General features: G+C 37.7%; 1 protein-coding gene across 1 annotated transcript; it reads left to right on the top strand.

Annotated features, from left to right (window-relative positions):
- Window positions 1–16,130: 16,130 nt before the first annotated feature.
- Window positions 16,131–49,536, top strand: ERAP2 (endoplasmic reticulum aminopeptidase 2). Its single transcript, XM_036925805.2, is given in 18 exon segments — window positions 16,131–16,813; window positions 20,802–20,940; window positions 24,387–24,521; window positions 26,231–26,347; window positions 28,426–28,584; window positions 31,355–31,468; window positions 32,762–32,893; window positions 33,107–33,238; window positions 34,457–34,525; window positions 35,479–35,654; window positions 37,832–37,911; window positions 38,757–38,940; window positions 42,649–42,805; window positions 43,261–43,445; window positions 46,024–46,185; window positions 46,676–46,816; window positions 48,587–48,668; window positions 49,393–49,536. Coding segments are annotated over 18 exon segments (2,856 nt in total). The 5' UTR covers window positions 16,131–16,265.
- The last annotated feature ends 1,040 nt before the right edge of the window (window positions 49,537–50,576 follow it).

Genomic DNA, 50,576 nt, shown 5'->3' with positions numbered 1-50,576 from the left:
CAGCTCTCCTAGCAATTCTTTGAACTGTCAAAAACCCTTTCACAAATTCCCACAAATAACACATCTAGTCATTTCTCAGCAAAGGAGGTATGAGAGAGGGCCTGTGACCATGAGCTCCGCAGGCCCTACTGCCTCCTGCAGCACCCAGAAGCAGCTGGCATCTGTGTGAGTTTTCTCTGCAAACTTCTTGATCTCACAGAGATAATGAATACTTCAGCAAGGAGGTCTGCAACTAATAGGCAAAATGAATAGCTCTCTTAGGGGGAGCTTCCAAAGAGCAACATTCCCAGTGGATCTGAGTGCCACTAGGTAACAATCTAAGTGGCTTTGGAGTGGTACTTGCTGAATCTCATTTAAAGATCTCATAGAGCTAGTCTCCAAGTTCGCAAGCAGCTCTAAAGACACCGGAAGATATTTCAGGTTCAGCAATGTTTCCTCCAATGTTGCTGTAAATGTTAGTCGCCATCACTAATATATATTGAGCACTTAGTAAATGTCAGGCCCCGTCACATTTGATCCTGGCTACAACCTTTCAAGGTTGGTATTTTAAATGTCCCCATTTTTAAAATGAGGAAACTAAAGCAATGGAACTTAAACAACTACTGATGTGACTGCATGACCCAGTACTTTAACCCAGGCCCTTTAACTCCAGAGCCCATGTGCTCAACACTCTACTAGGACAGTAAGGGAGAGGCAATCCCCTGTGGAGATCTATAGCATTTACCCAGCAATAATTTTCCCTAGTATTCTTATGATCAAAATACACTTGCAATTTAATGCATCCCCAAACCTCTCTTGTTCTAAAATAACTTGTGTAATTTTGAACCAAGGTATATTGTAATTACTGGTTTGAACCAAAAAATTATTCCTTTACATGGGAACTAAATCCTTACAAAAGGTAATCACTATTATTAAGTTCTGTAGTGGACAAGACATGATCACACAAATGTTGTGTCTCAATAAAAATTCAACTCTTAAAACAAATATATGCATACATAAACTATTAGGGAAATTGAGGCTGCCAATCAGGGTAAAGGTACCCTGGGAATCAGGCTAACTGAAGCAGCCACAGACAATCAGAAGGCAGCTATGAGCAAGAATCTCAGTGTGTGACAGGTAGCCATGAAATCTGGAAGTTTTAATGGGAACTCTCTGAAATTTGAGTGGTTATGAACAAAGGACATTAAAAGATTCCATCTTTATCTGGTGAAATGGATGGCTTTTTAGTAGCTAATAAGTTCTAAAGACTTCATTTTAAGCTGTTCTTTATCTGATGGCAGCAGGGTGGCCTTCTCTGGAGCTACCATGGATTGGCTATATATTATTCCTTACGCCCTGCCTCATTCCAAAAAAGATGTGAAGCAGATGAGGGACTAAATAGGAAGAGGAATTCTCCCCCCTGCCATTCTCCAGGCCCCAGGCCCACCCCAGGAGAGAGCATCAGTTTGACCCTTCACACATCCCTGCCATTTCGTGGCTCCCCCTTTCCGTAGCTGCCTGAGGCCCTTCAGGGCTACCTATCTCGCCCTCTTCTGTGTCTTGGCCAAACAGGATGTAAATGGCTCATTTGCTGTATTAGCTAATGCTTTTTGGAAACTTAGGATTCACTTAAATTTTTTAACATAAACATTTCTTCTTTCAAGACCCACCTGCACTACCCCTCAAGTCTCTCTTCCCTGAATCCACCATTTTGCCTTGTCTCGGCCCACCACCTTCCCGTTCCCTGCATGCCCTCCTCCGGCTCTGCTTCTCTCTGAGTCCCCAAAGCTCCCCCCAGCTCCCCCAGTCTCACCCTCCACACCCCTCACCCTCTGTCGGTGGCACAGCCTCTGTACCACAGCCTCTACAGATTCCCAGCCCCAGCTCTGCTCCCTCCAGCCCCCACCTGCCCTGTCTCACAGCTCTTTCCCTGGTGCTGACAGATACCTGGGGCCCCACTGCCCCTCACCTCTGGGCCTATCTGCCTGCTGTTATCTTCCTCTTGTTGGCACCTGTCACACCAGCCCCAGAACTACTTATCTCTGTCTGGATCTCATACTAACTAGAATCTTCTCTATCTGCTAGCCTTTCTCTTTGGAATCATGGAATTCTCTACTTTGTGCACTTTTTTTGTTTGTTTCATGTTAAATTTTAAAAAGTGAGACACTATGAAAAAATGTTAAGCAAAAAATAGTTCAGGTAGTCAAAGAAGGTAGAATAATATTCTAAAAAAAATAAAGAAACAATAGAGTCTTATATGACTGTTGTTGAGATACTGAGTATATTTCATTAGTACTCATAAAGATGTAATAAGATGAGCAGTTTTTATATACAGTTTCTGAAAAAAGGAATTTGAGGCTCAGAGAGGTAATTCAGATTACAGTTTGCACAGGCCAGAAGCAAGGATTGTACCCAAAGCTGTCTGATGTCCGAGTCCACTCTATTAGGTACCACTCTCTATCTGCATTTATATACAGTACTCTGGAATTTAAGAAATGTGGAGTGGGATGCTTGAGCTTCAGTGGTCAAATTATGTCCCCACCACCCATTTGCCACCCTGGAATGCACGGAAAGGTTCACTGATCATAGTTCCAGAACCAGTACTGGGCATGTATATTAAAGATAAATGTCAAGTCTCGTCCTGCCCCAGTCCATCCTCCACAAAGCAATCTGAGTGGTATTCTCTAACTGTGAATTGGATTATGTCTCTTCCTTGCTCCATACCCTCCAGTGGCTTTCCAATGCACTTAGGAAAAAACCTGCAAGGCATAGTTGGTGGCTTTATCCCCGAAACTGCACTTCCACCCCATTTCCTCACCCCTCCTTCAGAAGCTCTCCCCTCTGTCATTCTTCTTCTCTGAACTTTTCCTTTGTTCAGCAATATGTTCAAGTATCTCCACTGTCATAAAAGCTTTTATTCAACCTCTGTCTACCCTCCCCAATAGCTGTCCTGTTTCTTTTCTTCCTTTTAACAGCATGTTTCTGGAAACATTAGTCTATATTCTCCATGAACTATATTCCTAGCTATTGGCAGGAATCTTAGCTTCTCCTGAAGCTAAGCCATCTCTTAAAGATGTGGTCTGAGTGACCCACTCCAAAGGGTTTTTCTCAATCATCACCCACATTCTTGTTCCATTTGCTGACCCTGATCACCCTTCTTTTACAGAGATCTCCTGCCTGGGCTCCTGTGTCATGTTCTCAGGATCCTCCCCCTGTCCCTTACCTCCTAGCTCTCCTTTCCTTTCCTTTCCTTTTCCCTCTAAGTGTCCCTTCCTCTTCTTGGCCTGCATTTTCTCTCAGCAGACTCATTTATCATCTTTTTATTTGATTTCCAAGCCTGAATTTTTCAAGAATTTCTGTTCACATTCCCAGCCACCCACTGATTTCTATATGGAAATTTTTAAGCCACACCTGCTCAGGCTCCAGTCACACCTGCCACTCCTTTCTAGTGCAAGCCTCTAGTTATAAGCAGTGACTTAGAAATCTTCTTTCTTAAAAAAAAAATCCCACCTCTATCGCTGCTCATTGAGTGTCACTTCCTTATGCACCTTCTCCCCTTTTTGATTCCTCCTCATTCTTTAAGGCCATATACAGGGTTGTTATAAGGATTAAATAATATAACCCATGTAAAACACTTAGAACAGTGTCTGGCACATAGTAAATATTCAGTAAATTTCAGTTACCATTACCTTACATATTTGAGCATGAAGAGATACTATCTAAAGTTCATGGTATCAGGAACCAAGGTTTATATGTACTGTATGAGATATAAAGGTAAAAGAAGAATGAAAATACAAGTAATAAAAAATCTTGGAGGGGAAACTGAGGAAGGTATAAATGAAGTAAATCTTCATATTTCAAACCAGGGGGTCTATAGACCCTACTTTAAAATACAGTTGTTCAAAACAGTACTTAGGATTAGGGAAATAACCATCAGAAAACAAAATGAAGCAGAAATGCCTGCAAATGATTGCCTCTGGGAAGTGTGACTGGAAGTAGGAAGTAGGAAGAAATTCTGTTGCTTTTCATTGTAACTTTTTCACTATTTGATTTTTAACCCTGTGCATACATTATTGTGCTTTCTGAAAGGGGAAAACATTCATACACATGCATGTTCACATTTACATGCACATAAGATGCTTCAAACAGCAGCAAGAGTTGTTTCACTTCCTGGCAGTATGTAACGTAGCACTCGGCCAAAATGTATACACAATAAACATCTGTTGAATTAATAATGTTGCCACCATCATCTGCATTTAAGTAAAGTTGGGTGGTTATTTGACACTGTTGCCTTCCAAAGCAGTAAGATTGCCTTATTGTTAATAGAGTAGCTGAGCTGAAAGTTATTTAACTTATGCCAAATACGTCAAACCCATGTGTTTTCCCTTAGGTTAGCAAACAAGTGCTTCCTTCTTCCCTAAAAGTAACACTCCTTGTTCTGAGCACTTCAAGGAAAATGAGTGTACATTGAAAATAACATGTTTCTAAGTACAGAAGAGATCATAGTGGAAAAGTCTCAGGTTAAGTTCATTACCTTTTGTATGCATGTTTGGTACAAATTGCACAGAAATATTTTATCAAGTGATGAACAGAAATTATATTTCAACTGTGAAAGAAAGGTTTAAGGTCATTTTTCACAAAATATAATTGTAAAGCAAAACATTAAGATTCAAATAATTATAAAAGAGACTTATATACACTCTTGGAGGGATGCAATGCTTTGAAAAGGAATTCTGCTTTTCAGTCAAATGTATTGTATCTGGTAGTTTGAATATAAGTCTCTTGAAGATGCAAGTTCCATCATAATTTCCTTAGAATATTGGAAAGATTTGATAGGTTGAACAAGGAAACAATACCATTTTTTTCAAAGTAACTTACGTAGGTGTAAGCTAAAACTATAAAAATTTTCTTTTCAGAGGTCCAATTTACAGAACTATGTGTGTGTTCAGTGGGAATCTTATTGACAGATGCAAATCAAAGCTAGTAAACTTGAAAGACATTAGGAAATTGAGCAGAGAACTAAAAACATTAAGAACAAATCCACAAGAGGAAACATATATACGTGTGTCACCCACGGAAAGCACCAAGGACCAGGAGAGAGCTGGATGAGTAATACCCATACAAACAAAAAGGTTTTACCCCTTTTCTTCTCTTTGCCTACTTCCCCAGTGATCCTAGAAAAGACACCCCCCGCAAAAAAAACAGGAGGTAGAAAAATGAGGAGCCAGAGCATAACATTATTAAAGGCAATGGAAGGGGATGTGGACACAGGGAACTACTCCTATCTCAGCTCTCAGTGACTTGGGTCCGTTTAGTAAACCTACCTGCACAATAAAAGTACATATAAATAAATAAATATTTTAAAAGAAGGAGGAGAAAAAGGAGGCAAAATTTTCTGGGGCAAACATTTTTTAATGTTAAGAAAATATTTTGGAGCTAAAAATTTATAAAACATATTTCCCTCTGGGGTGAAAAAAAACAAATCCTGGATTAAAGCTAATATTTTATCTTCATTTTTTTTACCTTTTGTGCTTTTTCTTGAACTCTTTCTATGGTCTTTTAGGCAATCATTAATAGGTACAAATGACATAATGAGGTTCTGCTCCCTGACAGAATGCTGGGTTCTTTCCCCTTGAACTTGTATGTGACCTCCTTGACCCTTCTGTATCTTCTAAACAAGTGACATTCTTATCCAAATAATGGGAAAGATCTCTAAATATTCTTACAGAAGCAGGAAAATCACTCAAGATTTACATCTTGTAGAAAATTTTATATTTAAAAATATGACTAACTTTAAAGCACCCAAGCAGGACAGCTTTGGAGGGAGGTCCAATTCTTCCATTTCCCACTGTTCCACTGTTTCCTGTTCCTCCATGTTCCCACTGATATACTGAAGGCTGTACTTCAAAAGCATACTCATTCAAGTATCCAAATTGAATTTAGTAGTGGAATGTTGTGAGTTCTGACCCCTGATCCTATAAATCTGACTATCTCAGGTCTGGGTTGTATATTGCATAAACATGTGTAATTACTTTTTGGACTGTGTGATTTGGGATGTATGTTTGTATAAAGCATTAGGGCTATGACAAATGATTCTCTGCAGTTACACTTGTCACCACTAGATGAAGCTACCACTGCTTTTGCTCTCCCCTCAGAGAATCTGTCTACTGGATGACATTGATGTGGAATTTAAAAATCCTTAGCAAGGATTACTCAAAGCCGCTTTGCTCTGAGGGTAAAGCGAATTTCAATAAAATTCTGAGAGCTAAGTGTTCAAGTGAACAGAAATGCCTTAAAGCTGTAATCATGACTTCTCTACAGACAACTATTTGAAAAATATACCCATCATCTCCTACTGTATGCTGATGAGTTGTATACCAATTACTGGCTTCAGGGAGGTACAAACAAGGGACATGGGTGGGAAGAGGAAAGCTTCTATTTCTTCTTAGATAAAAATTGGGAATTAGTTTACTCAACATATTTTCAGAAGTATAACCATGAGCTCACCTACTTATACTTAGTCTACAGACTTATTAGAGGGTAACAGGTGGATCCAGAATTTCCATAGACGAGGGCAACAGGAGGCCCAATCTAGCTGGAAGAGGAGCTGGGGGCAGGGCTTGTTTCTTTATATGCTCTTGCATATAAAGAACATGGTCAGATGATTCTCTACATAGTTTAGAGACAGAGCTGAAGGAGATGATGAGTGTTGAGTCAGGGAAGACTAAACAAGAGTGGGGTGAAACTTACTCAGTCATTTGACCATCACCTCTGTGGAGTTATTGTAAGGGGATCAAACATCTAGCCTGACTGCACAGTTCTAGTAAGTGAGGATAGTGCAGAAGGTCTCCTAAGAGCCTTCCTGAGGTTTAGGGAGGATTATAGGGAGGACCAGGGCAAAAGGGAGGGTGCTTCCACTTGCAATAATGGCACACTATGCAATTGGACCAGCCCTCCCACTGAAGACAACTATAAACACTAACAAAACATGGAAACATCCTTAAAGCATTAAAGACTAAGAACCACAGAGCCAAGATTCTAGAGAAGATGGAAATCCAAGAAGCATTTAAGGGTGCTTTTGTACCATGGACATTTGTGGGTTTGGAAAAAAGAAATTTTGACAGCCACACAAGACCAAGGGAGAAAAAACTGAGACCAAATCTTACGTAATGAGCATAATGAGAAAGAGAGGAGTCGCTGACATGCAAGAGCTGATCTGGCACTCACAGCCAGACCACAGTGGTCCCCTGCTGACATAAACAATCTCACCAAATATCACCATCAGACAAGACCACTCTGTGACTATGATGGATGAAGGCAAAAACAAGCTGACTCCATAACCATGCCTGGACACAGGCAAAACATGAACAGTGTCACAGCCACAAAAATGGCCAAACACCTCCAGAGGATCCACAGAAGTGACGGCTTTTTATTTACTAATTATAGCCTTAGCCTTAGTCTAATCTTCCCTCCTTATTAATAATCACCCCACTTCCTGAAAACATCTAAAGCAAAACTAAGCCCTGCTTCATTCAGCCCTCCCCAATCACCTAACACATCCTTTAATACTTTATTTAAATATTTTATTTCTAACGTCTTCTTTCTGGGATACCCATGTTCCCCATAGTGTGCATTCACTCTCGTTGCAGTAAGTAAAAACTCCCAACTTACTAAAAAAAAAATCACTACTCACCTTTTTTACCTAGTCGGGTGGTGGAGATGTTTTTCGTCACTGCAGTATTCTTGAGGTCTATGCTGGGACACAGTTAAGTTACTTGAAACAGTTTGATTCTTTGGGATCATGTTTTTAAGATTTGTTAGATGGGCCTGAAGCAGTGCTTCCCCCCTTGGTTGCTCCCCGCCCTGGGTACTCACCTGTTGGACTGTTCACCTTGAGGTTTTCCAGTCTGACTGGTGGACACAGCACTATTTCTGCTTCTGTGTGGGCCCGAGGCACCATTACTTATAATCCTTGGCAACTGGTCAGCTTGGATGTGGTATTTTCTGCACATGCATGTGCTGATCACTGATTAACCAAATATTCAAGGGAAACCCTCAGCAGATTTGCAAAGTGTTCTCCCTGTCTCCCTCCCAGTGGCCCCCTGCCACATACACACACCCCTGCTCTGCCTCCCACTCCCTCTTGCTCCTTTAGCTTTCTCCCACCCTCTCACTCTCCACAGCTCTGTCCTCTCTGGTTTTCATCCTATTAACTCTAGTTTTCTTGCTCGCCCAGACTCTCAGGTGCATCTCCTCAACTCCAAAGGCCTGCTGGGCTCTGCCTCCAGGTTCCCTCCCTGCTCAGCTGTGTGGCATCTCTCAAGACTGTCAGCTGGGACAGTCACAGTGCTGCCCTTCTGCTTCCTGCTCTTCTGGGATCACTGCCTTCAGTTGCCTATCATTCACTATCTTTCAAACTGTCTTTTGTCCATACCTGGGGCTTGTTTCAAGTGAGAGAATAGATCTTGGTCCCTATTCAATCTTGGCAGGGTGGAAGTCCTTATAGACATTTAAACTAAGTAGTGGGAAGCCAAGCAATACTGTGTTGTTTTAATCACTTGCTTTTATCATTTAGAAGCAAAAAAATCTCCTTTCAGAATAAAGTATTTAAAAAGCTTGGAAACACTCTGATTTGTTTTGCAACTGTTTTCCTCTTTGAAAATGTGTCATCAGTTATTTAGGTATCTTTAGTTGGAAAATGACAGAAGCACCAGAAGTTTTCATTTGGTTATTAAATACAAATTTTAAATGTGGTAAATTTCAGTTATCTAATGTCAGGTTTGCTTAATATTCTCTTCCACTTCGATAATGTAAGATTTTTATTGTTTCTTTCTTCCATTTTCATTTTTAGTAAATGTTGTGGAAGGCATGTCAAAGATAACCATTTTTGAAAAACCATCTTCCTGTTAGTGGCTTAAAAGTCTGACATTATGCTGTTTAAATTTTCTGCCGAAACAGAATGAGTTCAAAAGAAGCTATAGAATGCAGTTATTAGGTGAATTCCACCCCCACCCACCTGTTTGCATAGGTCCTAGATCTTTGTACTGTCATAAATTTTCACTTTTTTAATTACAAAATTTAAAAGCAACTTATAGACACTGCATCTATTTTATTTGAAAATAAACAGAGGTATAGCAATAAGTCTGTGAAGTACTTTCAACAAATTTTTAAAGATGCTTGTGAAAAGAAATGGAAGGCAGAGAAGAGGAAGTGGTTTTTAAAACTGTAAGTTAGCTGTGTGTTCCTAGTGATAGCACTTAGCATGTTGACAAAAGCCGTGCCTGTGTAAGGGGAGGAAATTCAACAGTCAGGAGAGTGGTAATGGAGGAGACTCAGGAACATTTCGTTTATCAGGAGACCATTTATCATCGCGTGTATGCTGAAATCTCACCACCTGCAACACAGGCAGCATTAGGAAATAATTTTAAGGCATGTGAGTGCCTGAAATAATGTCCAACTAGATTCATTTGCTAATTTTTCAGCAGGCAGAACTGTAGAAGGAACAATCTTGAAACAGATCTAGGATGGAGGTTGGGGAAGTTGAAGGTAACAAAGGAAGGTCAATAAAAACTGAATAATAATGGAGGAACTGGAATAAACTTTGTACATGTCTTGCCAATGGGTTTCAGCCCAGGCAAGTTTGCTATGGATTCAATGTGACCAAAGAAATTGACAGCAAAACTTTCTTTGGGTGAAAGTGTTATACCCGACTTTATTTCCAGGTGGCAGGTCAGTCACTAGAATACCATTCATCCAGAGCGAGTCTGCATGCAGCAAGCCTGCCTCTGCCTCTGGGCCCCTCTGTCCACACAGCAGTCTTCTGGGCCTCTCTGCACAGTCATCCCGCACAGCCGTCCTCTGGGCCTCTGTCTTTGGTGCTGCCACCACTCCAGCCTCTGCTCTGCTCACCTGAAGCCTTGCAGCCCTGCCACCGTGTCGCACACAGAGCACTGGGTGGAGCTCTTTGTATAGAGTCAACAGGCATGTATTGCCCACAGATGTGCAGTGAGCTAGTCAACCAGGGCCAGGTGAGAATCCTGACCACAGGAACTCTCATTTTATCCACATACCATACCCACAATAATTCAAAAAGACATAGCATGGGTGTATTTACTACATCTCATTTGCCTCAAGAGCAGCATTTTATTGCAATGTAGCATAATCACTGATTATTATTATAAAGGTTACGGGTACATGTATTAAAATTTATAAAACATTTGTAAATTGTTTTTCACATACCAAATTGATTTTGACATTGACAATAATATGCTATAATAATTAAGGAAATATTATTGTCTCTAATTTGGTAATGAGGAAGTGACTAATTTTAAGGTAACTCAAGTCCAATTCTTTTAATTCTACATCCAGTTTGTAATAAAAAACTTGAATAATTAAGATTTAAATCTGTTGAGGACACCCTAAGGCAATGGAAATATTTGTAATGTATTTGAGAAAGATTTCTGTTAAAAATTAGTAAAAATTTTTGAATATTTTGGCAAGTACATTTCAACTCTTTGGAATTCTCTTTGGAAAATTCACTTTAACTCATTCATTCTCACCTAGTTGTTGAGGGCCTACAAGGTACACAACACTCAGAGATTCTGGAAAGAGGTGAAACACAGTGTTCAGTGCCTAGCCTTTAGAAGTTGATAATTTAAGGAAGGCTATGAAGCACAAACACACTAGCATAAGTTAAGGGCCAGTAAAACTGACTAAATAAATACCTATAGTTAGGAATTGGAAAGGACACATCTGTCACTTCCAAGGGGGCTTCCTATAGGAGGCATTTGCTTTGTGGTAAGTCAGTTTGCATGGGGGACACTGAGAGAGCTATATTGCAAGTAGAATGGCAGCATCAGTAAAGATGAGGAAATGCTGGACTCATCCAAATGGAAAGTTCCCTGATCCTCCTGAAGAGTGGAGCAAATGTGGGGAAATCTAGGGGGAAAAAAAGAAAAAACTAAAAATATAAAAATGCATTCACCCAGTGAAGTAACCACATGTTTTTCATGTGAAACCTTCATAAGAGTGCATATCAGTGATACTTTACCAAAAAAAGAAACAACACCTGGGTTCAGTCCTGACTCCACCTGAAACTGGCTGTGCAACCTTGGGCAAGTGACTTAACCTCTCTGTGCCTCAGATTCCTTATCTGTAAAGAGGAGATGATAATAGTGTCTATCTCATAGGGTTATTGTGAGGACAGATTAGGTAATCCATGTAAAGTACTCAAAAGAGTGCCTATTGCTGCATAGTTAATTTTCAATAAATAGTAATGGTTTTTATATTAAAAAATGCATTCACCCATTTAGCAGATATTTACTGAGGGTCTCATATGTCAGGCTCTGCTGTAGGCTCTGCTCTAAGCTCTAGGCTCATGGCATCAGTGGTGAGTAAAGCAGACAAACTCCCTACCTGTGAGGAGCTTATATTCTAGTGGGGAGACAGATAAAACAAACAGATACATCAATACATAGTGTAGTGTCAGGAACTTTTAGATGCTCAGAAGAAAGAAAGCAAGCAGGCTAAGGGGACAGACACTGGGTAGTAGCTGGGGTGGATTCAGGGAAGAGTGCCACTGCTTTCAGGCCAATAAGGAAAGTCTCTGAGGAAGAGACCATTCAGGAGACCAGGATGAAGTGGAAGAGTAAGACGTGTGAATTCTCTAAGCAACAAACATCCCAAAGCTTCTTCTCTTACCAGGAAAAAAAGTTAGAAACCCCTTTTGTTGAGAAATAATTTCAGTAATAAGCTACAGAGTCACCTGGATCCTACTCAACTTTCTCTTCTAAGATTCTATAGCTCACCCCAGTCTTCCTGTTTCCTAGTTCCCCATCATCACTTCTCTTGCAATAGGCAGGGGGCAATTCTGAGAACATACAGACACACACAGCAGGGCTGGGCCCTGGGACAAGGAGTGTCATGGAACGAGCCCCAGCTTCCCATATCTCCTTCTCCCTTTCCCTCCCCTGCTACAGAACTAGATTTCTAAAAATTGGCCATGGTACCTCTTCCTCTTTGTCCCTTTATCTGCATTCACCTGCTCCAGCCAACCCACCCCCATCCCATAGTTCCCCTCTAATTACACGAAATGCCACTTTGCAGGACCCCATTCAACCCTGCGCCTCTGGCCCTAGGTATAGACTACCTCCTTGATTTTTGCTCCTATTTTGTCAAAGTGTTCATACAGGTTGAAATGATAAAATATAGAAAGACAAAAGAAATTTAAGCTTGAGAGTTACCTGGGATCTAATCATGACAGCATTTGAATGTTGAGCCAAAACACAGTTTGAAAACTCAGATGCATTGCAGGACAAGGCATGAATACCAGTGTACGAAGAGGGTCTGCAAGACAGTAAGAGCCAAACTTGTTGTATTTTACTCAAGAGTAACACTTGTGTGTGGATACATCCCCCTTTAATGCACTAGGATATAAACAAAACAACCTTACAGAGCATTAGAGAGTTCTTGCAGCCCATGGGCTTCCAGCTGGTCGTCCGCCATGTAGACTGGGGGAAACCACGGGCAGGTTTGAGCACGGGGATGGCATGATCAGGCAGTAGTGGGAGGGACAGATTTGCTGGCTTGCATCCTACGAGTGAACTGTAGGGGCAGGCCTTGAGGGACCAGCGGGACTTGTCTAAAGGCCATTGTGAGGAATAATGAGGACCTGTACTGCTTTGATGACTGACTGGAAATTTTTCTTAAAGGTGTTTAAAAAATAAAAATTACAAAGAATCAATAGGACCAGTAACAAATTAGAGGGGCAAAATCAAGATAATTATATGGTCCAATCTTTGGCAATGGAGGAATGCTTGAAGCAGATGAAGTAAAAGCAAAAGGCCCCCATCTGAGGAAAGAAGACAATGAGTTGTTAGCAGAGTACTGTGTAAAGTTGGTTCATCAGGCTGCCCAGAACCCTGGAAGGAGAGATCGGGGAGACAAATGTGGGATAAATGAGGATAAGTGAAAAATCTCTGCCCTTGAACATACTCTCCAAGGGGAAAATGAGAAAAGAGCAGAGGGCAGAGTTTCATCTTTGTGGAAGGCCAACACCCAGGGTGGTAAGGAGGAAGCATCCCAACTCTCTCTGGCAGAGCAAGAGACATGGAGAGATGAGGCTCCAGGAGACAGTCCTTTATGTCCAGGAGGCAAGAGGCTACAGACATAGACAGTCAAGGATAATCGCCTCTAATAAAGGCTTTAGAAGCCAACAGAGTGGAGTGGTCACTGAAGTTACCTTTCAGGAGTAGATGGACAGATTCCATGGCAGTAAGGACTCAGCACAGTGAAAGATTCAAGATCATGTCGTAAAATCCCCTGGCATTAAAATACACCAACTAGGTTCTGAACACTTCACACATGGGTCCAAGAGGAGGGTGAAGATGAAACAGGAGCACTGAGATGCTGTGGTCCTACGCTGCCTCGCCACTGCATGGCTTTGACCCTGAAGCCACGGGTTAACTTCTTGTGCTTTTGCACTAAAGCCTTTTCCTAAGCCCCATCTATCTCTATGTGATAACCAGCCAGAGCTATAATCAAGAAGTAAGCAGTTCTGAGTCTTGCCCAAATACAAAGTGAAAGCAGAACTTAATTCTCCTCCATTCAAATCTGCAACAGCATGGATTAAGGTAACACATTAGCATTCGCTTTAATTGTTTTAAAATCAAAATTTTTCAGTGAAAATAATGACCTGAACTAAAGGTATAAAACTGTTTGTAATCTAAGGTGCTGTTCTGGGGAAATGGGGTGAATCTGGCACTACTGTATTGGAAAGAATGTGCTGTTAAGGGTGGAACTTAATCTGAGAATCTTCCTGTTTAACTGACTCTTTTGGAAAGAGATTTATCTCATTTTAATTATCTCATTTATGCTCACTTTCCCTCATTTGTCTCCGCAGTCTCTCCTTCCAGGGTTCTGGGCAGGCTTGTGGACTGACTTTACATGGGTGCTCTGCTAACAATTCAATCAATGTCTTTTAGCCTTTCAAACATTTGTTGCAATTCTGTGTCTTCGATCCCAGGATGTTTTATTCACTACAGTGCTACTGAAGGTACCCAGCAATGTAGTGGAGAGTCAAGGCCAAGGGTCAAAGAGTTGTGTTTTAGTCCCAACTCTGCCTCCATCTTCCTGTGTGATTTTTGGAAAAGTCACTCACTCAGTTTCTTCACCTGGATACGAAGGACTTGCACTGGCTGATCTTTAACATCCTTACTAGTTCTAAAGTTAAAAACCATACAAGTAATATATCAAGGCCTTTCTCTCCACTCTTAACAGTAAAATATAGCTTTCTTGGGGAGTATCTGCTACAAGCTGGGGCAGAACCACTCCTTAATTTAGGCTTACTACATTCACCCATGTTATCAAGTCCCCCCCACATACCCCACTGCAGTCACTGTACATCAGCATAGTAAGATGCTATAGAGTCACTGCCTGTCAAGAAGTATCTTTTTTAATTAAAAAAGTTTCCTCTAACTTTATTGAGTTATAATTGACACAAAACAATGTGTAAGTTTTAAAGTGTCCATGTAGTGATTTGATACATTTAATATATTGCAAAATGATTAACATCTTAGCATTAGCTAACACTCCCATCCCATCACATATTACCGTTTCTTTTTTGTGGTGTGGTGAGAATATTTAGAATCTACTCTTTTGAGAGTACATTGAGAATCTACTAAAAAATTCAAGTATAAGATACAGTACTATTATCTGTAACCATCACGCTGTACATTAAATCTCTAGAATTTGTTAATCTTACAACTGGATGTTTATACCCTTTGGCCAGTATCTCCCCATTTTCTTCACCCCTCTATTCCTGGTAACCACCACTCTATTCTCTGTTTCTCTGAGTCTGACTTTTTTAGATTCCATACATAAGTAATATCATACAGTATTTGTCTTTGTTTGACTTATTTCACTTAGCATAATGTCCTCAAAGTCCATTCATATTGTCACAAATGGCAGGATTCCCTTCTTTCTCATGACTGAATAACATTCTATTATACCCTATTATATATTTCATTTATTTATTATATTATATAATATATATGTGTGTTTACATATATATATGGGTATATATATGTGTATATGTATATGTGTGTTAGTGTACATGTACGTGTGTGTATTCCATTGATGCACACTTAGGTTATTTCCATATCTTGGCTATTCTGAATAAGAAGAGTCATTATTTAACCATTATTTTATTCTTCTGTTTCTTTGTTCTTTTAACAATACCTGTTGACATGCACTAACAAAACATATTGGAAAATTGAAGTAATTATTTAGGTAATTAATTCTGAAAACTTGTTAATGATAAAAAAGAAAAGAAAAGGAAAACATTTGGGTTGGGAGCAGGGAGGAGGTAAGCAGAGGCAAGTGGCAGGTTGAGAGTCAGAATTAAATCACCTAAATTAACTGTATTGTTCATCCTAATTTTATATGTTCTCTGGCTTTATCCTTCTGATGAGAAGAGGTCATCTTAGTTCTATTTATATAGGCAGTGAATTCAGCTTGACTTAATTGTATTTTTTAAGTTACCCAGAGACGAAGAGGACCAAAAATTTTTAAAAATATTCTCACTTAGAATATTATAAACTCAAATGTTATTTCTATAGCTTTTGACATATCTAAAATAAACCAATAGTAAACTCCTAACTTGCCAGCATCCTTTACACAGCAGTCACAGAATAGGGCCATTCAGATGATGTTATTTATTGAAAGAGGTGAATTTCAATATCATTAATAATAATATCTGGTACCCTATAATATTCTTTGTGACAAGACAAAATGAAGACACATGTGTAGTTTACTTCCAAGTGTCCAGGATACTGTTAGAACAATGTAGCCAAATGTTAAAAACATTTAACATGTGATGGATTTACACAACTGCCTTCTACTCATTGCACAGGAATGTAGAGGAAATTCTATATATGCAATTTTAAAACAGAATCATTTCATTGAAATTTTTTATTTGTAATAACCAGATAATTCCTTGATTTCTACTTTATTTTGTGAATATTTGGCCTCATTCTGCAAGATAGCAGCTTTTCCCCAGTCAAATGCATTTTTTTAATTTTTTAAGAATTTATTTATGAATTAAATTCTTTTTCTTCATGCTATAAATGTTTTTTTTCCCTTCTAGAATAAATCTACTTATTGAAACATACTGTTTGGATCCTGTGTGACGTGACTAGAGCCAGTGCAGTGCTGTGGAGAACTGTGAGATTTAGCCTGGATATTAAATCATCTTCTAGAGAATAGATTTAGTATTCCTTTCTTCTGTGATGGTTAATTCATGCAAAAAAACAAAATTTAATATTTACATAGGATTTTACTGCTCAGCAGTCATCCTATCCAAAGTATGCATTTGTTCTTAGCCATCTACTGATCACATCAATAAGGACTCTGGGGCTTTCCCAGTAGCCACCAATGGGGAACCATTTCCTTGGCGTGAGCTAAGGCTTCCCAACAGGGTCATTCCCCTCCACTATGACCTTTTTGTCCATCCAAATCTCACCTCCCTGGACTTTGTTGCCTCTGAGAAAATTGAAGTGTTGGTCAGAGATGCCACCAAATTTATCATCTTGCACAGCAAAGATGTTGAAATCATGAATACCACCCTTCATTCAGAGGAAGATTTGAGATACAAGAAACCAGGGAAAAAACTGAATGTTTTGAGTTATCCTGCTCATCAACAAATTGCACTGCTGGTTCCTGAGAAACTTACAGCTGACCTGAGATACCACATGGCTATTGACTTCCAGGCCAAATTAGCTGATGGTTTTAAAGGTTTTTATAAAAGCACGTACTGAACTCGAGGTGGTGAAACAAGGTAAGATGTTCCAGCTCTTTATTGTCTCTTGTGACACTTTCCTTACGGGTTACATCTCTTTGCTAAGAGCATGCTTCAAGCACTTATTTATGAAAAGCCCAATCAACTGTGGGAAACTTGGAAGCAGAAGTTCTTCCATTCCTTAAGGAAATCACAGTCAATGTGGGAAGACTGTGGGGGAGAATGCAGAGATGTAAACTCTGGAGGATGAAAAACTTGGAAGGATCAATGTGTGTCTGTGATAACAGCTTATGTGCTGTTGGAGAGGATGGTCAGTGCAGAAAGAGCTGAAATAGGGAAGGCTTCTCGAAGGAGGTGAGTGTTGATTTCAAAGGAAGTGAGGGGCCAGAAAGAAACAAGGGAGATTTGGGTTGGGATAGAGGAGATGAGAGTGTGTACATTATGCAGGAAATGGCATGACTCAAATCTAGGAGGCAGGAGCAAGTCTGTTTGGAGAATTGAGAAATACAATCTATTTGATCAGCTCATGTTTATTGAGCACATGCTATGTGCCAGGCACTGTTCCAGGCACTAAATGTATAGTGGTGAGATATGTGGGAAGAGACAACCAGGAGAAGAAAATAAATTAGATGTACAAGCTAAGTGACAAATGTTATGAAGGAAATAAAACAAGGTGCTGTAATGGAGAGTCAGTGTAGCTGGGGACTGGGACTAGTTTTTCTGAGTGGTCAGGGAAGTCCTTGGCAAGGAGGTGCATTTCAGTTGAGACCTGACTGTTTTTTTAAAAAAAGGAGAAAATCATGACTATATCTTAAAAACAAAGTGTCTTAGAAAAGGGGACAGGAAGTGCAAAGGCTCTAAGGTGGGACTGATTCACCAGTGCAGCTTGAGGAGAGTGACAAAGGCAAGAGGCAGGGTAGAAAGGGGTCAGATCTGCAGAGACTTACAGACTCTTTTAAGGGGTTTAGGCTTTTTTTTTGCTTGGAAATGAATAAATAAAACTGTCTTTATTCACAGACAACACGATTATCTTTGAAGAATCTGAGAATCTACAACAGAGCTAGTAGGTTTATAAATCCGTTCAACAATGTTGCAATATAGAAGAGCAATGTATTAAAACCTATTGCATGTCTATATACTTGCAGAAACTGGAAATTTAAATCTTTTGCAATATTTAAATTTTTTTATATTGAGGTATATACAATAAATGTACAAATCTTAGTGTATACTTTGGTAAGTTTCAACATGTGTATACACTCATGTAACCATTGCCTAGATTAAGATATTAAAACATTCTCACTAATTTTTTCCCCCCTTCACTTATTTCACCCATTCCCCTCATCCCCCTCCCCTATGGCAACCACCAGTTTAGGCTTTTCATTTCAGTGCAATGGGAAGTCGTTGGAAGGCTCATGATCTGATGTATGCTTTACAGAGACTGAGTGTATGTTGAGAGTACATAGAGAGAGGAAAAAGTAGGAGCGACATCATTTAGGAGGTCACTGTACTAATTCAGGCAAGAAATGATGGCGGCTTCAGCCAGGCTAGTGGCAGTGCCTGTGAAGAGAAGTGACTGAAACTGGCTTTTGTTTTGGACAGTAAAACTGACAAAATTTGCCGACATATTGGTTCTATGAAGTGAGAAAAAGAGAGGAATCAGGATGCTTCCTAGACTGGATGATTGACTGTCCAGGGCCAGAGCCCATCTGGGAGCGAAGAGGAGTCTGGTCTCAGTACTCCCCCATCTTTTAACAGTTGCATTCATTCACCAGTTAAAGAAACCCACATGCAATGGCTTGACCACATAGTGGGTATTTTTCTTACGCAACAAGGATTCCAGGAGTAGGACAGCCCAGGTTTGCTAGAGTGCTCGTCAGGGCTAGCCAGGACCCAGGCCCTTTCTACCTTTCTGCTCAGCCACTGTTGGAATATGGTTTTCCTCCTAAATCAAAATGATTTCTGCACCTCAGAACATCAATTCCATAGTCCAGGTAGAAAGAAGGAGAAAATAGGGGAAGAAAAAGGCCGAAAGAAACGTACTAGCTGAGTCTGACATGTTTAACAAAGCTTTCCAACCCAAGGACTTTAACCAGGCCAGAATGAGTCAGACACCCTAAGTTGCAGGGGAACCTGAAAAAGTGATTCTTGTATCTGACACATTGCCTTCCTGAATAAAACCACTGGAATGGAGAAAGGGGAATGGGTAATTCAGCCCTAACTAGGATCAGCAGTGTCTGCTGCATACCTCCTCCTGCCTTCCCTGGCTTAGGAGTTCACTGCCTCCTGGAGACTCACGTGTCCAGCCTGCAGCCCCTAGCAGCCCACTTAGGACAGCTCTCCCCTTGGGGACACTTCCCCCATTGCAGCTTCAGTTCTCAGGAGCCTGTTCTCAGGTTCTGCACAGTATCTGTTAGGAAATTTATCAACTTCTCACTAAGGCACCAAGAGACCAGTGATTTTTTCATTTTTTTCATTTTTTCAAGGGTACTTCACCCAAAGGAAATATTTTTTTAGGATGTTATTTTGGGAGATGTAGAATACTAGAGGGCGTGATTTTTTGTAGTGAGAGTTTAGAACTTCCCAATATTGCTCTATAATCAACTTCAGGCAATTTCTGACTCTTACAACTAATTAGTTCTCTTCCTATTCAGTCAACTAGTAGGTCTAACAGGCAGAATGATTTGCAGACAATGTAAACAGAATATTACAGATCTTTCTCTCTCACTCATACACTCACACACGTTCAATTTAACCTAAAGTATAAAAGTAATCCAGTAAAATAATAAAACAATAGTTCTTTGAGAAGCAGGAAGTCACTAATTTGCATGCAGAACTAAAATTGTGTAAGCAGCAGAGAAAATCTTAGATTTTTGCTTTCCCCATATAGACTTTCTATAACAAAAATTTCACATTAGTGAAAATTATTCCAGGCACTTGGAACTCCTTTACATTTTAGTACCTGCTACCAAAACCAAGTGAAATCCTGAGGTCCCAAATCACTTAGATTCCCATTCTCACGTTTAGTCTGCAGTACAGAAACAAAGTAAACTGAGGCAAAATTATCCTGACAGCACCTCTTTTTTCCCTCCTGGCCCTGGCAACTCCTCACCCTTTATCTGACCCTGGACGTTTACTATTTTTCCTTCCTTCTCCAATCAAAATCTGCTCTCCAGATTTCCTTCTTAACTGAGGCTTTAAGTCCAAAGGAAAAAATCTGTAATTATGTAATTTCAAGCATTATCAAGGTGATGGGATATAGAAATTTGGCAGAGTATCTACCTACCTGTTACAGTCTGAAGACTGGAGCTGCTTTGCCAGCGAGCAGAGAGAACTGGAAGTGTCTGGGGACTCAGGTCCCGCATGGAGCCCCTTTGCAAAGGTGGTACTAGAATATGAAAGCCCAGTTCCTTGCTTCCAGGAGAGGGGAAAGTTGAAGAGATAGCTCCATTCCAGAGCTCCTGGCAATCAGGCTGAAGCTGGGGTCTGGCCTGGCTTCCTCCTCTTCCCTGTCCTGTTTCGCTCACTCTCTTACCTGTTTCTCAGGGCAGCATGTTCTTAATAAATCAGGGTCTGTTTTCTCAGAACACAACCTAAGATACCACTCAAACATACAAGAATTCAAATGTCTGACTGAGGCCACCTCCGGTTTAGAGATAGAACTGAACTGCTAATTTCCTAGCCAATTTTGATGCCAAATTGACTGGGCATGCCTATCCCAGCTAAGGCATTTCCTAGCTAAGTATCCTAGCAAGGTCACTGAAATGCTCTAAGTCTCATTATTCTCATCTGCCATGAGAACCAAGAAGATCACATACGTAGCATTGTGCCTTATTTATGATTGGCAGCTACTAAACAAAATTTTACCCTCATTTTTTTTCAGAAAGAGATCCTGGATTCACTAAGATTATAGTTTAAAAAATCAAATATATCATCTCCAGGTTTGATAAGCTGTGTTCTGAAGTTTTACATGAAATTCTTTCCTTGATTTCACTTCTATGTTCTGGCTGGCGGGTTCTTCATTTCACAGGATAATTGCAGTAACAGATTTTGAGCCAACCAAAGCACGAATGGCTTTCCCTTGTTTTGATGAACCATTGTTTAAAGCCAACTTTTCAATCAAGATAAGAAGAGAGAGAAGACACATTGCACTATCCAACATGCCAAAGGTATTGCCACTTCCAGAAACTTCAGGGAACTGTTCTTAAGTTGAACCTTAGTTGTGTTGTTTTTAAAAGATATTTCCATTGTTTTCAGACTTAAAGCCATTAATTTGTTTTATCCATCTACATATTTTATAATAACCCCAATCCTCCTAGATTTTAACATGATTCTGTTTGAGGTATTGTTATACCAGAAGTTTTTTTCTTTAAACAGAGTGATTAATTTTTATTTTTGTTCATATGGAAACAATGTTCTTTTAAAGCAGTGTTACTGGGCCAGCGATGAAATTCAGAATCACCTAGAGCAGCAATCTCAAATTTTTATGGTCAGATTAATTGTCTGAGGATCTTCTTAAAATTCAGATTCTGATCAGGTCAGTCTTGGAGTGAATCTCAAAATTCCACCTTTCAAACAAACCCCCAGGTGATACCACCATTGGAGACCACACTGGGCATGGTAAGGATCTAGAGACCCCTGCCTGGGCCCCACCTGGAAATTCTGATCTAGGAGTCTGTGACAGGACTTAGAAATCCTTTTTTTTTTAAGTTCCAAATTATTCTGTGGTTCTTAAAATTACTTATGAAAACCATTTACTGTAATTATACCCTTTTTAATTGAAAAAGACCTCTAACACTTAATTGGCTCACATTTCTACTCAAAATGCAGAGTCTCTGAGAGATACAGAAGACCTTAGCTTCATTTGCTATTTCCTCACTCATGATGTAATGCCGGTTATGCTGCTGAAAAAAATGCAGAACATTTCCCCACTGCTGCTTGGAAAGTAGGATGAAATAGAGGCTCTCCTGACAGGGCTTCAGCAGGAGGAGCAGTGCAGAAAGCAGCCAGGTCACCAGAGGCCAGCAAGTGGCCCTTGCCCACTTTCCTGTCTACCCTCTCAGCGGCTGGCCTCTATGGATGGAGGGGGAAATTAGTTGATAAGCTTGACACTGAACTTCCCTAGGTTCCTATTTAATGCTAGAAAAGGTATTCGCTCTGAAATACTGGCCAAGCAGATCAAGAGGAAAAGTAACAACACCCCATGTAACACATACTCCCCAGTTTTTCCATGATCAGACAGACAGCAATTTAATCAGCCTACTCATTCTCAGGAAAAAATGATCTGTTTAACTCCAAGTCCTCTTTCTAACCAATTATTCATTTAAGGATAGTTTGTTCCCTTTCTGACAGCTTTCTATTAGTGTAATTTTTCTGAAATATGGATAATCATGGAGGTTAAAGTAATAATACAGTTAGTAAATTATTAAGTTTTTAATTAAAATATGATGTAAACATGAATTGCCACTTCATTATATTAGAATTTAAATTTTCTGTATTTAGAAACCTCCAGTACATTCTCCCATTTAAGAAAAATAAGTTTAAGGCATTTTATATGCCCTTGAATCTCTGCATTGCCTCAGTTGACCAGTTCTTGGGATCATGCCTTTTTCAGCAAATATTGACTTAACTTTCTGCTTCCTATTGACATGCCCAACCCAGCTTTCAGGGTTAGCCGAAAAAGGAGAGCTGAAGTTACGCCACAACCATACTCTCTGGATAATAACTGCAGCACTTCCGATTGCTTTTGGACTGGTGGGAAGAAGCAACTCTCACTAAGTTCTCCATTTGTTTAGTTAAGAATACAAGATTTCAGGGAAGTGAGGTGGCCAGCCAAGCAGGAGTACAGGCAGCATGTCTTTTGGGCATTTCCCCTCCTTCATTCCTGGAGAAAGCACACACCTGCTGGTGACACTTGTTATGCAAGTAGAGTCCTGCCAATATTGAGAAAATAGCTAAATCCCTGTCTAGCAACAAGTGTTTTACACTTGGAGCTTATATCACCATTTTGGAAGAACTGCCATCAACACCCTATACATTTCCATTTAAGCCAGTGTTAGTCTGCATGGGTCACTTCAAGTTCCTGAACAAAACTCAGCCTCCATGGGCCACCTCTTCATCTGTGGGGAGAAATCACAGGGAATGCTCATCTGTCTCTTAACCATCTCAGCCACCTGTGGTCTGTGTCACAGACTCGTTTCCCCAGCATCCCGCAGACTGACCTCCTCCTCTCCCTCCTCTACACACTTGGCTAAATGATTTGCTGCTGAGTTTGGTCAAAAGACTACAAATCATACACCCTCTCCCTCCATGATCCTCTCTTCTGCTCGGAGTATGTACCTAGAGAAGTCTGGTTGATCCAGACTCCTAAAAAAGAGGTTGTTTTGGGGAAAAATTAATTTGCTGGTTGAGGTGAAAATCACAGCCCCGAACATGCTGCTGCTTTTCTTTAGGGCAGTGTCTTCTGCTTTACTGGAACTTACTAATTGATGATTTTTATATAATTCTGTAGAATTTAATAGCACAGACCTTTATCATTGAAGTAGGCTAGGCAGTTCATTGTAATACTTCAAGCCATTTTCTCTCGTTAGAGCAAACTGCAATCTCATCCAAGCACGTAAAACATGCTCGGTAAGCCCTGGTGGCCACAAGCCTGATGCCTTGGAGGGGGTGGGGGTGGGGAACAAACTAGTCTAAGTGTTGTTACCACTTTGAAGAAAATGGTGTTTTCAGATTACTGGATCTGTATCCATTCAATATTTAGGGACATTGTACCATTGTAGAGACCATTTCTGGGACAAGCTACCAGAGCAAATGAAGATAGAATTCAGTAATTACTCAGGGAATTTGATGGATGTGGCTGACCAGTCTGTAGGATTAAAACTTTTTGCTTCCTCAGTAGCTAGGCAGAGGCTTAAATAACTAATGCCCTCCTTGGCCTGACTGCTTTCACTGCTGGGTCAATGAAGCAATGATAAAATAAGACTATGACTCAAGCTGTCATACAGCGAGGGAAAGAATGAGCAATGTCTTTGAAGTCACACAGTCACATCCACATCTCGGTCTTGCCGTGGAACTAAACTTGTGATCTTGGGCAATTCAGTTAACATTTCTGAGATTCTGTTTCCTCACCTGTGAAATCACACCTACCTCACACAGAAATGAGAGGATAAAAAGATAATGCAAAGCAAGTTTTGCTTCCTATTTCCTTCTGCAACAGAGATTTATTATATAACAAGCAAAGAGAAAGGGACCGTTCTCTGGTATTTTTGCTTAGAAATGCAGAACTGGAATCTATGCCAATGTTGGAAATAATTGCATTTCAAGAAAGTAGAAGCATTTAAGATGCTTTTACACTTTCACGCAACGAAGTAAGATTTGACATCGTTTTGGGATCCCAAAAGTAAAGCACTGTATCTTCAAGGCTGTCCAGGATAAAAGAACTAAAGGGAGGAGAGACCACAGATTGTTATGAGAGGCCATAGATCTCCTTCCTCTAAGGACATCAAGTGTCTTTCAGAGTGTCAGGCTTTCCTCTAACTTACTTGGCTCAAGTTATAGTCATTGTTGTAAAATACTCCAGTTTTCAAATACTGATTCTTTTCCCATCTCTTAGGTAAAGACAATTGAACTTGAAGGAGGCCTCTTGGAAGATCATTTTGAAACTACTGTAAAAATGAGTACATACCTTGTAGCCTACATAGTTTGTGATTTCAAGTCTGTGAGTAGCACAACCTCATCAGGGATCAAGGTGAGACTGAGTTCTAATTTCATACACTGTCCTGACGGCAATGAGTTTTTACTTTATTTTCTTAATTTTTTTTCCTTCTTATTGAAGTATCATGCTTTTTTTGTGTTTATAAAATAGAGATAGGTAAAAAATAAAAGAAATTACTCATAATCCTATCACCAAGATATAATTACTGATAATATTAGTGTAAGCCTTCCAAATATTTTCTATATGTATGCCAGTATAACAGTGTATACAGTTGCATAAATATATAACATATAAAATATGTAACAAATACATAACAGTAAAATACACATAGTATAATAGTATATATACACACATATGTATATATATATATATATACCCTTTAAAAAATAAGCTAGACTATCTTACCTCAATTTTGCCAAAGTATGCCATAAAAATTGAATGTCATTAAATACTTATTTATAATAAAATGTTAATAATTGCATGGCGGTTATACTACAATTATATTTCATGGTACCAAAATGATTTTTTAAATCAGAATCTTGTTTTAGGATGTTCACATTGTTACCAATTGTTTTCTATATATTTTTCTCTTGATAAAAGGAGGTCTTCATAATTTTTAGAGTCTTCAGTTTTGCAAAAATTTATAATACCCAGTGATTATCATAAAGTTTTGCAAACATCAATGGAGACATTAAAAATAAAAAGGAAATCCTTGCTGAGGAAACAAATGATAGACATAAAAACTATTTCAAAAAACTATAAAATAATGCTGTGAAAAACAGCTAAAATGGCTATTTTAATTTATATACATGTTATACCTATGGATATGTGGATATATATATATTGTGAGCAATATATCTATATATGTATTATAGCATCTCTGCACATATATATTTGGCATAGATGTGTGAGAGGTCAGATGGCACTTTTCTTCAGAGGACAGCCTTCTTAGATTCACTTCTCAGCTCTACAATTTTCTACATGGGTGACTTGAAGGAAGTTGTTTAATCTCCATGTGTTTCCATTGCTTCATCTCTCAAATATGATAATTATACCTATTTCATAAGGTTCTTGAGAGGATTAAATTGGAATTTACGTGTATGCATTTAGCATAGTGCCTGGTAAGCTATCAAAAAACAGCAGCCATTAATATATCCCTCCTATAAAAGTTCTGAGAGAGTTCAGTTAATTCAGAACATGAAAGCAGATCATGAAATGAAAGTAGCACTATACCTAAAACTCAAGAAAAGTGGAATTTTATTTTATTTTTTCCATTTAATGGCTAGTTGCTGGGAGGAAGTCAATGAACATGTTGAGGCATTTTTGAGTTTGAAGAAACTCCAATAAGTTTTTGAAGGTTTTCCCACCTCATAGAAGCTGTTTTATTTGAATTGTGTTGGTGGTCATAATTTTGGAAGGCTGGTTCTCCAGTGCTAGAGTACATGAGAGTGATAAGCTCAAGTGGGCTCTCATAATAGAGTGGGTTGACACAGCTTGAAATGTACAGATTAGCAACTAGGCAGTAGATTATAACAGAAGATGCAGGGTTGTTTATTATTTTCAAGACTGGCGTTTGCTGTAATACTTTACAGAATATCTCATCCCCTATCAACATGCTTAATGGTATCTCAATAATTGCCTGAAAAAAGCAGTCTGCCTTTCCTTGGGTGAGGTTGTTAGCAATGGAATTGTGCCAAAGAGCTGTCATTCAAAGACCACTTCTTCTGATCAATATTTCCCAGGTGTCCATCTATACAGTCCCAGACAAATGGAGTCAAATGCACTATGCTTTGGAAACATCGATGAAGCTACTTGATTTTTATGAAAATTACTCTGATATCAACTACCCACTCCCAAAATTGGATAGGTTCAAATTCCATGTCATTGCCTTTATTTTTGCTTATAGAACTTCCTTTGATTTTTTTCCCTCTTGATATGTGATATAAGTGAGCAACAAAGAGGTTCAGCTACCCAGGAAAAAATAATTTGTATCTTAGAGAATGATCCTTGACTGTAGAAAATAAAGTACTTATGAGAAGCCCAAGTAATGTGGATCTTTTTCTATTCTTTTATCAGGTTTAAAATTGGAATAGCTGTATTGCCTGTTGATTTAACTGGATGAATTTTCTAGCACATTTTTTTTCTAAACCATATTTTTACAAGACCAGAAATCTTTTATAAAAGTTGCCAAAGGTTTATGTAAACAGCTGAAAATTGCTATCTATAAACATTTGAGGTTGGAAGATGAGAATGTGGCCCAGATTTAAAAAGGAGAGATTTGGAGGAAATAGATCATTTGAATGTGGTAGTAGTAGATCTTTATCTAAGAAGATATACATACTCTATGTAGGTTTTAATTTTCTATCTTAAAAAAAAGTGATTTTTATAACGCTGCAGAACATATAGAAACCATGCCTTAAGTTTTATAACTTCAATAGATTAGTTCTTAGAGTTTCTGACAGTCACAAAACATGTTTTTTTCTGTTGGGACATTAGGTCATGCATACACATCATATCCTCCCCGTTCTTTACCCGCCAATCCCTAAATTTTTCTTAGAGAAGTTAAAAGAGACTCTAAAGGGCATGTCCAGGGGCTTATTCCTAGAGCTGCTGAGTCTCAGTGTATTATTATAGTGCAGGTTCTATATGCCCTTTAGTGCAGATATACTAAATTCAGTTTACCCATAATCCTTTCTGCCCTCTATGTCAAAAGTTGAGTGAGGAATGATCAAATAACAGCCATCAACAATCTTTTATTGTTCTTGAAAAATGCAACCTGGGAAGTCATATGAAATGTATTTTAGAACTAACTGACAAGAAGCATGCAGCTTAAGAAAAAATAGAGCAGATAAAAGCATCTCTAATGGCTATGGGAAATAATCCAACTAATACAAAATCATCAATGCAATTTAGAAAAAGAGTCATTCCCATTTGAAGTGTTAATGAACACTAGTCTTTTTTAGTGATAATTTGTGTTTTGATTGTGTTACAAATATTTGATTTTATCCACTGGAGTTAATCCCAGATGATGTAATTACAAGCCAAGTGACTTGGTTCATTCAAACTTTAAAAAAAATTACCTTCCTTTTCAGCCAAGTGGTGTTTCTTCCAAAATGGCCTGGCAAAATAAAAAGGAAGAATCCAAAGATTAGCTATTATCCAGAAATTGTTGAACTTAATAAAGTCATTGACAAAGGATATACATAGACATACTACAGACACATAGATAAAATATAACTTAATACATATTACACTTGAGTTGCTTAAAGATGATTAAATTTCACTTTTTTCCCATAAGACTATGTTAGGAAGCAGAAGAAATATCAGTGTTGAAAAGGAAATCAAGGTCATAAAGAATTGATGCCCACAGTTTTTTTCCTCTCCTGCTTTAGAAGGACAAGTGCTCTTAAAAGAGATCAAACATGTTGGAATATTAGTTGAAATATGGACAATACAGATTGCTCCTAAAAAGTGTTCTCCTGAAATTAAAATCCTGTATCTTTCCCTTTTTTGTAGAAGTGAGTTTATTGTATGTTTTGATGAATCTCAAACATAGTAGAAATTATTTGATAACTTATTTTCAAAGTTTTTCAGTTGTATTAATATAAAGTAAAACGTGAGTGTCTTTAAATTTTTTCATGGCAGTAATGCATACAAGGTATTTTCAGAGTTCAGCACTTTTTTAGAAAATGGTTAAATGTCAATAAATTACTTCTGCTACAACCAAAACTGTATTAATAGAATTAATTTTGCTTGAAAATGGGTACTGATTATTTTCTGTGCAATTACAAGGCACATGTGTCAATGTTAAGATATTCTTGATGTTTTCAGAAAGTCTCCTTATACATGCTAAAAGGATCATAAAGTATTTGCTGGGGAAGCAAATCACACTTTTTGTGTGAAAGCCATAATGATCCAGTGTGGCTGTTCTTATTTCTTAGACCTTGTTGCCATTCCTGACTTTATATCTGGAGCCATGGAAAACTGGGGCCTCATCACATACAGAGAGACATCATTGCTCTTTGATCCCAAGACCTCTTCCATTTCTGATAAACTGTGGATCACCAGGGTCATAGCCCATGAACTAGCACATCAGGTACCTGGTATTTATGACATTCTCTTAATATCAGTCCAAAAGAGATTATACAGAGTAACTCCAGTCTTCCTGAAATAACATAACATTTTTTCATTTTACCTCTAGAGAGGAATTTAGAGATTGTCAAACCAAACAATATGTCAAGGAGCAGAGGAATCATAGGCCTCATCAAGGAATTTTATCACAGGTGGCCACTATAGCCTCTAAAATCCTTCAAGGCCAAGACTTCAAATGACTTTTAGAGAAGAATGGTAGGACTAGGCAGATACATAGAACACAGAACTGGAAACCCTAATAGAGAGAGATTTTATTTTAAATAGATTTTTCCTTATAACCTGTAGAACTGTGGCATTCCAATCGAGGACAAAATCAATCTCCCTTCAGTTGGAGCCTATGATTATATGGCCATAAAGAGGTACATCAAGCCCAAGTACTCATGGACTGTTGACCCTGGACACAGAACCTAATTCTCTAAACTTCAGTGTCTTCATCTTTAAAATTAAATTAATAGTAGTTCCTGGTTCTTGAAACTGTTGTGAGAATTACAGCTAAGTGTCAGTTCCTGTCATATAGTAGGTGCTCAATGTTAGTAATAAATGTGGCAACAATGACCATTGCGAATGCTACCATTTCTTACAGAATAAGATTTCCAAGGCCCATCTATCAACACTGAATTACATATAGACATGAAACTGCAGTCTTAGCTCTATAGATATGAGACTATTTCTACTCTATTTCATTTCTGAAAATCCTCAAGAACACAGTAAATTATTAAGGACTCCAGAAATTCTCTTTCCCTATGTAGGCAATATCATTCCATCATGAAAGCAGGTCATAATATCTCTTCCTTCTAATTTTTAACTTCATCCCAATTACATAAAGTAGCCATGCTCAGCACTGTCCTTTGAGAACATATGGGTGTCTTCCTCTGGTTTAAAATCTCCCCACTGGCCCATCTTAGGGGTTTTGATAATTAGTCACTGATAGCTCTAAAGCACTTAACTGAGTCTGGGGATTTCTCATCTTTCCACCCACGTTCATAAGGAAATGGTGGGAGAATGCTACCTCTGAGGCTCCATGCTCCCTCTGGGCCTTCCTTTAACAGCTGCTCCTTCTTAGAGACTCAGAATCTAGGGCTGAAGCTACAGGCAGCTTTGGAATTTTTGCCTTAACTGTTTTGTCTCTCCATTGATTTCCACATGTCCATGTTACTCCTCCACATAAAGCCCTGGAAAAGGCTCCCAATGTCATCTGGATGAGTCAAGAGTCCATAGCCCGGCACATGAGGCCCTATGGTGGAGCCCGTCTCTACCTCTTCAGCTTCTTCTCTTACCAGCACTCTAAGCTTTTAACAATCCCAGACTACCTGCCATTTCCTAAGCATGCCATGTCGTGTGGCTCTATGCATTTGCTCTTGCTATCTGATCTGTTTAGAGCACACCACTACTATCATACCTGAGGACCACTTACAAGACTCAGGAAATGAACCATTTCCTAGCTATGCTACATACTCTCCCAGCAGAACTTATTCTCTCCTCCTGGAATCCTTTCTTTCCCTTGTACAGACAATGATCACAGCACCAGCAATGCTTTATTGCATTTATCTCTATAGGCCAGCCTCAATCATTTGTATTGAGGCAGAAGCTGTATTATATACATCTTGATATTTCTGATGCATGTCATGGTGCTAGGAACATAGTAGCTTCTCAATAGATATTTACTGAGTGAATGAATAAGCCACTCTTACTAACTGGTGAAGTAACCAGAATCAGTTCAACCTGTATTTCTCATATTCATCACCTTCTATCCCCTTTCACAAATTCCCTTGGCAAGATTGGTGCCCAGTTGCTAAAAATGATCTGAGCATTGTCAGAAAAGGAATAGAGCTTAAAATGGTTTCTACAAGCAAAAGATCTATCTATTTTGTTATATAATTATAACAAGGTTCTTCCAAATCTTAGAATCTTTTTGTGTAATTTCCCATCCTTCTGGATATTGCAAATCTAAGATAGATAAACTGGATGCCCAGTATTGGGCATATACACTAAATAAACAAATGCTACATGAAAAGTACATGAAAAATACTAATATTCAAGACTGTTGTTAAAAATCTAATGTAAGTTGAGGGTAATTTCCATTCTGATTGCCTTGTGCATCCTTTTTATTATATATTATTTAAAACCTCAGACCTTTATTCACTTTAGAGGCCAAGCCGATCCCTGGAAGTTAGCAAAGGCAGAGTTTAACAACTACATTTGCTCATCAGTAATATTATGTAACAATCTGAGAGTCCTAAATGAATTCTTATGATCCTCTTAAGTGCCTGCTGCTTTGATATAAAAAGGTGACTTCACCAAGGATATTTTGGCTTCTAGTTCTCTTCAGATCATCACCATAAATCAAGCACAAGGTGAAATTATACTTGTTTTGCAAGAAAGAAATATTAACCCACACAAAATATTTCATATTTCATTTTCTTACTTAATATTAAATCTAATAGCTAGGAAATGCTAAGAGAAAAGAAGGGAAGTTGGAGAGTTGGGGGTAATTGGGACACAAAAGAAAGAAAAGTGAAGCAAGCAAAAATATGATGTAAGAAGAGAAGAAAGGGAAATCAGTAGAAGGAAGGTGTGCAAAGAGACAAGGATAGCAAAATAGAGGAAAGGGCTTACCTAATAAAAGAAAAATTAACACGATTCTATTTTTCGCTACAACTAACCATTTTTATATAGTTGTTTAACTTCTAATAACATTGAGTTTTACCTCCTAGTGGTTTGGCAACCTGGTTACAATGGAATGGTGGGATGATCTTTGGCTCAAAGAGGGTTTTGCAAATTACATGGCATTGATCTCTGTTAATGCTACATATCCAGAGCTACAATTTGTAAGTTCACAGTTTTGTATGTCATACCATATGCCCTAAGGAGTCATCAATTTATTCTTAAAACTTCTATGACTGCTAAAAAGAAAACAATATAGCATTGTGGTTTTGAACCTGTGGTATTTTATTTGATATATGAAACAGATATTAGTTTTCTAGAGCTGCCATGACAAAATACCACAGATGTGGTGGCTTTAACAACAGAAATTTGTTTTCTCAGTTCTGGAGCCCAGAAGTCCAGGACCAAGGTGTGGTCAGGCTGGGTTTCTCCTGAGGCCTCTGCCCTTGCTTGCGATGACCTCCTTTCCCTGTGTCCTCATGTGGCCTTGCCTCTCGGTTTTCTCCAGTGTGTCCAAATATCCCCTCTTATAAAGAAACCAATCAAATTGGGTCAGGGCCCATCCTCCTTTTAACTCAATCCCCTTGTTAAAGGTTTTATGTCCAAATACAGGCATATTCTGAGGTCCTGGAGGTGAGGACTTCAACATATGCATTGGCTGGGAGGACACAATTCAGCCTGTAACATAAATCCCTTCCTTACCCAAAAATCTGTGGACAGAGAACTCAAATAGCACAGATACACAGCTGTGTGTGGGGGTGAGAGAAAAGATTGCCACTGTCCATATTCAATGACAGAGGACAGGACAATGCCCATGGCTATCAATTCTGTACAGAATTCTTGGCATGTGACTTGAAATGGCCATGCCTGGAAGTACCCTCCTCTAGAATTTCCGAAGGACCTAGTCACTTACCCAAAATGTGTGAAAAGATTTCTTCAAACATAGCTTACAGGGGTCTGGACACTATACATCAAGGTGGTTTGTAAAGGTTAGTAAGCTCTTTGAAGTACGCACTTAGTCCAGTACAGTATAGACAGACATGGATTCAAAGTCAGTGTCTTTTTATTTGCTCTGTGCTGAATCCACGGTTTATCCCAAAGCTTCATATGTTCTCACTTGTAAAGTGCATATAATCCATCTTCTTCACAGTGTACTGAAAGGATATCAGATGACAGACATAAGGTCCTGGCACATAGCAAGTGTTCACTAACTGGGAACCATTAGTTTTATTTCTGTATTTAAGGGTTTGGTACATAGCAAACATTCCTGCAATGTCTGAGGGAATGTTGAAATTTATACCTCTATGAATTCAGAACTGGTGAAAGGGTATATAATGGCAAAGAAACTTATGATGAATTATAAGAAATAGTGATTGATAATTCTACATAAACCTAGTGTGTCTTCTCTTGCTTTAAGAATGTCAAACTAAATTGAGAAAATTTTCTCCCTTGTTTAGGATGACAAATTTTTGGATTTGTGTTTTGAAGTCATTCAAAAAGATGCATTAAGTTCATCCTGTCCTATCTCCAATCAAGCAGAAACTCCCACACAAATACAGGAAATGTTTGATGCAGTTTCCTATAACAAGGTAGTAAATGCTGTGAACAAGTAGAAGCTTTGCTTGCATGAGAAGTGTAATGAGGCCCATAAGATCTGCAGTTTCATTCCTTGGTGCCACTTACTGCCACCTCTTCATTTCTCCACATGTTCCAAAAAGTTTAAACTTCTATTCGAAACACATCATACTACCTTTAATTTTAACCTCTTTTTGTTTGTTTGTTTTCTTTCTCTTTTTTTTTAGGGAGCTTGTATTTTGAATATGCTCAAGAATTTTCTGAGTGCAGAGAAATTCCAGAAAGGAATTATTCACTACTTAAAGAAGTTTAGCTATGGAAATGCTAAGAATAATGATTTGTGGAGCAGTCTGTCAAATGTAAGTCATATTTTGGGTTATAGTAGCTATAGTCAATCCTACAAAGTGACAGGCTAGTTAAGGAGGTATAAATAGTTACATGGTCAGCCAGAAGATATGTATTCCCCTTGCCCCAGTGCCAGGGCCCATAGAAGGCAGCACTTCCTTTCTCCTCTAGCACCACACTAACCACGGGTGCCACCTGGGTCAGTACACAAGTTCGATATTGGGCCTCCCTCTCTTTGATTTCCCTTCTAAAAACCCTACACATCTATCCTTCCCATTTCCCAAAATATTTAATGACTTTGCAATTCTTGCCATATAATACCTAGTCTTCTCTATCCAAATTTTAAGGTTGAACTCTACTTGCTCAATTTTATTTTCAACAATTATTCTCTGTTGAGTGAGACACATCTCCCCTCATAGGAAGAAATCTTGCTCAATCATTATGTCACCATGCCTTTGCTTCTAGTGTCCTTGCTACCTAGATGCACTTTCCTCTTCCCCACAATTCAAATACTCTCCATTTTTTGAGACCTAACTGAGATGTCACCTCCTCCTTACAGACGGCTCCAGCCCTCTTTGGTTTGCCTTTCTGCTAAACACCTAGAAGTGCCTTTATGAATCTGTTCCACACAGTGATGTTCTCTTTAATTAGTTTCTATTGAGTCAATAATAACAATGATAATAATAATAAAATTTGCTTAGGAGCAATAATCATGTCTGTTCCTTTTTTAAATGTCATGGCACTTAGCATACTATTGAGCCTATAATCATGATTAATAAAGGTCTGTGGCAGAGTGGGTGTTTTTCTTAGGTTTCATTTCAACTCTGAATTCAAAATGTATTGTGCAGCCACTATATGCTATCGTGGTAGTCACTGGGAATACCCACACAAGCAAAGGTGTCTTCCCACTCTCAAGGAATTTATGACACAACCAACCCTGGACACCGTTGCCTAAATGCTAAGTAGGAGCATGAGTAACATGCACGGTAACAGAATAAAGTAGGACCTTTCCAGGGGAAAGAGACTAAATGAGAGGCAAACTCAACAAATGGATTCATAAAAGAGTTACTCTGCCATGTTGCTCTGCTTCAAAACTTTAATTTATTTAGACTTGGCAATGAGCATAGTAGTCATGTAGTTATGCCAATAAATGTCTGCCTTCATGTCGAATATATATATTCAGCCAACTATCAGTGCCCAGAAGGCAGTGCTCTTTCATTCTTGTTTTACAGAGTTGTTTAGAAGATGATTTTACATCTGGCAGGTTTTGTCACTCCGATTCCAAGACGACAAGCCACACAGTAAGAGCCTCACAGAGCAGCAGAAACCTGGTATATCACCTGACCGGGAGTGAGGGTGGGCCATAGCCACACTGTCCCTTTAAATAACTGGACAGGAAGACAGACTCAAATTTTTCCTTGAAACAAAGCTGACCGGGAAAGGAATGTTCAGGCCATTTAAGGGGATGATGCTATTACTACATTATTTTTGTTGTTATAATTCAGCTTTCCCACAACCCACTGCTAGCTAAAAATAACTCAGCTTAAAATTCCTCTGAGTGGTTATGGTGGCCCTGGCATCCTCTAGAAAATGCCAAACCAAACAAGTTGTTAGGTTTGGAGAGACTGAATGGCTTGGTGGAGGCTCTGCTATTTGTTTACTTCTAGGAAGTTAGTGGAGCACTTTAGGAGAGAGAAAAGCAAGTCATCATGAGAAAAAAACAAGCACTCTTTTTTTAAAAGAGTCATGGTAATCCCATAAATTATGGTTTCTAAATTAAGATTCAGCATCATCCAGAGATCAGAAGTCTGTTCTAGAAGCCAGGAAACTAGAGGTTCTGTTCTCTAATCAGTAGACCTCCACTGTTACAGTATTGTTCTGTTGGAATATTTAAAGCTCCCCTAAAGACAGACATTTCTGTTCCAAGCCACTTCCCTGGTTCCACAATTAAAATGGAGAGGTGGTTTTTTCTTTTTTTGTTTGGAAAGGGAGCAGGAGCGAAGCTCCAGTCTCAAGCCCTCCTCTTGGCCTTTCCTGCCCTGTGTTAACCCTCCAGCTGCCACATACACGCTTCTTCAGGTAACATGCAAAGAGCAGCCCTGGGGTGGAGCAGATTGCGGTGCCCTGAGGCTGCAGGCTGAGTCCTGCGCTCTCTCTCCCAGGCCTTTTTGTGGCCTCAGAGGAGGTCTAGTTTCTGATCTCTTTCTGGTTTCTCTCCTTAGTCTCGGGTTACTGAAGTCACTTGTCATTTCAGCTGGCTTTCCTGGTAGAAAATATGGACGTCAAAGAGATGATGACTACATGGACTCTGCAGAAAGGAATCCCCCTCGTGGTGGTTAAACAAGAGGGGCGTTCACTCGGCCTGCGGCAGGAGCGCTTCCTGGCGGGACTTTACCACGAGGACCCTGAGTGGCGGGCCCTGCAGGAAAGGTGGCTGCTTCTCTTCGTCTAGTTTACCTCCGCTCAGTTTGCTTGCTGTTTCATTAGCTCTCTTTCAGCTTCTCTGGCAACTTTGTGGGATGCTATTTCGACACAGGAATCAAAGGCCTGAACTAGTCTTGAGAACAAATTTAAAGAGCTTCCAGTGGCCCGGACTGCGTTGTGCAGCTCTTAGTCGTTCTGTAGCCACCTTTAGAATCTCCGTTCTGATCCAGAGGATGATCGGTTATATTGCTATTACAATATGCCCTGACTCTTTTCAGTACTAGATTTCTGGGCCCTGGTAAGTTGTGTGACTGGCCCATACCTAGGAAGCGCTATGAAGCTATACGTTTTATCACGAGAGGAAAGAAAAATCATAACGTGAAGACTCCCATGGCCTTTTGTTTTCCAGCAATAGACTAAAAATATAGTGTCTAAACACAGGATGTTTTTGGTGATGATGAAAGCAGATCCAGTGGACCACACCCACACCCATCTTTTCACCAAACTATTCTGAGAAAACTTATCAAAGACTTTACTAAAATCAAGAAACACAACACTGTCCACATTTCTCTGATCTATTAGCCATATCAATAAAATGAATAAGGGTAATTTAAAATGAAATGATCTAAGTGATTCTGCACTGGCTCTTATGATTACTACTTTTCTAGGGATCTATTTAATAACAATTCTAGAATTCTTCTTAGAATCAGAAACAAATTCGAAGTCATTAACACATAGAATATACTGTTTTCTCCTTCTGTTTCTTCAGTTGCCTATTTCCAATATTTTTCATGCCACTTCTCTATGTACACATCCTTCCATTTTTCTGTGTCCTTCTGAAATCTGAACTTCAGAGAACTTAAACAATTTGTAGCTTGGCAACATGGCCTGGAAAATATATTTTTAAAAAATTTTATTAAGATTTTATTGATATACACTCTTATGAAGGTTTCACATGAAAAAACAATGTGGTTACTACATTTACCCATGTTATCAAGTCCCCACCCATACCCCATTGCAGTCACTGTCCATTAGTGTAGTAAGTATGCATGGCCTGAAAAATTTAATGTTAGATTCATTATTGGGAAAGCAGGACTCACAATTTTGTAACTAATCAAAATGTCACAAGAGATCGTGGCATTTTGTTACTATCCAATAGTGTGGATGGCCCAGAATAACAAGTATTTATTATAATTATCTGTATTTGTACTCTGAGGCAGTATTTAGATGATTATTATAAAATTACTACCCTCTGTTCATGCCTGTCCAAACTTATGAAATGCTATTTACCCTCTCTTTCCTCTGAAGATATGTTTATCTGGAAAAAATCCCTTTCCTTCTGGAACCAAGATTCATCAGGTAGATTATCCCTTCTGACCCTTTAGTAGATGGGAGTCTGTGTATGTTGTTTCTTTCACTATTTTTTATTTTTTTGAGGACCAATAGGTATATTCTCAGTTACTATTCTTTCTGTTTTATACATGTTGGTATTTTTAACCACATGATTTTACATGTCCAGGATTTTTAAAGCTAATATGGCTTGATGTGATAGGGGAAATGAATTCTAGAAGGTGTTAGAAAGCTTGTTAGAAAAAATAGCCAATTTCTATTACCATAGAAGGGCCACTGAAAAGTAACTGAAACCCTTTCCTCCAATCAACTCTGCTTTTCTGTTCTCTGGGCCTGGCTGCCCTGCAAATCCTAGACTGTGGCATTGCTGACCTCTTCTTCACAGTCACTTAATAGTTGGGGGATTGGATGTGCACTGCCTTGTTGAACAAAAGGATAAGTGGAAATCATGCTGGAGTAAGATCTTTACCTCTTAAGGCTTTTCCTACAGCTTTGATTCAGTTATTTGAATTAATATAAGGCTGGCAGAGGTTCTGGAAGTGTGAAAGGAAGACTGGATTTTGCTTTCTCTTATTTTGAAGGAAACAATCAACAGAACCTGTTGTGGTATGAGATTTCAACAGCAAATGCAACAGGTAATCATGACAAAGTTCAACTGGGTGTATGTTGCTGCACCTTCATATTCACTAAAGAAGAATTTTTGCATACCTGTTAGTCTTAGTCTATAAAATTTATAAAGTAAGTAGGTGCCTTTTATAGCCTATCTGAGTCTGACAACACGAAAATTGAAATGGCCATTCATTTCATCTGTAACAGTCTGTTTTCTAATGTAGGTACCTTTGGCATATCCCACTGACATATTCCACGAGTTCATCTAATGAGATTTACAAACATGTTCTAAAATCAAAGACAGGTAATGAACTAATTAAAATAAGTGTTTTAATTCTGAAATTAAACATGTTTTGAGCTATTTGTAGGAAAGATACTGTGAGTAAATCTAATAATGAAAGATACATGTCTGGGGAAGTTCTCATTTATTCATGTATTAGTTACTAAAAATATGAATTACCTAGAAAGTCTGAATTTTTCATTCAGTGGGAAATTGTCTTGTGATTTCAATATTTAGAGATAGATTTATATTTATGTCAAGAAATGATGGCATCCTATCTTATGTCTCCTAATACCTACTAATACAGCTCTATGCCACAAAGCAGCAATGTATAGTGGAGGAAAGCATACACTTTGGAAATGATTGGCTCTGAATTTAAATCCTCACTCTGTAACCCCATGACATATGTGACCTTAGGAAAATTTCTTTACTCCTCCTGAGCTTCCATTTTTTTATCTTATTTTGAATGGCGAGTAGGTCTCAAAATTATTGAGAGAATATAATAATGTTTTTGCCACCTAGTATAATTTCTGTAATATTAAAAATACATGACATTATCATAACATAATAATAATAATATAATAAAATCATGCTCACTAGATGCTTACATGACTCATAGACCAGTACAGATTGCTTTAGAGAACAAATTCAGCAGTCTTCCTATAAAATAATTTATTTGTTAATTTAATAAGACTATCATTCCCAAAAGAAACCATCCAGTAGACTATGAAAATGAATATCATCATGACTTTTCTAAAACTTTGTCTTCCCATTAATTTAGAAGTAGTAGTATGGAAACTAACAGTTTTAGGGATGTTCCTGGTGTGTATGTTGATGATGAAATGCCTATGTCAATCTCCTTCTCCTAGATACTCTTGATTTACCTGAAAATACCAGTTGGGTGAAATTCAATGTGGACTCAAATGGCTACTACATTGTTCACTATGAGGGGTGTGGCTGGGACCAACTCATTACACAGCTGAATCAGAACCACACACTTCTCAGACCAAAGGACAGAATAGGTCTGATTCATGATGCATTTCAGCTAGTAAGGTAATGCAAAAGTTCATCTGATTTCTTAGGTAATAACTGACCCATAACCAGATAGGTTTCAAAATCAAACATTCAGTATTGATCATTCATGTGATACAGATCTGAATGGAGGCCTAATATATGCCATTAGGCCAAAGCCTACCTACTGATAAATTGTTTGGCCCATTCAGTGTTTAAAATTTAATCCAAAATTTTAGAATTTGGGGAAATTTATATAAAAATTCTGAATTCTGGAACCTATTAAAAAAAACAAGAAAACTTGGCAATTGTGGGCCTTCATTCCCACAGGGCAACCATAGAGGAGTGTGCTGTGAACAGATCCTCCTTTAGGCAAGACCTCACCCTCCCATGCACCAAAATCCCAAAAGGTACTCTGTGAGCAGTCGGCTTTACTCACTTAGGGTGGACTCTGAAGGCATTTAAGCTTTTGACCCCAGATTTAAAATTTGTTTATGCCAATAGCTTGCTGTTTTACCAACTACCTATGTAATCTATTGAACAAAAAGTATAAATATAGTCTTAACCTTTACAATTTTAAATGTTAAATCTAGTGCACAATCCATCCATTACTTTGCTCACGTTCAAAAAATCACTATGGAATTAGTAGGAAAATAAAGGAAGAATTGGCTGCTTATGTTTATTCCTCTAGACTTTCCTGGAAGACAAAGTGTTTTCTTTCCTTTTCCACTTATCATCAACAGAATATTTTATAGAAAAAATCAGGTCACAAGATCACCAATGGAAAAAATTGGGGATCAGGTAGAATATTATGCATTGTAAGCTTTTCCTATTCTGAGACTTACTGTAATGTACTCACTCTATTTAGTGTGACATGTTATTTCCTCTCAGGTCTTTATGTAGGTCAAATCGAGTGAAGGTAACCAACAGGACAGATCTTAGGCAAAGCTTCTTTGTATAACAGAATTCCCTAGTTAGAAAAGGGAAAGGATTGAGGACTTAATCCTCCGGCCCATAGATTTCAGGGCCATCATGGTAGCATAGCATATTGGAAGTCAGGATTAGGAAAAACTCCATCCTACATCTGAATGAATGCATGATAGACCAGCCGAGAAGTAGGCTATTATTAGCTGAAGGAGGTTTGTCTGCTCAAAGAAGAAACTCTGAGCAGATGACAGAGAAGATAAAAAATTTAAGATTAGGAAGAATGAATACTGACAAGTCAGCAAATGAAAACCAGTCTTTCAAGTAGTTCCAGTCTTTTATCCTGTTTCTAGTCTATGAACTATGGGTAGTCTAAATTTAGCAGACAGAACCCTACAGTTATTGATGCATCAGTGGAAAAACAATAGTATTTTATTTACTAGGTGAACAGGTCAATGAAGTTCTTTAAGAGTATAAATTTTGGTTTAAATTTTGGCTTAAAACAGAAGATTTCATGTACTACCTCCTCAGTTATTGTTTGACCTTGGGCAAATTATTTAACCTTCTTAAGCCTAAATTTTCTGTTCTTTAAAACTCCAGTTTTAAATAACAACATCTATCGTGCAGGGTAGTTCTGAGGCTAGCATAAGAAAATGCAAGTAAAGCACTAAGCACAGAACCTGCTCAGTAAATGTCAGCTGTTAGATTGTTAGTACTATCTAATGGAAATAGTTTTAAAAGATGATGTGTTGAGTATGAAGATGAGATGACCACATAAAAAAATGCATTTCAAATAATGTGAAGTTGGAAAAAGCAGATGAATTTGTGTATTATTACATTTGCAGCCAAATAGGAAAAAAAAGCTGAAAGGAAATTCTCAAAGCACTACTAGTGAATATCTATGGTATTGCAGTGATGAGTCTTTTTTCCCTTCTTCTGTAATCTCCAATTGTTTTGTAATTTGTTTATATTACTTTTATAATAAAAGTAATTGTATAAGGAAACCATTTAAAACCCTCATTATTGATCTAAATATTTTTATGTGCTACTCTTCCTTGGTAATATATATCTCTTCCTCCCCAGCTTTATAAAATACCTATTTAAGAGTTAAAGGAAGTAACTAGTGATCACATTTAGTTTTGGAGACAAAATTTGACCCAAAAGTGGATATTTAATTGAGTTTTCATGCTTATTAAATATAATTTAAGACTTGGATTTCATCTGAGTTGAGTGGAATTAAAATGACAACTTTGATTTCCTTACAGAAAAACTATGTTACTTTTACCCTCACATCATAAAATGAAGTCCCAAATTGGTTCCTCAGGAATACAGTTTTATTTCACAAAGGTGCAGTTTAGCTGAAACTGTATACATAAGTAAATATAGAATTTTGCTGTTGGGCTGAAGTGTGTGCTTATATACATGTTTAGTCTTCATGCCAAACAAACACTCAAATAACACTTTGGGAATTGATTGAAGCAGAGGGCAGGTGGTGAGGAGCTGGATTTTATTAAACAATAACCATATTTTAAAAAGGCGTGCCTTCTAATGAATGCCATGATTAAAAATGTTTAAGTAGGTAAATATAAAATTAAATAATGACATTTGTTTTAGTAAGAAATAAATTCGCTCAGCCAAAAAAGAAATACAGGATTAATATAAAGTAACTTTTATGTGTTAAGCATTCTCTTTTAAATTGTGACCTTAGAATATAACACCTAGTTTCTTCCTGTTGCTACTTCTTTTGAGGTATCATTTGCACTGATTATGAGACTACACATGTGGGAAGGAATAGTGATATTTTGTGGATTTGTGTTTTAAAAAATACAGCAAACCATAGAATCAGAGAGCATATGGTTCAGCACTTTCTGCCTTTAGATGAAATGTTCAGAAAATTTTCCTTAAGTCTGCTTTAAAGCAGCATGTCATTGTGATTGAAAAAAGTCACAACAAAAGTTGTTTCTTTTTCACTTCATTTCTTTCTGGTTTCAGTTTCCTCCTCTTATATAAGAATTTTGAAGTTTTAAAACCCAAAGGAGGTAAAGCATTATGTTAATAAAAAATTCAACAGAGACATCCTTTGTTCTGGAATCTGTTTCTATATCAAGCTATTATGCTTAATCTGGAGTTAGATGCTGGCAAGAATGGCTTCTATACCCTACGGGGACACAGGTCCTCTCAGAAACACATGTGAGAAGACTTTACAAAAATGACAATATAATGGTTTATTTCCTCTACAGAAGGGACCCTAACATTTTGGTATTCAGAATAATAGTTTTATTGTTTGTTCTTCTCATTTAAAAAAAAGGTATAGAGAATGCATATAATTTTAGAAACTAAATAGATTCTTTCAAAAAAATGAAATACTTGTTTTGCCCTATTCAAAGGCACCTATCCTTAAGTTCCAAATTCACTTAGAGGAACATTCAAATGCACAAGTTAAACAATTAGAGAATGACATAATACATAGAAACTTATATTACTTGGTACTAAATATTAACGTTAGCTAACATTTCATTTAGAAAGCTCTTACTGTGTGCTAAACATTATTCAAAGTGCTCTACATATATTAACTCATTTAGTCCTTACAAATGTAGAAGATACTATTATTATCCCCATTTGCAGAGGGAGGAGGGCCACTGAAACCCAGAGAGGCTAGGTAATTTGCCCATATCACACAGCTAAGCAGTGGCAGAGCAAGGATTTAAACTAAATGGTTGGGCTATAATGAACAGCTCCTGTTATTGCTCTCCACATCACATTTGTTCGAATATTAAGAACTGTAAGATATGTGAACAAACCACTGACATTTGTTTTATATCTCAGTGCAGGCAGGTTGACCCTAGACAAAGCCCTTGACCTGACTCGCTGTCTCCCACTTGAAACAAGCACCCCTACACTTCTCAAAGGTTTGGGGTACTTAGAATTGTTTTATCACATGATGGACAGAAGGAATATTTCAGATGTCACTGAAAACCTCAAGGTTTGTGTTACCTTCAGAAAATTCCTTAAGTAAATACACAGTGTCTAGAGGATCAGTGAGATTTTGTCTGTTTTGTGTGAACTCTTGGGGGTAAATCTTCAAGAGGCTGACAGCACAGTCCACACCACAGCATCTAATGGTTGGATGTCCCTTGTTCCTTGTCATCACCATCCTGAGAGCTTGGGCATGAGCAAAATCTCCCTCCTAAAGGTGATTCTACCTTTTATCAATTGATACACCTCCCTGAGATAGGAAATTACAATGGATTTTTAATGCAAAAACTCTATTTCTTGAGTGCGGTGGGTGGGGGCCAGAAAAAGAAATACACATTTAAGTCATTCTGTGTTTGGAAAAAGGTTCATGCAGACCATTTAGAGCTGAGCCCTTTCTATGGGTAAGAGCTGTGTTAAGGACTAAATTTAGCCTTTCTGTAAACCATCCTGTGCTTTCTGCAGCATTACCTTCTCGTGTATTTGAAGCCAGTGATTGACATGCAAAGCTGGAGCAATGAGGGCTCAGTCTGGGACAGGGTACTTCGCACAGAAGTCTTGAAGCTGGCCTGTTACCTGAACTATGATCCTTGCATCCAGAAGGCAACTGAACTCTTTTCGCAGTGGATGGAATCCAGTGGAAAATTAAAGTAGAACTAGATCTCTGTCCTATTCTTTGTTCCTTTCACTTTGATGTAAAAGTCTTTGATCAAGCAAGACATTAGATCTAAAACTTTTTAGTGAGGATTGGTAAAAAAAAAAAAAAAAAAAAAGCCGTATTGGGAATTACATCCCTTTGTTTCATATTTCCACATAATAAGTGCTCAGGAGATTTTTGTGGGAAGAAAGGTTTAGGTCCCTTCAGGGGAGAGCTAATAAACACTGGTATGGTAGTAGAAAGCTAGCCAGGGGGTAGAAGCAGGGGAATGCCCAGTCCCCAGAAGTGAGGCCTTTTAAAGACAAAAAGCAATGTGAAATGCACATGCAGTTAAAGCACCAGTGATCATTTGATTAAACTTCTAAAAAAAAAGTGGAGGGTGCCTTTCAAGAAATGTGTTTACTTGCTAATTTACGTTCCTTACTTCCACAGACAAAGCCTTGGCCCCCAATTTCATCTTTGATGGGAAACTGATGATTTGGGCCATCCATAGGTTACATGGTGACAAAATTTATTCTGGTGGTTATTAGAGTCAGGAAGAGGCACTCAGAAATCAAATGGATTATGCTGAGTTCAGTTTAATAGCTACAACCCATAGATACTAACAGATCCCACAATCTTTTCAATGTAAGCCTGGATTTCTGCCCAACACATAATTTTATATTATTACTGCTGAATTCTGACTGTAGAGTTGGATGTTTTGAGAAATCAAATTTATATGTGAATTAAGGAAAATTTATTTTCTAAAATAGAAGAAAAAATTTCACACCATTAGTACCATGTAATGTATAGGGTCACTTTTTCCTGTGCCAGATTGCTATGGTAGGCTATTGTAATTTCCCTCTACATCACTAATCTCAGTGAGCTTTTTGAAATCCTTTCTTTAACTCTTCTTTAAAAAGAAAGTAATTCCACTTCTCTTCCTCTCATACTTTTCTGGTCATTGAGATTTAAGACAATCAACAGTTTTAGAAAAAATGTCTTTCCACAGTATTGTTCTTTTTTTATTGTTCATGTTTGGGTTGTATGAGTGAGGCCAGAATGTAAAAAACAGCTTGCTGTCCTGTAATACAACAGAATATTCTTCCATGTTTATATTCATTACAAGAAGGATGATCTTACCTGCAGCAACCCATTTATAGTAGTTATGATGGTTGAGCATGTTGAAAAGGATGTTATGTCTATGAAAATATTCTGGGTACAGCTCATTTATGCTTATAATCAATAATAATTAAATATTGTAGACTATTTTTTCCCTTAACTTCAAGACTGCTAGTATTAATCCTAATGAAAAATTTCCTTTCATAGATTAATTGATTATTTCATTCATTCATGAATTCAAAACATAACACTTGGCATGGTGCCTGTGTGTCAGGCACTGCTTGTAGGTGCTAAGGGTAAAGTAAGGAACAAAATAACTATGTGTGCTACCTTCAAGGAACTTTTGATGTATTTGTTACAAATTTTCATAAATGTGCACAGGTAAACACACTAAAATCAAAACAATGTGGATTATAATTTAATTGCCCAATCTTTGTTTTCTGATTCAAATGGCACTTGAGGTATTTAAGTACATATAACACAGTGGAAATAGCACAAATGTTGAAGTCAGAGGTTTAAATCCCATCCCCAAAGTGGTCAGCTATACCACCTTGTGCAAATTACTGCATTTTCCTGAGTGTTATTTCCACCATTTAGAAGCTGAGATAATAACTATCTCACTGGGTAGCTTTGACAGTTGATGAAAGGTACAGAGGAGAGTACAATACCTACCATGTGGACACTGCATGATAAATGCAGATTTTCTGCCCCATGCCCACTCCTCTGTGTTGTGATTTTTCAAAGCCATCAGTACGACTATCAGTTATTATTGATCTAATGATATTTTGGATTAAAAATCATAGAACAGATTAGAATCAAAACTAGTTAATATACTATAGGGCAACGAAACCTAAAAATCATGGTGTCTTGTTTAGGTGGAGAGAAAATTTTATTATATCTTTGTTATATTATATGTATAATATTATATTTAAAATATTATTATATATTACCAATTTTGCAAAATTATAAAATGACTGAATCCTAATCAATTGTACTAAATTACAATTTTCTAGACCTAAAGAGTCAGATGATCTTCAGATAGGCCTGTTAGAAAATACTCTTAATATGACATTAAAGCAGCACATAGTCATCTTTTACAAAAAAATCATACAGCACCAATACTTGTTATTTAGTGATAGAATTCTGTATAAAGAAGTGCTTTTATGTTTTAGAATATCTTTCATGTATTGATTCCATCAACTTTCTGTTTTCATCTATGATAGGTTAAAATGTTATGATTATTCTCCTTGCTAACATGTTATCATCATTAAGGAAAAAACTACAAGTAATTTGCAAGGTAAAATTACCTAAGATATTTTAATAAAAATTTAGCAGAAAAAAAAGGTTTAATATACTAAGTACTGGAAATAACTCAGGGGTGAGTCTGTTGTAGCAATTTAAAATTGTACTAGGAAAAAACATTTTTCTTTCACAGAACTTTTTCTTCACTTTTGTACTTCATATTACAGCATTTCAACAGACGTTTTAAAGATTGTGTATTCTGTGGGTGCTCAGACAACAGTAGGATGGAATTACCTTTTAGAGCAATACGGACTGTCAATGTCAAGTGCTAAAAAAAACAAAATTCTGTGTGCATTGTCAACCAGCAAACATCAGGAAAAGTTAATGAAGTAAGTGTATTCATTTAACCAAATTGTTAAAACTAAACTGACACAAATTCAGTGAGGTCACTAAAATTTCAGTCACCAGTTTCAAAGGCATAAAATAATCGTATCATGCTTTAAATGTTTTTGAGTTTACTTCTAAAAATATATGTATATATTGACAAAATGCAAGTAGTGAAAACAGATATTCCCTAGTTATTCATCATGTGATTGATATGAGACAAATGTCTATAAATTATTGCAAAAATATAAGGTGGTATATAAGATGCTAATCAAAGTTCTTGAAATAATAAGTGAATAAAATTACTGCTATAAAAAAGTAAAAGTTTAATTGGAGCATTAAAAATGTTAGCCAATAGAGAATTTATGACCATTTGTGGTAAATTATACTTTTACCATGCCTCTTTTTCTCCTATCCTTTTAATAAATTGGTAGCCTGAGTTAATTTCCATTATATAACATACCATAAAAAATCAAGTGGCTTTTATTTTTTCAGATTAATTGAACTAGGAATGGAAGGAAAGGTCATTAAGATGCAGGACTTGTCTGCTCTTCTTCATGCGATTGCCAGAAATCCAAAAGGGCAGCAATTAGCCTGGAATTTCCTAAGAGAAAATTGGACAACTCTCCTCAAAAAGTTGGTATTCATTTACATCTAATGTGTTCTTATACTCAGATGTCTCAGTCGACTAAAACCAGGTGTAATCAAGTGTCCCCTGAAGCATGAGAATGACACCATTTTTACCCAAATGAAGCTTATTGGTTTTAAAACTAAAATAAGCACAAAATACCCTGTCCAAGTGCAAGGGAGAAGAATGAGAAGTGAATGGAAAAGTGATTTCTCTGATTTTGCCTAGGCAAAGAATTGCTAGGAACAAATATGAGTTGACCTGGTCCTCAGCCTTACCCGCCCCACAACTCCTGGCTCTCTTACCAGCCCAAGAGAATCCAAGGAAGCCATATATAAGTGCATCAAACATACTTGACTTGCTTTGTTAATGCAGTTTTGTTCTATGGGGAAGACTTTAGGAATTTTGATGAGAATTAATCCCCACCCCAAGTTCCCCTGTGGAGGTTGCACAGTGGAGAGATTAGAGAAGCTGAAAGAAATTTGGTCAGAATTTTTTCAGGAGCTCCCCCGCCCAGCTCCCAAGGTAGATTGGCCCTGGGTCTTTCCTGGGCTTTCAACTTTTGGGAGAACCAGAGATCACTCTAGCATGTTCCTGGGCCTAATATATCCCCAGGAAGAGCCAGTACTTTCTCTCATAACAAAACCTCCACTAAGGTGCTCAGACATCCTTCATCCAAACCCAAAATGTCACCTATAAACTTTATGGAAAATATCCTGAATCAGAAAGCTGTGCAATTTGCTCTGTTTGTCTTAGTGTCAATTAGCATCTCTGATGCCAGTCATCTCGGTTCCTCTTCCTTCTCATTTCTTAGCCATAAAGGACTTAGAGTCTCGCAGACAGCTTTGTATAAGCAAAAAGCACATTTCCATCGTTCTCCTAGACCTTCAAGGGGTTGACATTCACATGAGATCCAAGTTAGAAACTTCCTTACAAAAAAAAATTGTGTTTCCTCAAAGATCCACTAGAAACATTGGTTTGGTTGTTTGCACAATAGTCAGTTCCCTCCTGAAATGATGAGACCTTTTCCACAATGCTGTAGATTCCCTTTGTAACTGGAAATTTTACTCTTGCCCAACCATGTGCAGAGCCTAGATTTGGAACCATTTCTGAGAAGTATCTGTGCTCTGCTTTTCAGCAAGCATCCCCTTGACCTAGTGTACAAATTCTCTATATAAGACCTTGGGGGTGAAGGATGCAGTCTGTGGCTGCAAATGAGGGCTCAACCAACTAACACTGCCACAATAAATATGTTTAAACACAGTGGTGTCCAAAGTGGGGTGAGGAAGTGTGAACCACATACATTAGAGTGCAGAAGAAAATATCACCATATATATTATTTCTTATCTTATGCTATTAAATTTTTCTTTTTTATCCCAAATATAGTACACATATATAACTTATGAATAAAAATATGTATATTGGGAAGTTGTTGGTCAAAAACTCTTTACTGATAGAGTACATAACAAAAAAAAACGGTAGAAAATACTGCTTTAAACATGAACGTAAATTTAAACATAAACATTGCTGAATAAGCTAGTCTTATTTCCTAAAAAAAACTTTATTTTTTGTCTTATAGTCAAATTTGATAAATTTCATAGCTTTGGGATTTTATTGGGTGAATATGAGTTATTCTTATGATAATTAATAGTATCTAGTGTAATGCACAAGCTTGCCATACCATTATTGTTATGTATTTCTAAAATATATCATATAATTAGCATGAGGCCAGAATTTCTATTAAATCTATGAGGTTCCTTCTTATTTTCAATTTTCAGATTTGACTTGGGCTCATTTGCCATGAGAATGATTATCTCTGGAACAATGGCTCACTTTTCTTCTGAGGATGAGTTGAAAGAGGTTTGTGACTCTCTACTGCTAACAATTTAAAAATAAATGTTGAAGTTGTAGAATTAAAAGTAAACAAATGTGATCTGGTTTGAAGTTCTCATTTTATTAAAAGAAAGTAAGTTATGTTTCCAATATCACATAGCTAGCTAATGGAAGGGATAGGGCTAGAACCTCTTAAAATACATGTGTTCATAGCATTTAAAATGAAAATTACACTTGAGAGATGAATCTTTTTGTATTATTTCATTCATATTGTGTCATAACACAAGTGATACAATGAAATTTGGAAGTTTGGAAAAGCACTTAAAGGTCTTTTTAACAAAACTATGTACTATTGTTGGTAATTCTAATTTGCTTTTTTAGGCATCTAGTGTTTTACATCTTCTTTCCACAAAAGTACTGAAGTTATTTATCTTCTAAGCAGATTTGGATTCTAGAACTTAAATTACGGCTCACTTCTTACTCTATGACTTGACTCAGTCACTTAACTTCTTTACCCACAGTGTGCTTGCTCACTTGTAAGATAAGGATTTATCATTTCTGTCTTACTTTATTGTTTGAAGATAAAGTAAAATAATAAATTAAAAAAGAGAAAAAGAAAATAACCTTTTAGAAGTTGGCAGAGAAATTTTTGCACCTGTGTTTGCATAATTTGAAAGCTGTTTGAAAACCTTTAGGGGAGAAAGTGTTTTTATGAACCATGTCAGTAGTTCTTTTTTTGCCTATTTTACAGGTGAAACTGTTTTTTGAATCTCTAAATGCCCAAGGATCACATTTGGATATTTTTCAAATTATTCTGGAAGCCATATCCAAAAATATTAAGTGGCTAGAGAAGAATCTTTCCCCTCTGAGGACTCGGCTACTGGTTCATATTTAAACGGTCAATAGACAGAGCACATCAGACTTGGACTATGTTTGCATGCGGTCGGCAAAGCTCAAGTCAAATTCCAGCTATTTTGTCTAACCAGGAAGAATCCTCAAGAAATCAGCCAGCACAGCAGCCTTCTGTCAGCTATTGGCTCTATGGGGGTAGAGCAGATTCAGTAGACTATTTAAAAGTAAAAACTCCCTGAATAATGGAGATATGTGGAGATATAGATACACAGATATAACTATAATAATTTGGGTGCAAAACAGACTATTTACATTGCCTCATACCGTGCCATTATTTTGCTTCTTTGATGTTTTTTTTAACATTGTTTAGTATCCTAGAGTTTGCCCAACTAGTTTTACCTCCAAGCAAACAGCCAGTCCATTAAAAAAAGTTTTCATTTGCAACTTTCCATCTTCTTACTCTCCCTCCTCCTTAAACTCAGCCTGAATAGTTCATTTAATTTTTACCACTCAGGGAAAATCTGAATCAAATTATGAAGTATAAGGATTAAGAAAACAGAAATTTTGTCACCAAATCTCAGATTATTAGAAACTATATGTCAGAGTTTATCAAGGAAGCCAGGAGGATTTCTTGGCTTGAGCCTCACAATCATGAGGTGCCTCAGGATGCCTGTTTGGGGTCATTTCCAAATGAAGTAAAATCTGCAGTAACAGAGGTACAGGAAAGAAATATGACACCACACCACTTGAATCCATACACTATTGCATGTTTTATAATTTTGAAGTTATATATAATATTCAATCATTTTGAAAGTTGCAGAATTAAATGTTATTGTGTATATTTCAGATTAACTCATGGTTTAATGTAATTATTTATTATTTAAATGTATCATATTTTTTAACCCAGTTTTAGCATTTCTTCATTTTCTATGGGAACCTCTTGACCTCTGAAATGCTTTTCTAGGTGCTTCTCTTAATTGTTTGAATATGGAATAAGTAAAGAAAACACCACTCTAAATACAGGTAGTAAATTTAATAAATTCATGATCCCACCTGTGAATCATTATGAAATTATAAGTAAGT

This window comes from Manis pentadactyla, chromosome 2 (genome assembly GCF_030020395.1).
Source record: "Manis pentadactyla isolate mManPen7 chromosome 2, mManPen7.hap1, whole genome shotgun sequence".
Taxonomy (NCBI): Eukaryota; Metazoa; Chordata; class Mammalia; order Pholidota; family Manidae; genus Manis; species Manis pentadactyla.
This window is presented reverse-complemented; position numbering and strand designations above follow the sequence as displayed.